The sequence below is a fragment of the Stenella coeruleoalba genome (genome assembly GCF_951394435.1).
Source record: "Stenella coeruleoalba genome assembly, chromosome: 10".
Classification (NCBI taxonomy): Eukaryota; Metazoa; Chordata; class Mammalia; order Artiodactyla; family Delphinidae; genus Stenella; species Stenella coeruleoalba.
In genome coordinates this window covers 20,451,436-20,523,524 of record NC_137156.1, presented here as the reverse complement: position 1 = coordinate 20,523,524, position 72,089 = coordinate 20,451,436, and the positions used below count along the sequence as shown (strand labels likewise).

Genomic DNA, 72,089 nt, shown 5'->3' with positions numbered 1-72,089 from the left:
TCCCAGTTAAAGCAGAGAGCTGCCTGAATAGTAGTAGGGAAAAAAAAAAAAAGGACTAAGCATATGTGTGGGAGTAGGGAAGTGTGGAAAAAATTACCTAAATCAAGTGTCTGTTATGTTTTAGATCTTTAAACAATGTGTCTTTACTCATCACAGAAGTCATATGCTGTGTTTTACTGCCAGACATACCCCTTCCTTTTTCTGATAATCAAATGCTCTGTTGTGAAACATTCAGGGTCTTTTAGGAAGGTCAAACTCTGCATCAGAGGCAGCTGGACCTAGACAAGCAATCAGCAAACTTTTTCTGGAAAGAACATGAAAAGACGTTCAGCACCACTAATTATTAGGGAAATACAAATCAAAACCACAATAAGATATCACCTCACACCTGTTAGAATGGCTACTATCAAAAAAACAAGAAATAATAAATATTGGAGAGGATGTGGGAAAAAGGGAAACTTTTGGTAGGATTTAAAATTGATGCAGCCACTATGGAAACCAATATGAAGATTACTCAAAAAATTAAGAATAGAGTTACCATATGACCCAGCAATTTCACTTCTGGGTATTTATCCAAAGAACATGAAAACACTAATTCAAAAAGATACCTGGGCTTCCCTGGTGGCGCAGTGGTTGAGGGTCTGCCTGCTGATGCAGGGGACGTTCGTGCCCCGGTCCGGGAGGGTCCCGCATGCCACGGAGCGGCTGGGCCCGTGGGCCATGGCTGCTGAGCCTGCGCGTCCGGAGCCTGTTTTCCGCAATGGGAGAGGCCGCGACGGTGAGAGGCCCGCGTACCGCAAAAAAAAAAAAAAGATACCTGCACCCCCATGTTCATTACTGCATTATTTACAGTAGCCAACATATGGAATCAATCTAAGAGCCCATCAATGAATGAATAGCTAAAAAAGATGTAGTATATATATACATAGTGGAATTCCACTCAGCCATGAAAAAGAATGAAATCCTGCCATTTGTGACAGCATGGACAGATCTTGAGGGCATTATGCAAAATGAAATAAGTCAGAGAAAGACAAATATCATATGATTTCACCCATATGTGGAATCTTAAAACAAGCAACTCATAGATACAGAAATCAGAGTAGTGGTTACCAGAGGGAAGCAGGGGAGGAATGGAGGAAATGGGCGAAGTGAGTCAACTGAATGGTGATGGATGGTAACTAGCCTTGTGGTGGTGATCATTTTGTAGTGTATATAGATATAGAATTATAATACTGTATACCTGTAACTTATGTAATAATATTATACACACACACACACCAGATAGAACATATTTTTGGCTTTGCAAGACATACTGTCTCTGTCATAACTACTCACCTCTACTGGTATAGCATGAAAACAGCCATAGACAATATAAATGAAGGAGCATGACCAGATGTGGCCTATGTGGGGCTGGATTTGGCCCCAGGGTTATACTTTGTCCGCTCCTGATCTAGACCTTACCAGTTGAAGTGCCCTGCCCTCTGGCCACAGTGATTGGCTCAGGGATAGTATGTAATCCAAGCTAGACCAATCAGAATACGCCCTGGAATTTTTCTATTGAAGCTACAGAAAAGTTGGCCTCGCAGTTAGTTGTGAAGATGTGGATCTGGAACTGCCAAGGGCCATCTCCTTTGCATGTTAGAAAGGTTCTGGATGAGAAATGGAGAAAAGAGAGAGAGAATTATTGGTGTTTCTTGAGCCCCTAATCCCAGTCAAGTATCCAGATCTTCCTTTATGATTTATAGTTCTATGAACACAACTTTTTGTGGAAGCTAGTTTGAGTCTGATTTTGCTCTTAAAACTAAAATATTCTGGCTAATATACTATAAGAAATCAACATTATTCCTGTTTTACAAATTAATTTGTATTCTGCTCTGTCACTTACTAACTGGGAGACCTTCAACAGTTTAATTACCCCCTCTAAGCCCAAATTTTCTGATTTGTAAAATAGGAATAATAATGTACATTCATCCCATGATTGAATGGGATAATTTATATGTAGCACATATGAATTTCTGTTCACAGATTCAGGTGATCAAGGAATATTACTTTATTTTCTATGACTTCATTTTACTCTGAGGCCCCTCTTTTTCTGGCTAGTTAAAACTTCTCTGGCATTCTTGGGTGTCCCTGCCCCTTACCATTATTGTATTACAACTCCAGTGAGTGTGTGTGTGTGTGTGTGTGTGTGTGTGTGTGTGTGTGTGTGTGTATTATGTGGAGGGTATTTGTCATTTGGTCTCATAGAAATAGGACTTAAGAAGTGGCCAAAGGAGGCAGCTTTTATATTTTTTTAAGACAAAGAAACAAATTTGAGGGGAATTGACAGGACAAAGAAACTAGGTTTGGGCTTTTAATAAGGAACATCAGCAGAGTTTGGTCTTGTGTGGTAAATTAAAGAAGTAACAAGGTTTGTTCATAGGGGCTTCTCACCCAAATTCTTCTGGAGATAAGGGTGTTTCTACCTCCAGATGCACGGAGGGCACCTTCCATATGAAAGATTTATTTCCTGCTTTCAGGGAGACAGAGAGGAGGATAAGAGTGTTCTTCTTGCATTGGCTCTTTCTTTAAGTAACTTTAATTCAAAATAATGAATATGCCATTGAGGCACATTTTGGGATCACCCACCCTGAGTCCCAGAAACTGCATGGTTACAAAATCAGGACTCACAGTCAGCATGAATGTGTGATGTACGGACCCACAAGGGAACGTTGAGTAACTGTAAGGGATTTGGAGAGCAGGGATGGGTCAAGGGAATGACAGGCCTTTTTTGTTTGTTTTTATTTTGTTTTTACGTACAGTTGATTTACAGTATTGTGTTAATTTCAGGTGTACAGCTTGATGACTTGGGTTTTCTGCAGATCATATTCCATTATAGGCTATTGTAAGATATTGGATATAATTCCCTGTGCTGTACAGTAAGGCATTGTTCCTTATCTATTTTATGTATAGTAGTTTGTATCTGCTAATCCCATACCCCTGACTTGTCCCCCCACCCCCTTTGATAACCATTAGTTTGTTTTCTATGTCTGTCTGTTTCAGTTTTGTATATAGATTCATTTGTATTATTTTTTAGATTCCACATATAAGTGATATCATATAGTATTTGTCTTTCTCTGACTTATTTCACTGAGCATTATATTCTCTAGGTCCATCAGTGTTGCTGCAGATGGCAATATTTCATTCTTTTTTATGGCTGAGTAATATTCTCTTGTATATATATACACCACATCTTTTTTTAATTGAAGTAGAGTTGATTTACAATGTTGTGTTAATTTCTTCTGTACAAAGTGACTCAAACATATATATATACACATATATATTCTTTTCCATATTCTTTTCCATTATGGTTTGTCACAGAATATTGAATATAGTTCTCTGTGCTGTACAACAGGACCTTGTGGTTTATCCACCCTATATATAATAGTTTGTCTCTGCTAATCCCAAACTCCCAATCCTTCCCTCCCCTACCCCCCAATCCCCTTAGCAACCACAAGTTTGTTCTCTATATCTGTCAGTCTGTTTTTGTTTCATAGATATGTTGATTTGTGTCGTATTTTAGATTCCTCATATAAGTGATATCATATGGTATTTGTCTTTCTCTTTCTGACTTACTTCCCTTAGTACGATAATCTCTAGGTCCATCCATGTTGGTGCAAATGGCATTATTTCATTCTTTTAAATGGATGAGTAATGTTCCATTGTATATGTGTATATATATATATACCTCATCTTCTTTATCCATTCATCTGTCGGTGGACATTTATATTGCGTCTGTGTCTTGGCTATTGTAAATAGTGCTGCTGTGAAGATGCGGTGCTTGTATCTTTTTTTTTTTTTTTTTTTGCGGTGCGCAGGCCTCTCACTGTTGTGGCCTCTCCCGTTGTGGAGCACGGGCTCCAGACGCGCAGGCTCAGCAGCCATGGCTCACGGGCCCAGCCACTCCGCGGCATGTGGGATCCTCCCGGACCTGGGCACGAACCCGTGTCCCCTGCATCGGCAGGCGGACTCTCAACCACTGCGCCACCAGGGAAGCCCTGTATCTTTTTGAATTATAGTTTTGTATAAACTATACGCCCAGGAGTGAGATTGCTGGATCATATGGCAGCTTTTTTTTTTCCGTTTCTTGAGGAATCTCCATACTGTTTTCCACAGTGGCTGCACCAATTTACATTTCCACCAACAGTGTAGGAAGGTTCCCTTTTCTCCACACTCTCTCCAGCATTTTTTATTTGTAGACTTTTTAATGATAGCCATTCTGACAGGTGTGAGGTGGTACCTCATTGTAGTTTTGATTTGCATTTCTCTAATAATTAGTGATATTGAGCATTTTTCATGTGCCTACTGGCCATCTATATGTCTTCTTTGGAGACATATCTATCAAGGTCTTCTGACCCTTTTTTGACTGGGTTCTTTGGTTTTTGATATTGAGACACATGAGCTATTTGTAAATTTTGGAGGTTAACCCCTGGTTGGTCGCATCATTTGCAAATATTTTCTCCCATTTGCAAATATTTTCTCCCATTCTGTGGGTTGTGTTTTCGTTACATTTATGGTTTTCCTTTTCTGTGCAAGAGCTTGTAAGTTTAATGCAAACTTTTGTTTATTCTTGCTTTTATTTCTATTGCCTTAGGAGACTGACCTAAGAAAACATTGGTACGATTTGTGTCAGAGAATGTTTTGCCTATGTTCTCTTCTAGGAGTTTTATGATATCTTGTCTTATATTTAGCTCTTTAAGCCATTTTGAGTTTATTTTTGTATATGGTGTTAGGGTGTGTTCTAACTTCATTGATTTACATGTGGCTGTCCAACTTTCCCAACACCACTTGCTGAAGAGACTGTCTTTTCCCCATTGTATATTCTTGCCCCCTTGGTTGAAGTTTAATTGTCCCTAGTTGTGTGAGTTTATTTCTGGGGTCTCTATTCTGTTCCATTTGATCCATATGTCTGTTTTTGTGCCAGTACCATGCTGTTTTGATTACTGTAGCCTTGCAATATCGTCTGAAGTTTGGGAGGGTTATGCCTCCTGGTTTGTTCCTTTTCCTCAGGATTGCTTTGGCAATTCTGGGTCTTTTATGGTTCCATATAAATGTTAGTATTGTTATTTCTGTGAAAAATGTCATGGGTAATTTAATAGGGCTCACATTAAATCTGTAGATTGCTCTGGGTAGTATGGCCATTTTAACAATATTAATTCTTCTAATTGAAGAGCATGGGATATCTTTCCATTTCTTTGAACCATCTTTAATTTACTTCATTAATGTTTTATAGCTCTCAGCATATAATCTTTATCTCCTTGGTGAGGTTTGTTCCTAAGTATTTTTTTTTTTGGTGCGATTTTAAAAGGGATTGTTTGTTTACATTCCCTTTCTGATATTTCATTGTTAGTGTAAAGAAATGCAACCATTTTCTGTATGTTGAAAATCTACCACATCTTAAGCCAGTTGTCTGTTGATGAACACCTGGGTAGCTTCCATGTTTGGCTCTTGTAAATAGTGCATGACAGATGGTTTTAAGGTTTATTACTTAAGATGGTGATGAAACAAACCTCCCCCTTTCCTCCCCACTGTTATTGTCTCACCTACCTAATGTTTGTGCAAAGCATCACAGTTTATAAAATGTTTTCATGTACATTAGTTCATTCAATCACCCAGTCTTTTCACCAATCGTGAGGTATTTTTATTACTGTTATTATTTCCATTTAACAGATGAGGAAGCTGAGGTTCAAACAGGTGGGACATGAGTAGCCATAGATATGCATGAGTACATATAGCACATAGCTTGTGAGAATTTAACCAGGTTTCCTGATGCCAAGTTCAGTTACTTTTCTTCTCATTTGTATAGGTTTATTGTTTTGTTTTGTTTTGTTTTACATGTCCTTTCTGACCTGGAGTATCCTAGCATTTTCTGTACATTGGAGACATTTGTTTGGTCCAAATGTCCTGGGCTTTCTCTCTCTTGTATATAACGTACAGACAGGCTCCCTGAAGCCATTTAGTTCATAAAAGCAACTTTCAGCTTTGAATCATCTTTGGGACAACAGTTGTTAGCAAGTAATTTTAAACAATAGTATCTGTAATTAAAATACAGAATGAAAACATTTGCTTACACTTCCATCATAGCAGATGTTTCCATGATGTTGGCTGCTCTGATAACTTGCAAGCTATTGTTTTCATTAATAATGGTATTTTATCATTCTACAAATAACCGTAAGCAAGGGAGGGAGAGAAAGAGAGAGACATCAAAACAGCCTGTTGGTTTTTATATTGTCAAGTACTTTTTTTCCCTTAAAATTTTTTTGGCAAGTGAGGGAACTAGAAAATTGTTTTCTATTTCTGTCTTAGCAGGAGTCAAAACTGGTAAGGATTTCTCCAGACACGCCCTAACTTATTCATGTTTTTTAGGACTATTAGATTAAATGAGAATATTTATCTCTTTTCCTTTAGAATATTGCAGCATTAGAAACATGTCATGAAATTGTCTCCCTTAAGAATGTACCCATCTGATTAATTTTGAATAATAGTTCAACTCATATATTTTCTTACCCTAATGTGAAATGCGTCAGGCCATGCAAAACAGTGACACGGAAACTAGACTAGAGGGAACTAGGGAAGGAGGAGAGAGTAGGAGTCTGGGGTCTGGTCTAGAATCACATGCCTACCAGCCTCCTTCCCAACCAATAACTTACTCTGAGCTCCTGGCCAAGACATGGTCTCTCTAGACTTAAGAACTGTGTTAATATAAATATGAATAGTTGTGTAAAATAACATAACTTACATATTCACAAGGATATTGGGGAGGAAAATAAGAAACCAATCCCTGCTTTTCATTCAGTGGGGAAGCTTAATATGTCTTCTTACTGAAGACAAATAGGGGAATTGATGGTGTTAATTCTATTAGATTTTTCAATGTACTTGATTTTTTTTTTTTTACTTTTCAAAATAGCAGACTAAATTCTCTAGTTCTCTTTAACACAAGCTATGGTAAAAATTCATCAGAACCCTTCAAATCTACTGTGGCTGGCAGTGGGCCAGGCTAAAGAGAAGAGGGACAGGAACACAGTATAAATGAATGGGGCCTGGTGATGTGAAAGGGGGCCCCTGGGGCAAATCCCTGGTGAAGAGTTTGAGCCAGATCCTCCTGACTCAGAGGTTATTGATAGGTAGGTCACAAAAATGGCTCCAGTTCTTCTCTCCTTAAATCCACGCCCTTGCCATGTAGTTTAGCAGTGCCCTCCTGCTCTTGGTCCTACTCTTTGACGCTGCTTTGCTTTGGTCGATGGGACATTAGCAAATACTGCTCAAGAAGAGGCTTGAGCAGTGCCTGCCCACTCGTATTTCTGCATTTGCCCTGAGGATAACATGGGCAGACTAGCCTCCTAGAGAATGAGACACACACAGCTGAGCTGAGTTATCCCAGGTGCCCAAGCTAAGGCCAGCCTCTATCAGCCAGTGGCCAGCCGATCCCCAGATATCTGAGCCAGCCTAGCCAACATCAGCAAAGTGATTAGCTGATCTTAGACTAGTGAGCAGTAAACACTTAAAGTTATGTTACTTAGATTATGTGGTTGTTTGTTTCAAGGGAAATGCTAAATGATACAGCCTCCACCCCCCAAGTTTTCTACCTGGACCCAAACCTAGTGGCCCTGGTGATATGGAAAACAAACTTGGAGCTCATCCAGAATACCGATTAGTAGTAGGGGAAAGTCAGCCAGTGACTTACAGTTGAGCCAGGATGGTTTTCAATGGGACTTCTTCCCATGTGACCAGTTGAGCTTTGACCACATTTGTTATTTTCAATTTCTCCTTCCATCTGGGGACTGAGAAATGTTCTTTCTTTCATGTTCCCTTTTCATTCGTAAGACTTTTCTAAAGAGCTGAAACAAAGAAACACATACAGGAAACTAGAGAGGCAATCATTCATGTTGCTTGTTGTTAGGAACTCCAAGATGTATCCGTGTTCCCCAGAATCTTTTCCAGTGGCCTGTGTTTCAGAAAGCCTATCCACTCTTTTGAGAGAAAGCATTGTTCTCAAAAAACAATAACAAAATGATTACAGTGCTGGTATGCTCACCAAAAGGCAATTCATTAAGTTATCAATTCTGCCACACGGTTGTCATCGAGTATGTGGTTATAATAGAAGGAACCTTAGAAATCTATCAGTCTCATCTTTGATTTTATGTAAAATAAGCATAATCCTAGGAAAGTTAGGTGACTTTGTTCAAAATAAAATAACCTAAGTTGAAACTCACATTCAGGATTTCAGACCCCAGGTCTGATGCCTCTCCCACCATGCTGCTGCGTTTCGGGCAGCAACTCCCAGCCCCTCAGAGAAGAACCCATACGTATCAGACGGCCTCTCTGGGTACTACCAAGTGTTACCAAATTAAAATTAAGCAGCCTTGTGGCCTACTTATACACAGTGGTTTATTCAAGGAAACACCGATCCGATAACCAAAGAAAAACTTAAAAAGAAACTTAAATCATTATTGAACTATTTCAATAAACATCAAAGGGGGATTCCATTAATAAAACCCAGTGAACTGTCTTCCTCCCTTTATACCCCTCACACATACCTGCCCCCCTTCTCTCCTCCCTCTTTTCAAACTCTCCCAAACTGTGCCCCAATTCCAGCCCACACAGCTGCTTCATTTCTTCCCTCCCTTCTCTTTTGGATCTGTTCCTCTCCCAACGACTCCAGCCCTTTCCAACAAAAACCAGTTGGAATTCTTGACTTCTGCGATTCTGTCTCTACCTAATACCCTTATTTTGTGTAACAGGGTCTTGGGAATCTAGTGGGCAAAATAAAATTCTCCTCAGTGGATGGGAGTGAGAGAGAAGCTATACACACACCAGGATATAAGACCAGGGAGCAGGACTTTGTGTCTGTGACCCTGCTATATACTGATCGCCCAGAAGAGTGATGGTATGTTGTATTAATTAAATGCATAAATATTTGCTAAATAAAGAAATGTCACACATGCAATGAAACCTCCAGGAGGTACAGAAGAACAAAGGCTGTCAAGTTGTATTGTCAGTCACGTGGACACCATTGCAGCAAAGTGGCTGGTGTCAAGGAGAGGATCTTATAATCTAGCAAAGTACATTGTGCCAAAGACGTTCATCCTGTTGATTCCAAGTAATGAAGTCACGTTAGGAGCGAAGGATCATATTTTCACCACCATGCGGTCTTTCTGGTAATAGGTGAGCACAGGATGGCAGACAAGCCACTGGTTGTTGCCCCTCCTTTTATGGTGTGTATGAAAAGAAATAGATGTTCCCTCTACTGTAATCTGGGGGGCAAAAAACAGAATTTATCATTTCATGCTCTAATGATCAAAGTTAATAAAGGAAGAATGTGAGGTACAAGCTCTAATTGTCTGGAAATGATTTCCCTATGAAAATGATTACCTCAGCTCTGTTGCAATATCATCATTTTCACCTAAAGAAAGCAAGTTGAGAAAATGTTTAAAAATAATTAGATTCCAGGCAAGTTAATTAGGCAAGCACTAATTCTATTTTAAGAGGAAGATAATGAATAGTTTTATGACAAGACAAAGTGGAGGGTGGGGGAAAATCACATCAGAAGAAATGCCATGAAATGCTTCAGCGTTTTTAAAGACCAACTTCCCCAAGACATGCTGCCCCCAACTTTCTCACATCGCCATTGTCAATCTCCACAGAGTTGGGAGCACTTCCTAGTAATGTGACATAATGGAATAGAGTCATGACAGATCCATCTCTTTTGTCTAAAGCATATCTCTAAATGACTGAAATGCTCCTTTTAAAAGGTTGAATCATTCAATCTCTGCTTTGGATATATTTCCTAATTCATTCCAGTCTGCCTTTAGTCATTTCCTGTTTGTAATCTCAATGATCTGAAAATGTCTTTGCACAGTTTTTAAAGTTGTATAATACTAATTGGAGAAAAAAGTAATTATCTTCATTCTCTACTGTCAGGAAAATATAAAGCATAAAGAATGAAAAAACTTTTTACCACAAAGGCATTTTCTGAGATGATTATGTAATAAGCTTACTTGGAAATGTTCCCTTGTCTTTGGCATCTAGCTTTGCTGATAAAAATCTGCATATGATAATTATCATTTACTAAATACTTTTCTCCTTTTCTCGGATAGCTTTTGAGGTTTTACATTTTAACCTTTATTTTCGACAGTTTTGCTAGAAAGTGTCTGGTGTGAGTTTATTTTTATTTACTAGATTTAATATTCAAGCTGTATTCTTATTCTGAGGACTCATGTCTTTCTTCATTTCTGGAAACTCTCAACCATTATCTCTTCAAGTTTTATTTATCCATCATTCCTTCTGTTCTTTTTGTTTGGAATTGCTGTAGATACACACTGTGGACTCTTAATATAGCTCCCATCTTTCTTTTTCATATTTATTATCTCACTACATCTCTGTGTGGCTTTCTGTGTGAATTATCTGCTCTATTTCTTTTCACTAATTACTTCCAACTGTGACCAGTCAAAAGTTATTTCTTGCATTGATATTGTCTCAGTGATTATACTTTGGGCAAAGGTGATCAAAAGGTGCAAACTTCCAGTTATATAATAAGTAAGTCCTGGAGATGTAATGCAGCAGGGTGGCTATAGTTAATAATACTGTATTGTATATTTGATGCCAGCCCCTGGTGTCAAGCAGTGAAACCAACTCCTGCCTTCCAATCCCTTTTAATGCCTGATGCTAACTCTCTTGACTCAGAATTGGGAGACCGGCAAGACCTCTGGCCCTGTGTTATCTTACAGGAAGATTATTTTGTTTGTGAGCATCATTTTTAGAAGTCTTTTTTTTTTTTTTTTTTTTGCTGTACGCGGGCCTCTCTCTGCTGTGGCCTCTCCCGCCGCGGAGCACAGGCTCCGGACGCGCAGGCTCAGAGGCCATGGCTCACGGGCCCAGCCGCTCCGCGGCACGTGGGATCCTCCCGGACAGGGGCACGAACCCGGGTTCCCTGCATCGGCAGTCGGACTCTCAACCGCTGCGCCACCAGGGAAGCCCTAGAAGTCTTTTTTATTGCTTGCTGGGACACTGCTATGCATTTGGAGTGGTGGCCTGGGGAGAGATGTGCTCAAAGCCTGAACATACAGCATAATTTTCACTGGAAGTCAACACGGTTATTTTACAGATGAGGAAATTGATGTGTAGAGAGATTAGGTGATCTTTCCCTAGGAACAGACAGAATTAGAACTAAATGGCAGACCACTGTGTAGTCTTATAATTGAGACTCTTTCCATTACACGGTAATATTTTAAGTTTCTAGCTGGTGCTGGTGTTGACAAAAAATAAATCAGTAGTCAATCTAAGAAAGAAATGGAAAATTTTATTCAAGCCAAACTGAGGCGTATAACCCGGGAGACAGGCTCTCAGAGAACTCTGAGAACGGTTCCAAAGAGGTAAAGGGAGAGGCCAGTACATACGTGATTTTGGCAAATGGGTACGCAGTCAGGCACTCATCTTGGTAGAAGATTTTGCTATTTGTGAGGAACAGATATCTTAGTTAATGGTTCAGTGCTTTTCTAAGTATGAGAAGATGCAAGAAGCTGGGATCACACAGTCTTCTCCTGAATATATCTCAGAGCCAGTTCTGTCAGTTCTCCCAGAACACAAAGTACCTCATCCTGATCTTTGCCCTGAATTCCTTTCAAGGTGTATTACAGGTCAGTGACTGCAGTGGCTGATGACTTGATTCTTATAGAACTGGATGGTGGGCAACATTCTATATTTTACAGTCTTTTTGGTCTTAATTTCAACCAAGGTTTGGGAGGCATTTCGTGACCACTTTGTCCCATGGTGCTAAGATTGCTCATTCCCAGGTGAGGACTTCCTTGATAGGCAAGTCCGTGTGCTGTTACTGGACCTAGGCCCTGTTAAAGTACCCAGAAGCCTCTGGACCACCTGTCTTACTAGTCTGTTATGGTCCAGGAAATGTTTCCCTTTTGTTGCTTCTTCCCATATCTAGAGTTATAATATTACAATCATTGATCTTATAGAGCTGAATATTTGATCAACTGTTTCAAGTCACCTAATTATTAATTTTATCTGAGTCTCAGTCATACATTTAGTAATGCAAGAAACAATCTTGTAAAATGAGCAGAATACAAGTAATGTAGCTAGTAACATGAATAAGGTCATAACTAAATATTTAAGCTAAGAACTTACATTCAGTATGGCCCAGTATCTCACCAGGTTATCTGACCAGTCTGTTCTGCCCCAATCACTGTCTTTAAGGGAAATGATATATTGGCTGCACCTGTAGGTGGTCTGCACCTATAAGGTGAGTGGTGAGTCATCATGACCCCTTATAAGTTAGAGAAACAAATATTATATTCTAAGGAGTTACACAACTGGCATCAGAAGGAGAAAAATTGATCTTGATGGTTGAGCAGGTATTTCTGCCACTGGGGAATCTGGTTAATGCAGAATGCAGATAGATGCATGAGCACCCTAGAGGGGAAGGAGGAGGCCCAAATGGGCAGAGAAAATTTTTGTTTGAATTCTGCTTGGCATGCCTTAAACTGTGAATTTCTATTTCATCGCTGGGCACTGTGCTAAGAGATGTATGTGTGTGTGTGGTGCTCAGGTCGGGCCAGCTTCTGGAAGCAATCTAAAACAAGGTTTTCTGATCTTAAAAGAAGCTTATCACTTCATTGGAAATGACAAAACCAGTCGTATAAAACAATTACAGAAGGATTAGAATCAAATTATGGAGTATTGGTTACACAATGACAGAAATTGGGGGGTAAAAGGACATCGGTGGAGAGTATTGGAGCAGGCTCTATGGGAAAGTTGACGCTTGAGCAGACCTTTGAAGAAAGGGTAGATTTTAAATGGTCAAGGGGAAGAGGAATGAGGTGGGAGGTGAGAAGGGACTAGAGACCAGACGGAGGTAAAGAAGAGGGAATGGGCAGCTGTAAGCAAGCACCGCAGTGAGAGGCGGGAGGGGGCAGCTGAGGAGAGCAGAGCCGACCCTCAGGGAAAGGAGCCCGCCTGGGAGGCACTGAGATGTCCTAGGGATGTGGAGATGCAGAGAACCAGTGAAGAGGGAAGGTTAGTAGACACGATAATTAGTTCCTCTAACGCTGGAGGGAAAGAAGAGAGAGGATCCATTAGGGAATAGGAACACATTTTTATCTGCCAGGTTTATTGTTTGTTTTCATAGTTAGAAACTTACATTGTCCTAGAAGTCTCGTAGACTCTAAGTATCTTTACCAGAATAAAGCAGAAATATGCCGACTATTGCTATTTCTAAAACTTACAGACTTTCAGAACTTATAAATTCATAAGCAGTCAAGAAGCAGAATTAGAGCCTCTGGGTCTGGTCGTAGGGCCTCTGAAGCTGTTCTTTTGGTTTTGTTTTTTCTTTTTCTTTTTAATGCCAAGTCTTGTCTGAGTTCAGTCAGAAGTCTGTTATTTGTGCAACTATTAAATTCATTCAAACTGCTGGATTTTATAGGATCTTTGGCTGAACTGATCAGATACTGCGGTGTGACGATAAAGTGAAGCTGGCACCCGCGCCAGTTTTACTGAAATTTTACAGAAATGAATGATTGGATTCTATCACTCAACCTTTTATTTTAGGCTACATTATGCAGCAAATATAATCACATTCTTTTGTGCTTTAATATCATGTAGACATATATTAAAGCAAAATAGAATAATATATATATGTATATACATGTAGAAGAAGATTATATGTATATAATCTTTTTTATCTATTATCCATTGATGGGCACTTAGATGGTCTTTGCATCTTGGCTATTGTGAATGATGCAAAGAAACATGAAAGTAAAGGTACCTCTTCAAGATCCTGATTTTATTTCCTTTGGCTGTATACGCAGAAGTAGAATTGGTGGATCCTATGGTAGTTCTGTTTTTATTTTTTTGAGGAACCTCCATACTGTTTTCCACAGTAGCTGAACCAATTTACATTCCCACCAAGAGTGCACAAGCGTTCCCTTTTCTCCACATCCTTGCAAACACTTATCTCTTGTCTTTTTGATAATGGCCATTCTAATAGGTGTGAGGTAATATCTCATTGTGGTTTTGATTTGTGTTTCTCTGATGATTAGTAATGTTGAGCACCTTTTGACATACCTGTTGTTCATTTGTATGTCTTCTTTGGCAAAATGTCTATTCAGATCCTCTTCCCATTTTTTAACTAGACTGTTTGTTTTTTGCTACTGAGTTGTAAGAGTTTCTTGTATATTTTGGATATTAACCCCTTATTAGACAGATGGTTTGCAAATATTTTCTCCCATTCTGTAGGTTGCCTCTTCATTCTAACTTTTTTCTGCTGTGCAGAAGATTTTTCATTCGATGTAGTTCCACTTACTGACTTGCTCCTGTTGCTTGTGCTTTTGGTGTCATATCAAAAAAAATCATTGCCAAGACCAATGTCAAGGAGCTCTTTCTGTGTTTTTGTCTAGGAGTTTTATTGTTTCAGGTGTTACATTTAAATCTTTAATCCATTTCACGTTAATTTTTGTTGAGTGGTATAAGATGAGGATCCAATTTCATTCTTGTGCATGTGGCTATCCAGTTTCCCCAACACCATTTATTGAAGACACTATTCTTTCTCTTGAGCATTCCCGGCTCCTTTGTCAAATATTAGTTGACCATATATGCGAGGGTTTATTTCTCAATTCTGTTCCATTGGTCTATGTGTCTGTTTTTTATGCCATACCATACCATTCTGATTACTGTAGCTTTGTAATATAGTTTGAAATCAGGAAGTGTGATGTCTCCAGCTTTGGTCTTCTTTCTTAGGCTTGCTTTGGTTATTTGAGGTCTTTTGTGGTTCCATACAAATTTTAAGATTGTTTTTTATACCTATATGAAAAATGCTATTGGAATTTTGTTATGGATTGCTTTGAATATTAGATGGCTCTGGGTAGTATTGACATTTTAACAATATTAATTCTTCCAAATGATAAACACAGGATATCTTTCCATTTATTTGCGCCTTCTTCGATTTCTTTCATCAAAGTCTTACAGTTTTCAGTGTATCTTTCACTTCCTTGGTTAAATTTATTCCTAAGTATTTTATTATGTTTGATGCTATTGTAAATGGGATTGTTTTCTTTGTTCCTTTTTCATGTATTTTGTTGTTAGAATATAAAAATGCTATATACTACAGCATTTTGCATGTTGATTTTGTATACTGCAACTTTACTGAATTCATTTATTAGTTCTAACAGGTTTTTGGTGGCGTCTTTAGGATTTTCTCTATATAAGATCACATCATCAGCAAATAGGGACAATTTTACTTCTTCCTTTCTGATTTGGAATGAATGAGCAAACATCTTCAGCAAGGAGCACGGCTCTCTGGGGTGCCATCACACCTTTCCCCAACCCATCAAATATTTACAGCATGGGCTTTGATAAGAGACTTCTGCCTTCTGTCAGTCCCTTATTCAGCACTCTGTTCCCCTTTGGTGCTCCAGCAGAGGGCTAAGACCAGTTATTTTCCTTGGCCATTGCTATAGACTGAATGTTTGTGTCCCTCCAAAATTTATATGGTGAAGCTTAATCCCCAACATGTTGACATTTGGAGATTTGGCCTTTGGGAGGTGATTAGGTCACAGGGCAGAGTCCTCCTCATAAATGAGATTACTGCCCTTATAAAAGAGACTACAGAGAGCTGCTTTGCTCCTTCTACCGTTGGAGGACACAGGAATAGACATCTGTCTATGAACCAAGAAGCAGGTTCTCACCTGACACTGAATCTACCAGGACCTTGAACTTGGACTTACCAGCCTCGAGAACTGTGAAAAATAAATGTTCGTTGTTTAAGCCACCCAGTCAATAGTATTTTTGTTATAGTAGCCAGAATGGACTGAGATAACCATCCATTAATGAACATACCAGCACCTATATTATAGGACATGAGGCTCAAACTTCTTGAGAATGTTTTTGAGTGAACTCATTCCTTAAGTGGAAGAAACCCACCTTCCTTCCACTTAAAGATCTCCACCAGCCCTTTCTTTGGATGCCGGGAAAGGTCTTTGCCAGCCTAAGGTTATGACTGGGAAAGAAACCTGAGAGCTTCTGATAGAATCTCAGCCATATGCCATGACCGAAAGCTTGCTGGTGCTCAAGGCAAGTAGCTGCCCTCCATGAATCTTAACAAATTACCCTTAAAAGACTAAAGCTTCCCTTCCCCACTCACTTCCACCTCCGTTATCTCCAGAAAGACACTGAGGACTCTTTGGCTAAGAATTTATGCAGTCATGGCTGGAGCAGTAACCTCAAAAGTTATCCTCGGGCTTCCCTGGTGGCGCAGTGGTTGAGAGCCCGCCTGCCGATGCAGGGGACACGGCTTCGTGCCCCGGTCCTGGAAGATCCCACATGCCGCGGAGCGGCTGGGCCCGTGAGCCATGGCCGCTGAGCCTGCGCGTCCGGAGCCTGTGCTCCGCAGCGGGAGAGGCCCCAACAGTGAGAGGCCCGCGTACCGCAAAAAAAAAAAAAGTTCTCCTCATATACGTAAAGGGAGAGTCAGGAATTAATATATGTCAGCTTTGGGTCCAGTTTTTATTTTTTCCTTCTTGTGAGCTTAGGTTGTCTCAACCCTGGAAACAAATGTTTGCTCTTTGAAGGTTGTGTGTGGGTACACAGTTAGCTCAACATTTGGACAGTGAGGAGAAGTCTGCCTTCTTGGCTTGCCCTGTACTCCTTCCTGGGCTCTCTTCAAGCTCCCATGAAGCATTAATCCACAGTGAATGACCCAGACTTAGATAAATGTTCTGCTGAGGGCTGCTGTGGACCCCACAGTGAGACCAAACCTGTGGGGAAGGGCCAAGGTTTCCTGAAAGATGACCATTATTTGTATATATGTCCCACATCTTCTTTATCCATTCATCTGTCAATGGACATTTAGGTTGTTTCCATGTTTTGGCTATTGTGAATAGTGCTGCTATGAGCGTAGGGATGCATGTATCTTTTTGAATTATAGTTTTTTCTGGGTATATTCCCGGGAGTGGGATTGCTGGGTCATAGGGTAATTCTATTTTCAGTTTTCTGAGGAACCTCCGTACTGTTCTCCATAGTGGCTGCACCAACTTGCATTCCCACCAACAGTGTAGGAGGGTTCCCTTTACTCCACACCCTCTCCAGCATTTGTCATTTGTAGACGTTTTAATGATGGCCATTCTGACAGGTATGAAGTGGTGACTCATTGTAGTTTCGATTTGCATCTCTCTAATATTAGATTAGTGATGTTGAGCATCTTTTTAGTGCCTACTGGCCATCTGTATGTCTTCTTTGGAGAAATGTTTATCAAGGTCTTCTACCCATTTTTCAATTGGGTTGTTTGCTTTTTTGTTGTTGAGTTGCATGAACTGTTTGTATATTTTGGAGATTAAGCCCTTGTCTGTTGCATCATTTGAAAATCGGCCATTGTTGCCTCCCTGACTCCCAACCTCTGATATGTATGAGCACAGACATGCTGCTTAGCTTCTATTTGCCTCAGTTTCTTCATCTCTAAGGTGGGTGTCGTGAGAGTACCTACCTCATAGGGTTTGGTGAGGACTAAATTAGTTACGGTATGGAAAGCATCTAGAAGTACATGGCACATAGAAAGCACTTGATCAAATAGTAATTATGGTTACTAATTATCTCTATGTTGGAAGTAAGGGGCACCTAAGAGGAAGGGAACCAGGTTAGGACCTGTGTGTGCCAGTGAGGGAGATCTCTGTGAGTGGTAGAGTTTCTTGGGTTATGGTCAGCTCGAAGTGAACTATGCTACACTGTAATTTTTCTGAATTACCTACAACACTTCGTTAAACCTGAAATTCCTACACAGTCTGGTATAAGGTAGGGGTGTTCTGGAAAATAAAGTGTCAGGACAGCAGAGGAATCAATCTGTCTGCCCCTGCCCCAGGGGGACTGAGTCAGAGTTCCAGGAGTGAAGGGAGGGGGTCTGGTCCATGGGGGAGCCAGCAGCCTGCAGAGGGGCCCACAGTAGTCACAGGCATAGGAGGAGGCTTCAGGGGTCCCAGATTTGCCAGAGGAAACTGTTGGAAGGGGAATGGTTGGAGGGGGTGACGGATGCTTGGGTTACCTGGGAAAGATTTTCTCCATATTTCTTCTGTATTCCTGCCTGCCTGCTTGGCCACGTGAGTTCGCAAAGCACCTAAGAGCAAAACCCAGCCCAGGATGAATGTTCTGGTCTCCTCCACGCAGTGAGATGAAAATGACAATTGGCAACTCCTACTTTGACTCCAACTCATCCGGGCACCTGAGAACTACAGGGTTGGTGATGTGGACTCCATCCAGGATCTTGTCCTTCTCTCTCCTTCTTCTCTTTCCCCCACCCCAGTTAGAGAAGTAGTTCATCCATCCAGCCATCAGGTAGAACCCTCCAAAGGTCACAGCACAAAAGCAGTTCGCAGTGCATCTTTGTTTCCAGCTGCAGCTTTATTTCCACTTCAAAATCTATTTGTAAAAGTCACGGGACTGCCACGAATGCCACATACCATTCAGCAGAAAGCCGAAAAGAAGAGCACAGGTGGATGGACTCAGCTGCCCCACCTCCCCAGTGACTGGGGGAGGACAAGCCAAGCAGATCCTGGAGGTCAGCTGAGTCTTTAGCGGAACAGGAAAGCCCAGGGTCAAGGGGAAAATAACACAGACCCTGCGTGGGGGGCTTCCAGTAAAGGCAGGAAAACACCAGGACATTAAAAAGAAGGCCCTCAGGTCCCTCCCCTTGCCCAAGAACACCACACCATTTGTTAGAAAGTGTGCCTACTGTGTCCCCAGTAGCAAAGCACAGATACAGTTTTACCAGCAGGAGCTCAGAAACACGCTAAGAGCCGAAGGCAAAGCGGTCTGGGGATTAGGGGTTGATTTTCAGCCCAAGACACAAAGCCAGCTCAGACTTCTGAATTTTTCCATCCTTATTCACATCGCAGTGACGCAAAAGAATCTCCCGGAACTTATCAAGGTCCACCCCGCTGATGCTGGGCTGAGGACAATAAAAATAACATGTCAGTAGGCAAGCCAATGGCAGTCCCACCCTTTCATGCCACCCCGCCTCCCCTCCGTGTTTGCTAAGCTTAGGGGACACCCTGCCTTCTGAGAGCCCCTCCCTGGAGACAGGCCACGAGGGGGTGATTCTGTCTCCTCATCCCACCAGATGTTGCCAAGGATGAGTTTTCTGCCGACAAGTTCATTTCTCAGCACGTCCCTTCAGGCAAGAGAATGTCTATTCCCACATCACTTCTCTGCAGTTCTAACAGAAAGCCGGCCTTTTTCTCAACCATAATAAAGATATTTTGCCTTAGAGCAGAGGATCGTCACCAAAATTCTGTCTCACGACGCTGCTGAGAGAAGGCACATTTATTATCTCCCCGTGGGAGGTTTCTGTGCCTCTAGTTTTTAAAAGGGTTACAATGCATGAAAATCTAACTAAAGAATTACGTTGTTGAGCTAGATAGGCCCCATCACATTTATTCCAAGGGACTGTTTCAGGGGCTAAGAAGGAATTGTGAATCAGGTCAGCTAGGAAAATATTCTAAACTCAAAGGCCTGCAAAAGTGAGCGATGCCGGAGCTAAGTGATCCTCCCTCGGTTATTTTATTTAATCCTCGCGGTAACTTTGCAAAGTAAATGGTTATGCCTCGTTTACAGATTAGGACGCGGAGGCTCAGAAAGAGCTGAGACATCTTGCGAAGCTAGAAAGTGGCAACAGCCTTTTTGATCCCAAGTCTTTTGTCTCCAGCTAAGTGTTCATTTCACCAGTTCTCTCTGCTCTCATGGCGAAATCGCTGACCTAAGGAAGCTGTATGAATGGTGACGAATCTAAATTTAAAAGTCAGCGTCTGGAGAGAAAGGAAAAAATCATATTTCCAAACCCCTTGATTGTGGACTAGTTATGAGTGAGCAGCAGAGGCTCACTCTGCAGGATTTGATTTCAGGAACCCTTGGAAGCAGCCCTTATCACCCAACCCCACCCCAAGGTTTCCTCACTTCCGAAGAAAGCTCTAGAAAACCTGCAGTAGGAAACAAAACCTTTCATTCTGCAACTAGACAGCCATATTAAGACAAGCTAATTTGCAGTGTCCCACAGGGTAAATGACTGACACGAAATCTACCCCTGATAGCAGGTGTTAACAGAGCGAAGGAGGGGAGAGAACAGCAGGAACGGGGAGCCATACGGCAGAGCAAGAAGAAAAAACGCCGAAGCGGGGCAGGATTCTGGGAGATATCAGGAGGTGAAAGAGCCTGGGGCCAGAAGCTAAACTTGGCGAACTTCACTCCTCTGCCGAGAATCCCTGAGTGATTGGACTAAGAGGCTAACGCGTAACACATTGTCAATAGGTTCTCTTGTCGGGGCTCTAGAGGATAGCTCCCTGGGTGTCAGTGCCAAGCAGGTATAGATGTGGCCTGAGGAGAAGGGGCCTAGAGGTCCTGAACACAGCAAGCCACACTCTGTGGCTCTGTATCACAGGCTCATTTGTTGTACGGTTACAAGTGGAGATACTTGGTTTTCAGTATCCTCAAACCACTTTTGCTAAATCCTTTCTGCAGCAAGTGACACCCTGCCCCAGGATCCTTCTAGTAAATTCCCACACTTAGAAAAGACTTGGGTGGTAGTCATGTACATACTAGCATATATCAATTTGCCAAGGCATTTATGCAATACCAAACTATTCTAAGCTCTTTTTTTAATTTTTTCTAATTTGTTTCCTTTAAGTGAGTAGAAATATCTTAGGTTGTGTGCAGGCATGTGTTGGGGAGGCAGTTGTGGGTATGAATGTGGGTGTGTGTGTAAAGGAAGTTTCTCTGGATCTTTTGAGTTGTGGGTTTTGGGTTTTGTGGGGGGTTTATTAATTAATTTATTTATTTTTGGCTGCATTGGGTCTTTTTTGCTGCACGCGGGCTTTTCTCTAGTTGCGGCGAGCGGGGGCTACTCCTCGTTGCGGTGGGTGTGCTTCTCATTGTGGTGGCTTCTCTTGTTGCGGAGCACGGGCTCTAGGCATGTGGGCTTCAGTAGTTGTGGCACGAGGGCTCAGTAGTTGTGGCTCGCAGGCTCTAGGGCGCAGGCTCAGTGTTTGTGATGCATGGGCTTAGTTGCTCCGCAGCATGTGAGATCTTTCCGGACCAGGACTCGAACCCATGACCCCTGCATTGGCAGGCTAATTCCCAACCACTGCACCACCAGGGAAGTCCTTGAGTTATGTTTTTAATGTTTGACAAATCACCAGGAGGCAGGAGGACTGAATGCCACTGCTAAAAAAAAAATGCTTGGATCACAGAAGACAAATCATTTGAAACCACTGAGGGCTTCCATTTTAATAGCAAGTTGCCAATATAAATGTATGCAGGTTCCTGATCTAAGGCCTCTATGAGCCCCCTCTTGCCAACCATCTTCTTGTCAACAACAGAGAAAATCAGATGGTGTACCTAGCAGGGAAAAGAATAAACTTTTGGAGGCCTGGGGGCAGGACCTCATCATCTCCAGGCAGACACCCTGGTCATCTCTGGCATCCCTTTTATTTGGCTTCCAACGTTTTTGTTCACGTTGCTACTTCTTGGTGGGTGCTTGGAATCTTCGATGTCTTGCCTTCCCACTTTCTAGTTTAGGTCGTAGATTCTTGTGTTGATTTTCTTGCTGTGCTAAGTGAGCTACAGGCTTTCAAAGACTCTTGTGTAGAAATGATGGTGTCTGCTCCCTTAGGGACTTGCTATCTGATCACACTGTTGGAGGACAGCCTTGGGTAGCATTTTCCAGAGGTTAAAGAAAAGGGTGGGTGTTCTGGTAACCAAATAATTTTGTTAACACAAATTCAACATATGCATCGTATATGACTGTACAAGAATTAAAAGGCTATAAAATAAGCTTACTTCAGGGTTATTATTGCAAACATCGGGGATCCTGACCAGGACTGTATGTTTAGAAACTGAACCAGCTCCCTGCTGACCCCATGGCATGCTCTGATAGTTGCTTTTAAAATAAATCCCAGATACTAGTTTAATTGTCCTGTGGCCCTTTCTTATAAGATGAAAATAAATAAGTCACAGGAGACGGCTCTACTTTATGAAGCTGAGAAATGTCAGATCCTCAGTGGTCTCAGTGTCAGGGTCTCAATGACCCAGTGGTCATACTTCACTACATCTTTCAAATTGTATGTGAATATATATTTAAGCAACCTGGAAGACTAGAAAGATCCAATAAAGATAGGCACCCTCAATCATCTGGCTTCAGGGGAGAACATTAGTAACTAATTACTGTGTACATACTTTTTAGCTCAACAGATCAGCCTCCTATAAACTGCTTTTGTATTCCTGACCACAGTCTGACCCAGTCCTTAGAAACCAGCTGTCTCAAATTGTCTGGTACCGACACGGAGAAGTGCTTTTTTGTTGCCCCAGTAGCCCCACAGAAATAGAGGGACAAGGACAAAAGTGGTGGGGATCCTCTGATTTCCCATAGAGGTGATATAAGTCCATCAAAGAGTGAGGCGGATTTCTGCCTCCAGCTCAGGTTTTTAGATGGTCACGAATTTTTCCCTTTAATTTTCTCCAGAAAAATGTCTTCTCTGCTCTGTTGCTGGTTTAGGTTTTACTTCCATCATCTCCCATTAACCTTTGGAAGCCATTGCCAAACCCAGAGACAGTTGAAAGATAATTGAAAGGATCTGAAGCCTCTGGGCTCTACACTCAGGCAATCAGGGGCCCTGGCTCCACAGCAAAGAGGAGGCCACACAGCTCTGGAAAACAGGTTCCCCATCCCATTTATTCTATCAAAAGCAAATTAAAACTTCAGTTAGGCAAGGCCTTCTGCTGTGCACCTTTAATGTCCCATAGATAATTGCTCACTTTCTATTATAGAAGTCATTCTGGCATTAAATAGGCAATGAGGGAAATGGGATTTTAATTTAGCAAGCAGTGTGAAAGGCAATATCACCCCAACACCCAGCAACTATTCTGACTGTGCCAATGTTGGTGAAATCTCCAACAGGAGCACCACGTGAAGGGGACAAAGCAGTGGCAAGGGGCCAGTTGGGATGGGACTAATGAGAGTTAGGCATCCTGATAAGAGACATCTCATCTCATCCATGCCTGCTTAACTGCAGTATGTAAACTTCCTGGAGATTTACGCAAAAATCGGTATCTGGGCATTTTTCCACGGCAAAACTCCATAGTTTGTTTTTTTTTTAAACATCTTTATTGGGGTATAATTGCTTTACAATGGTGTGTTAGTTTCTGCTTTATAACAAAGTGAATCAGTTATACATATACGTATGTTCCCATATCTCTTCCCTCTTGCGTCTCCCTCCCTCCCCAAAACTCCATAGTTTTAATCAGATTTTTCAAAAAGGTCTGAGACTCCAAAAACCGTTACTAATTGTTGCTACTCAAATTTATTGCCATCTGGGCCAATCAGGAAATGACGATTATGTCCTATACAAACCTCAAAAGAAATCCCTAAGGATATGAGACTATGAAATTCAGTGTCTATACAGTCTCATAGAAAAACACCCACACAGGAGTTGGAAGGTATCTGTTTAACTGGATCGTGCAGCCAGTCAGTACAATTCATCAGGATCTCAAAGGAGGTTGCTTTTTTAAACATTGTTTACCCTACGTGAAACAGCTCTGTGATGCAGATATGATCTAAATATCATCAGTCCCAATCACTGCCTTGCTAGGCAGAACAGCCGTCTTAGGCTAGGTGTTAGAGCAGCCCCTTGGTGTTAAAAAAAAAAAAAAGAGAGAGAGAGAGAGAATCCCAAGTATGGGATTTATTACATGAAATTAAAAGTTTTAGTTATTCTAATAACCAAGTCCACAGGAGAAGGACTTTCTGTAATGAAAAAATAAAGTAGTAAGATATATAGTGGCACTGTGCTCCTTTGGTAAAATAGATGACATTCAAATGATGGTAACAAGAAGCTTCTATGGGGGCTTCACTTAATTGAAACTACAAATGATCTTAAGAGAGAAGAGAGACTTTTGGGGCTTCAAAGTTTGAAAGCTCAAAGTTTGTTAAACAGACTACATCCCTAGATTTTCCCCAGCATTAATCTTTGGCCCTACTGATTCCCCAAAATAAACAGTGGAGTCAAAACGGCAACCCCAGTCCATGATGGGGCTGATCTACACAGCCTCGTGAAGTTACCTGGACAAGCTCCATCATGTCTTTGACAAACCCATCCACTTCCGGGCCTTCTAGGGCTCCAGTTTTACTCTGAAAAATAAAAGATCCAATCAACCAAATATCGTTTTCTTAAGTCAGAAAGCTTAAAGAATAAATTATACAAATAGACCAAATCTTTTGTGACTGCAAACAAGTTTGGAAATGGCATGTTCCAACTTATGGTCTCTGTGCAGGATGTGAACGCGCCACATAAATCAGAAGCACGCCCTGTAAATAACTCCCTCCATTTAACCAAATGGGAAGCAGTAGTTTTGAGTTCCTTGGCTCTTACAAATAGCATTACTATGACACGTACCGACTTTATTCGCTTCCCAAATACTAGGACTCAGTTCAGACTAGTGCTAATTGAACATCCGCTGATCCTTTGAAGGCTAGATTGACATTTTAAAATTTTGCTTTATGATTTAGCAGTGATTTACTGAGTATCAAAACACATTTTAAATTCAAGAGAGACTAGATTGAGTGAGCATATTAGAATTACTATATGGTTCATGCATAAAATCTTTTATTTTTTCTACCCATTTTATAAGAATGCCTATAAAATACAATACATATTAACATATTTCAGTTTCTTCTCTAAAGTTCCAGTTAATGATAAGTCATCCATTCTCCTCAAGTTTTTCTAATCCTGAACCTTTAACATATTATAAAAACTCATTCCCTTCGTGTATTTACCAGACACTGATACAGTACTTGCCATATGCCAGGAACTCCTCAAAAAGCTTACGAACATGAATTCATTTAATTCTCATATAACAAGCCCATGAGGTAGGTATTATCATTATCCCCATCACCCTAATTTTATAGATAAGGAAAATGAGGCACAGGGAGGTTAAGAAATTTGCCCAAGGTCACACAGCTCATGAGCCGTGATTCAAACCCAGGTAATTGGTCACAGAGTCCTATATACTTAAACAGTTTGCTAGACTGCCTCTTCCAGGTGATTTTCTTTTCTGCTCAGCATATGACACACAGATATCCAGTCTGATTAGTTTCAGGATCTCTTATGACCTTTCTCAACTTTCTTTTTGTTTTCCTTGCTCCGTGCATTATCCCACCTTGTCCTGAAGAAATTCAACCTCTTTGCCATACCTCCTTCTTTAGAATTATTATTTTCTCCCCTCTAAAGAAGGACCAAATAATAGTCTTATAAGAGAAATAGATTTTGTGCCAAAGATGTCTGACTTTCCCCCTATTTCTTTAGGTTGGTTGTGGTTTTTTTTATTTGACTGTTTGCTTTTGTGTTTGAGCATACTATGATAGATAGAGACCAAGAAGGAGAAACTTTCTTTTAGCTTGATTACAAGGAGCAAAAAAATAATAGGGCTTCCCTGGTGGTGCAGTGGTTGAGAGTCTGCCTGCCGATGCAGGAGACACGGGTTCGTGCCCCGGTCCTGGAAGATCCCACATGCCGCGGAGTGGCTGGGCCCGTGAGCCATGGCCGCTGAACCTGCGCGTCCGGAGCCTGTGCTCCGCAACGGGAGAGGCCACGACAGGGAGAGGCCCGCGTACCGCAAAAATAATAATAATAATAATGTTATTTTATTCTCTTCTCCACCATAAGTACTACTCCTATGTCTGTTTTTACTTAGTTCTCAGAAGTTTCATAGAGAAGCTGGGTACCTTGACATAGCAACACACATGTGCGATTGCTGTTCGTTATATAAGTTTAGGGTCTGTAAGTAGGATGACCCCACATAAGGGCTAAAAAAGCTTCCTACCTAAAGATGGCCAGCACAATATATTGAAAAGGCACACTTACGACATCATAGTGAGCAAAGATTTTCTCAAAGTCCCTCTTTCTTTCTTCAGTGGAACAAGCCTGTATATGGAGAAAGCATCATGTCAGTCAGCAGTGTGAAACTTGTACAATTCTTCCACGGTCTTAGACAACTTTTATAAACTTTGAGTCAACAGTTCCTCATCCCTTAATTCTGACACTGAGCCTTATCAGTCTCTAGATAAAGTAAAGGCAATACAATTAGATACCTTTCTTCCCTCCCTCTCAAATCTGCAGAGCAACATGAATGATACAAATCCACCTAGAGAAATGCCACCACTTACATCCATTTTAAATTGGAGAAGGAAGTTTTCCTGAAGAGCCAGAATCCTAAATGGGGGGAAAAAATTCAAAAAACGTTATCCACATGATGATCTATCACCTCTCATTTACAAGTAGATTTATAACTCTGGTGTGAGGAAAAGGGCAGGCAACTTCCAGGTTATTCTGCAGAATAGGGTAGGTGCTTAAAAAATAGGAATTTGTACAATATAAAAACAAATAAAGACGGGAAGGACTTTCACAAGGATTAGTAGTCACCATAGAGAGACATCTAAAAATTCCAGCAAGGTTGCAGGTACACGATCAATATGCAAAATTCAGTTGCATTTCGATATACTAGTAATGGCCAATCCAAAAAAGAAATTAGGAAAACCATTCCAGGGCTTCCCTGGTGGCGCAGTGGTTGAGAGTCCGCCTGCCGATTCAGGGGACGCGGGTTCGTGCCCCGGTCTGGGAAGAACCCACATGCCGCGGAGCGGCTGGGCCTGTGAGCCATGGCCGCTGAGCCTGCGCGTCCGGAGCCTGTGCTCCGCAACGAGAGAGGCCACAACAGTGAGGGGCCCGCGTACCGAAAAAAAAAAAAAAAAAAAGAATACCATTCCATTTACAACAGTATCAAAAAGAATAAAATACTTAGGAATAAATATGGCAAAAGAGACCTAAGACTTATAGACTGAAAACTATAAAACGATGTTGAAGAAAAACAAGAATTAAATAATAGTATTAAGGACATCCAGTGATCATGAGTTAGAAGACTTAATATTTTTAAGATGGCAGTGCTCCTCAAATTTACCTACAGATCCAACACAATTCCTATAAAAATCCCAGTTGCCTGTTTTTGCAGAAATTGGTAATCTGATAATTGATGATCTGCAATTACTGTGGAAATGCAAGGGATTCAGAATAGCCATAGCTATACTTTTTAAAAGGGTAAATTACATAGTATATAAATTATACTCAAAAAATTATGTATTTCTCTTTCCTGCATAACTACAATTATACTTCAGTGGAATAGAATCAGTTTCAAAAGACTGAAGCATTGGATTTGTGTCGACTTTATAATCATGGGTATATAGAGAGAAAGGCAGAAAAAAATATCATACAACAATTTGGAAAGTTTTACTCCTTTGGATGCCCAGGGTAGAGAGAATTAAGTTGAGCCAAATAGAGGGTAGAATACCCTGAGACCCTGCAAGGAATACTGTCCTCATCTCTTTGCTGGTACCAAGCCGTCTAAAGTATGTTGCCAGTCAGAGGACATATACTCTAGAGGTGATTGTCTAGGAGTAATCGGGCTACATTTCACTACTGGGGGCAGAGAAAGAAGATTCCCATGTGTAAATGTTTTAAGACCTTTTTGTCATTGAATTAGTTTCTTATTGCTGCTATAACAAATTACCACAAACTTAGTGGCTTAAAACAACACAAATTAATATCTTATAGTACTGGAACTCAGAAGTCTGAAATGGATTTCACTGGTGTTTCAGGGTGTTGACAGGGCTGTATTCCTTATGGAGGCTCTAGGGGGGAATCTGTTTTCCTGCCCTTTTCAGCTTCTAGAAGCTGCCTGCATTCTTTGGCTTGTGGCCCCTTCCTTTGCTTCAAAGCCAGCAATATAACATCTTCAAATTTCTCTGTGATTCTGATCTTCTGCCTCCTCCTTCCATGTTTAAGGGACCCTTGTCATCACACTGCACCTACCCAGGTACTCCAGAATGATCTCTTTATTTTAAGGTTTTTAATTAGCAACCTTAATTCTATCTGCAACCTTAGTTACCTTTGCCATATAACATAAAATATTCACTGGTCCTGGGAATTAGGACATGAACATCTTTGTTCTACTTACCCCAATTGTCATTTTCAAATTCCATAGCAAATTGGTTTTAAAATAATGTAGTAACTGTCTTATTGCTTTGCATCTCTGCTCAATGCCACTTAACCCTTTCTTCAGTCCAGAACTATTCACTGAATCCTCCCATGTACATAACACTCCACTGCGTGAGAAGCTATTCAGGAGATTAAGGCATAGTCCCTACCAGCTAGGCAGGACTATAGTAGAGGGTGTTTGTAAATCTGCAGGGGAGCTTTTTGTTTATCACAGGGATAGAATGGCCATGACTCGTGCTCTGCTTCACTGTCCAGTGTACAATTGCCATCCAGCCTGACCCTGAGGAACCTGGTATTATAGTTGCTCCCTCTAAGGGTTCTATCCATGTATTCTTTTTTTTTTAACATCTTTATTAGAGTATAATTGCTTTACAGTGGTGTGTCAGTTTCTGCTTTATAACAAAGTGAATCAGTTATACATATACATATGTCCCCATATCTCTTCCCTCTTGCGTCTCCCTCCCTCCCACCCTCCCTATCCCACCCCTCTAGGTGGTCACAAAGCACCGAGCTGATCTCCCTGTGCTATGTGACTGCTTCTCACACATTTGGTAGTGTATATAAGTCCATGCCACTCTCTCACTTCATCCCAGCTTACCCTTCCCCCTTCCCGTGTCCTCAAGTCCATTCTCTACGTCTGCGTTTTTATTCCTGTCCTGCCCCTAGGTTCTTCAGAACCTTTTTTTTTTTTTTTTTTAGATTCCATGTATATGTGTTAGCATACGGTATTTACTTTTCTCTTTCTGACTTACTTCATTCTGTATGACGCTCTCTAGGTCCATCCACCTCACTACAAATAACTCAGTTTCGTTCCTTTTTATGGCTGAGTAATATTCCATTGTATATATGTGCCACATCTTCTTTATCCATTCATCTGTCGATGGACACGTAGGTTGCTTCCATGTCCTGGCTATTGTAAATAGAGCTGCAGTGAACAGTTTGGTACATGACTCTTTTTGAATTGTGGTTTTCTCAGGGTATATGCCCAGTAGTGGGATTGCTGGGTCATATGGTAGTTCTATTTTTAGTTTTTTAAGGACTCCATACTGTTCTCCATAGTGGCTGTATCAATTTACATTCCCACCAATAGTGCAAGAGGGTTCCCTTCTCTCCACACCCTCTCCAGCATTTATTGTTTGTAGATGTTTTGATGATGGCCATTCTGACCGGTGTGAGGTGGTACCTCATTGTAGTTTTGATTTGCATTTCTCTAATGATTAATGATGTTGAGCATTCTTTCATTAGTTTGTTGGCAATCTATATCTTCTTTGGAGAAATGTCTATTCAGGTCTTCTACCCATTTTTGGATTGGGTTGTTTGTTTTTTTGGTATTGAGCTGCATGAGTTGCTTGTATATTTTGGAGATTAATCCTTTGTCATTGCTTCATTTGCAAATATTTCTCCCATTCTAAGGGTTGTCTTTTCATCTTGTTTATGGTTTCCTTTGCTGTGCAAAAGCTTTTAAGTTTCATTAGGACCCATTTGTTTATTTTTGATTTCATTTCCATTTCTCTAGGAGGCGGGTCAAAAAGGATCTTGCTGTGATTTATGTCATAGAGTGTTCTGCCTATGTTTTCCTCTAAGAGTTTAATGTTGTATGGCCTTACATTTAGGTCTTTAATCCATTTTGAGTTTATTTTTGTGTATGGTGTTAGGAAGTGTTCTAATTTCATTCTTTTATATGTAGCTGTCCAGTTTTCCCAGCACCACTTATTGAAGAGACTGTCTTCTGTCCCTTGTATCCTTGCCTCCTTTGTCATAGATTAGTTGACCATCGGTGCATGGGTTTATCTCTGGGCTTTCTATCCTGATCCATTGATCTATATTTCTGTTTTTGTGCCAGTACTATATTGTCTTGATTACTGTAGCTTTGTAGTATAGTCTGAAGTCAGGGAGTCTGATTCCTCCAGTTCCGTTTTTTTCCCTCAAGACCACTTTGGCTATTCAGAGTCTTTTGTGTCTCCATACAAATTTTAAGATTTTTTGTTTTATTCTGTAAAAAATGCCATTGGTAATTTGATAGGGATTGCATTGAATCTGTAGATTGCTTTGGGTAATATAGTCATTTTCACAATATTGATTCTTCCAATCCAAGAACATGGTATATTTCTCCATCTGTTTGTATCATCTTTAATTTCTTTCATTAGTCTCTTATAGTTTTCTGCATACAGGTCTTAGGTAGGTTTATTCCTAGGTATTTTACTCTTTTTGTTGCAGTGGTAAATGGGAATGTTTCCTTAATTTCTCTTTCAGATTTTTCATCATTAGTATATAGGAATGCAAGAGATTTCTGCGCATTAATTTTGTATCCTGCAACTTTACCAAATTCATTGATTAGGTCTAGTAGTTTTCTGGTGGCATCTTTAGGATTCTCTATGTATAGTATCCTGTCATCTGCAAACAGTGACAGCTTTACTTCTTATTTTCCAATTTGGATTCCTTTTGTTTCTTTTTCTTCTGTGATTGCTGTGGCTAAAACTTCCAAAACTATGTTGAATAACAGTGGTGAGAGTGGGCAACCTTGTCTTGTTCCTGATCTTAGTGGAAATGGTTTCATTTTTTCACCATTGAGGACGATGTTGGCTGTGGGTTTGTCATATATGGCCTTTATTATGTTGAGGAAAGTTCTCTGTATGCCTACTCTCTGGAGGGTTTTTATCATGGGTGTTGAATTTTGTTGAAAGCTTTCTCTGCATCTATTGAGATGATCATATGGTTTCTCTCCTTCAATTTGTTAACATGGTTTATCACATTGATTGATTTGCACATATTGAAGAATCCTTGCATTCCTGGAATAAACCCCACTTGATCCTGGTGTATGATCCTTTTAATGTGCTGTTGGATTCTGTTTGCTAGTATTTTGTTGAGGATTTTTGCAGGTATGTTCATCAGTGATATTGGTCTGTAGTTTTCTTTCTTTGTGACATCTTTGTCTGGTTTTGGTATCAGATTGATGGTGGCCTCGTAGAATGAGTTTGGGAGTGTTCCTCCCTTATCCATGTATTCTTGATCCAATGATTTCAACTCTCTATCTGCTCAGAATCTCTTTTTACCTTTTTGTGGACAATCAGAGGTTGTTTTGTGTTCAGCTAGACTTGACAGAAACATGCTGACATCATCATGTGTCACCACAATACCAGCCTCACAGAGCACTTTTGCAGATACTGGACCTCTTCTGCTGTCATCCTCCCCTCTTCCACTTCTAACCTGCAGACACTTGGCGCCCCACGGAGGATACACCAACACTCAGAGACCACAAGGTGCAGCTGTGAGTCTGATTCTGTTGTTATCTGTCCTGAACTAACGATTCAGTATTCTCAGAACCATTGAATGGGATTCAGGACTTTTTTTTGTTGTGGGGCACTTATGTAGGACCATGAATGTCTGGCCTTTGAGGGCAGGGCTGGCCCATTTATAAAATATTTTGAAAATGTTGTGCATTGTGCTTTTCTGGGGAGAAGTGCTTTTATGATCTTCACAAAGATATCTGTTACCCCTAAAGATTCACCTATTCTTTAAGACTTCAGGTGAGACTTGATCTCTGCCTTTCAAAAAGAAGTGTATGGTGTCAGCAAACCCCTAGGAACATGTTTCTGAATCTATGACACCATTTTCACACTACTCACCTTGCCAAGTCATTAAGATCCAACCGGCCATCATTATTTTTGTCAAAGATCTTCATCTGGAATGCAGAAGGGGAAAGGAGTGTAAGAAATACTTGCAATGGGAATTTATTTTAAAAGTCATTAAAGTGCTTTTCTGTTTTGCTCTTCTGGTTATATATTTGTCTAAATTGGCTGAGGTTGACTCATATCATAGAGTACTCTCTGTAGAGTATAGAAGAAATAGTTTTCCATGAGGGCAAAAGTAGCTGAGGAGGATATGATGTAGGAGAAAGGCTGCCTTGTGTAGGCCTCAGAGGATTGTAGGAAGGAAAAGAGAGAGAGAAGCAGAGATGGCAGAGTAAAGTAGATGTGTGACCTAGCTCTGCTGGAAGGGGATCTGGAGGGAGAGGAGAACTAGCTAAGGAAGGACAACTTTGAGCGGACAGAGTTGCTGGGGCTTAGCTTTCCTGGGACCCTCTGAGCACCCAAGGGTTTGGAGGCTGAGTCAAGGACCAGTGGACCTTCTATGGGGCTAGCTGCATATGAGGTGATGCTGGAACAGAGGATGGGGGTGGATCACTGAGTCAGCAAGCTGGAAGGAGGATATGGCAGAGAATGAGTGGTCTGCATCCAGCAAGAGTTAGAGGATGGCTTCAACCATGAATGTCAGCCAAGTAGCAGCAACTGTGTGTTCAACAGGCATCACCATGGAAACCAGAGCATTGTGCCTTGGGACCTCGACTCCTCCCCTTCACCATGAGGTCCTACAAGCTGCTTTTTTTCTCCTTACCCAGCTTGATGACATTTTTAGAGAAGGGTCTTGGTTGGATCCAGAGGACTGAGAAATCTAAGAGACTGAGCTTTTCCTTTGGCAGAGACTTAGCCTTATTCAAAGAGGCTGTTTGAATTTATTAGATCAGGCTAAATTTGTTTTTTTTTAACATCTTTATTGGAGTATAATTGCTTTACAGTGGTGTGTTAGTTTCTGCTTTATAACAAAGTAAATCAGCTATACATATATGTATATCCCCATATCTCCTCCCTCTTGCGTAGATCAGACAAAGTTTTAAACAAGATATAAGAGGTTCTTAGAAAGCTAGATTATCTTGAGTTTTAAGCAAATAGTAGCTCAGCTTGAAAGACATGGGCCCATCTTTATTGCTGTGCAAACTTACACAGCACGTGTAAGGGGGAAAAGCCCTTTGCTCAAAATTGGCTCAAGGAAGAACTGAACACTAATGTGTAAATTATGCTTCTGCCCATCAGAAAATTGGTTATGTGGTTCACGTAAGAATCAGAATCAGAAAAAAAAATCACTTGCTTAATTTTACTACCCCTGTGTGTGTACACATGGGGGTGATTAATACACATATTCCCATGTGTCTACTCTTCTAGTTGACTGGGACATCTTTGACTACAAGAAATACACATAACAAGGGAAGCTTGAGACATGCCTATTGCACCAGACCAGAAATCAGACCTCTTGTCACATTAGTAAAGTCATATGATCTCTTTGGGTGCAGCTTCTCCAGCTATAACTGTGCCCATGATTTTAACTCTCCTTATCAGAAGAACCCTATTTTCAAATGAAATTCTGCATGGTGCTTGAATGTGTAAAGCAAAGAAATGGAGCTGTACAAGTAGTGGGTGGAAGTGGGCTGGAGCTTTGTCCTCTAGGTTCCCTCTCAATCCTGAAGTGTTGCCTCTGAACCCAACAGTCCAATAACCACTGACCGAATTAAGGCCCAGAGTGCATCCAGCTCTGAAAATTAATGATTTCATGACTTTGTCAAAGCACTTGAAGGGGAGTAAGATTGATGCTGAGCACTTTTCCTGGTAAAGTCAGCAAACAGAGTCCTTCAGAGCAGGTTCCAGTGTGGCTAATGGGAGGACTGAGTTCTTGGGAAGACTGGGTTCTTAGGTATCCAGGGACCTCAGTGGCACCTGTCCTTGCACTTCACCCCTGAGTAATTGATGGTCAGCATCTCCTCAAAGGATGCTATTTGACTACTGAACGGTGGTGTTCAGAACACCCAAATTACATGCACCACAGCACTGTTTCATATGCAAGTTCACTGCAACCGCCACGAGGGTATCTTCCACCAGAAGCCATCAGTAGAGTAGTAACTGGTTGCTAATCCAGGTATATGAATTTACCAGGATTTTCTTCCTCCCAAAACTTGATTATGAAAAAGAAAAAGCCTCAGAAAATGACCGGTTTCTAAGAGGGAGGGAAGAGTAGGCTCCTAATAGTTCATGATCTCAGTAACTGAGAAAGTTGTTTGTAAACAGGTCCGTACTAACTCACGGAAGTTACTAACGACCTTTGATGAATTTTGAATGTTTGGCAATTTGGGGTGGGGGGGGGTGGGCATAATGGCTTCTTAATTTTGTAAACTCTAATAGTGACCATTTGTAGAGCAGCCAAAACTTTGTATGTTATTTCATTTAATCATCACCACATTCTCTGAAGGTAAGAAAGAGCTGCATGCCACACATGCAAGAAACTGGAATGTAGAAAGATTGATTTGTCCAAGAAAGTAGCAAGCTTTGAATCCAAGCATATCCGTCACCAGAGCTCTAGAGCTCTTCCCATAAACCAGGCTCTTAGCTTTATAGAGTCTGGGTAGCTTATAGTTAATGTAGTTTGCTTCATGGTTGGTTATGAAATAAAACATCTGGTGCTATAGATTATGCCAGAGATGTGGTGTTTACCTTTTCTAATTGCCCTTCTTTCCCTGGGAAAGCAAAAAAAGATTCTATTTATGTGAGTTTCCCTCTGACCTTAGTGGTCACGTGGTCATGGCACAGGTCCCTCCTGGAGGGCTGTGGTGACTCACGGTGCTGGCGGTGGGGACAAGATTCCATTCTGAAGGGCTGATTGTTGAAAAGTTGTGAAGGGCCCTTAACCACTGTTCTCCCTTCTGCCGCTGCCTTTTCCAAGATTGAACATCCACACATTTTTGAGTACTAAGTACATGAAAGGTTCTATAAGGTCTCCTGGAAATGGAACACAGTGACTTACTGACAAACTCCTTAAAATTCTGTAGACCTATGGCTCCCCTCAAGAGACCCCTCAGAGACTGTAGATCGACCCAGCATTCTCCTTAGATTGAATAATAGGTTTACCTTAATTTTTCGATTACTTAAAGATGGCATGGTGATTGTGAAATGCAAATTCATTTAAAACCATTACTGGGTTAATATCGGGTTGGCCAAAAGGTTCATTCAGGTTTTTCCATGACATCTTACAGAAAAACCTGAACGAACTTTGTGGCCAACCCAAATAGTAACTTCTTACCAGAAACAGTAGATCCAAAGTATGACTGTTGTCATGTGGTGGGAGAGGCAGTCCGTGAATTTTTTAAACAATTGATAATTTGAGATGCGGTGCAAGGTCAAAATTATGCAGATAGTTCAGCAGAGTGAAGAGTACAAAGTATAAGTCCTTCCTGTCCCTCTTGTAAAGGTAACTACCATTCACAGGACTGTGTATCCTTCCAGAAACTTCTTAAACATTTTAATATGTCCATCTTTATTTTTTTGGACAAATAGGACCCCATTCTATGTATTATTTTCCAACTTGCATTTTTTTCATTAAGCAGTATTCTTAGAAATCACTCCTTATCGGTTATCTTTTTTTTTTTTTTACTTAAAAAGAGTTCCTCATTCTTAAAAAGTCTGGAAATTGTTGCCATACACAATCTCAAAAAGGATTTAGTGGGCCCCCCCATATTACTGAATCAACAATTGTATGTTGAATAAGTACCATGTGTCTGACAACACGTGAGGCACTGTGAGAGATTCTCAGAAATCATTAAGGTGGTACAGGCTTTTAGGAGCCTACAGTGTAATTGGAGAGGCAAAAATGAATATCTGAAGTAAGATTCAACATTATCTCCATGACCACTGAGTCAAAGAAACAGAACAATGTGTTAGAATATTGACAAACACTGAGAGAGGAGATGGGACTTCAGATAAATCTTGAAGGAGGGGCAACTTGAAAGGTATGGTTCACATCCACTGGGGAGAGGAAGATCACCAATGGAACAGGACTGTGGGGGAAGGTCAGAATGTCAGTTTTGGACATGCTAAGTTTGAGAGGCTCATTGGGCATCCAAGTGGAGACACACATCCAAGTATATGCAGGCAGCTCAGAGAAGTGCTCTGAGTCAGAGATATAAATTGGCGGCAGTCACCTTTAGTTAGTATTTAAAACCATCAGACTGGTTGAGATCAACGGTAGAGTGAGGGTGGACGTGGAATAGAAGAGATTTCAAGACAGCCTGGTGGCGGAGGGGGGGTTAAATTGGGAGATTGGGACTGACATATACACACTACTATGTAAAAAATAGATAACTAATAAGAACCTACTATATAGCACAGGGAACTCTACTCAATACTCTATAATGGCCTATATGGGAAAAGAATCTCAAAAAAGAGTGGATATATGTATATGTACAACTGATGCACTTTGCTGTACACCTGAAACTAACACAGCATTGTAAATCAACTAGACTCCAATAAAAGTTAAATTAGAAAAGAAAAAAAGCACAGACATGTCTCAGATTGGCCTGGATCAGAGACCTAGGGGGAAGGAAGCAGGTGCTTTAATCCAGGCATGAAGGGATGAGAGCTGGGACCAGGGTAGAGGCTGGGGGTATTCTCTTTGCCTGCCACATTCTCAGATTTTATTTTATTGTTTTACAGTAGTTCAAGTTCCATGCTCTAATTAGGGACATGCGCTTAATATCTCCCACATGTATTAGCTTACATTTTCCAAAGCTCAGTATTACCAAATAATATTCTATTCAGACAGCTAATCTTTCCCCCTGCCAGGTGTTGGCAGCCTCTCTTAATTAGATGTCATAATTGGATTTTGTTAATAGTTTCCTTCCTTGTACAGAACGTTAATTACGAGTTTACATGAGACAAGGTCTGCAGCCCTCAGCTTTTCTCTTCTGATTGGATGTTCTGCCTTGACTTGTTGATTGTTATGTTTCAGACAGCTTTCAAGTGTGCCAATCCTTATTTGGGTCAATTTGAATTCATTAGTAGGTTACATCTCTTAAGTGAAGCATTTGATGCTAAACCTCAGAACCAAATCTTTAATGCAGTGCTGCTGTGACTGTGTCCATTGCTCATTAAAAAGCCATTAAAGCAGCCTTAAAGTGATTTCACACTTGGTGTATCACTTAGAGCTCGGATGCTAGAAGGTTTTTCTCAGAATGTTGAGTTTCTAAAAGTCACTATACCCAGAAGTCTCTAAGGAAATGTAAAGAGTCTTTAAAAAAACAAACAAACTGTAGTCCAGTTCCCATATCTGTTCATTGGAAAAGTATAAGTCGCCTTTACAATTTAAGAAAGAAAAATGAAATAGGTGGGCCAAAATCTCATTAAACTCATCTAGTCTTGAGGGCAAACTCAGATCCTTGGGTGGAAACTCTTTCACTAGATTCCTCAACACTTACCTATCACCCCAGCACATAAAGAACCAGTGAGGGGCTACCTGGAGTTTAATTGATCATGGGCCTTCATGGGACAATTTAGAGCAAAAATGAATACTTAACTGCAGCACACATGAGCAGAAGACCCCCAGGGTTTTAGCAATGAAACAGACACATATAACAGGAGAAACAGGACAGTCTTGGTCAACTGTCATTTCTCAACCTCTAGATACTCAAAAGTTGGCTAAGACCACTCGGATTCCCCTCAGCTACTTCACAGGACTCTAAGCTTCTGGATCCAAGCTCAAAGCCATCAGAGGTGTACATTGCCATTTCTTTTTTCATTTCATAGGTTTTCTTCAGCTCAGGGCATTCCATTGTAAGAGCTGCCAGCCTGAGGTTTCTTAAATGTAAACCGTAGAGCTGTGGAGAGAAGCGCTCTGGGCAACTAGGGCTGCGGGGCTGATGCATGATGTGCAGAACTTCTTTTCAGCCCAGTACTGACTTTCTAAGCAGTCTACACTTCTCCTCCCTGCCTTCTCCTGCCCCTTATAATGGGATGTTTGACTGATGTGACCCCTGGGGCTTTATGCAGCCACAATTCACTCTTCTTCTCTTTCTCCCTTCCCCAGTTTAATCAGTGTTCCTCTTTTCTCCAGAACAATTTTGTGGAACCCTTTCTTGTTTCTTTCATTAACTTGCTTCCATTTTGGTGTTTAAGAAGTTGTCAATTCTTAGGAGTATTTAGGGACTTCATGAGGAGAAAAATCCATTTTTCTGGGTAATAAATTCTGTTGTGGCTGTCAGAGCTCCTGTATTATCTTATCTTTAAAAATACTGAGAGAGGGGCTTCCCTGGTGGCGCAGTGGTTGAGAGTCTGCCTGCCGATGCAGGGGACGTGGGTTGGTGCCCCGGTCCGGGAAGATCCCACATGCCGCGGAGCGGCTGGGCCCGTGAGCCATGGCCGCTGAGCCTGCGCGTCCGGAGCCTGTGCTCCGCGGCGGGAGAGGCCACAACAGTGAGAGGCCCGCGTACCGCAAAAAAAAAAAAAAAAAAAATACTAAGAGAATCCTAATCTCTTAACATGGCTTTGTCCTCACCTTGCTCTTCACTTTATTCATAGGGATTTGTGTCTCTTCTTGATCTCATAGAGCTCAGCCCTCCCTCTTTTGAAAGTTTTCATTTTAATAATTTGACATTTAGACTTTCAGATGTGAATGTTATGGTTTGAATACAGTTTGAAGCTGGATTTGGGTCTGAATTTCCACTCCGTCCTTATCGTCTCTGACCTGTAATCCTCAGTTTTTTCATTTACAAAATAGGGGTTTAAAAATACTTATTTCATAAGGTTCATGTGAGAATCATAAGATGTTTGAAAAGTGCTTCACACAGGGCCCAGCACAGAAGGAACTCTCAATTATTAGGATTAAAATATTTAATACTAGAGCAAACACTGGCTACGTTTCAATGAAAATAAAGTACTGTGTGTACTCTGTTAAGAAGACATCTTTAAAAAAATTTAAGTTTAATTCTTTTCACCTACCTCTTTTTTTTTAATTGAAGTATAGTTGATTTACAATGTTTCAGGTATACAATAGTGATTCAGTTATACATATATGTGTGTGTGTGTATATATATTTTTCAGATTCTTTCCCATTATAGGTTATTACAAGATATTAAGTATAGTTCCCTGTGCTATACAGTAGGTCCTTGTTGTTTATCTATTATATCTATATATCTATATAGTAGTGTGTATCTATTAATCCCAAATTCCTAATTTATCCCTCTCCTGGCCTTTCCCCTTTGTCCACCTACCTTTTCTTGTCCTGCCTTTGCTGAAGCTCTAGAATTGCTGCTTCATTGCAGTCCATCTTATTTTTTAAAAAATCCAGAAAACTTTTCAAGAATCTTTTAATTGGATCTCAAGGTGAAATTGCTGTATTTAAGGACTGAAAGGAAAATTGAACTCAATTCCTACTTATGGGTCGATACTGTAGGGCAGTGATGCACACAGTGGGGATGAAAGGGAGGGACCAGAGGGGATGTTTGCTCCCTTTCCCGTTCTTACCAAATTTCCTCCCAGTTGGAAGACTCCATAAGGTCAGAGACCGTATCTTCCTTGGTAGGTTCTCCCTAAATATTTGTTGAAGGAATGAACTCACATCTTTGTATGAACTAGCTTACCAGAGCGCATTCTAACCTGACAGAGCAGCATTAAGAGAGTGGGGTTTTGGTGAGGGAGGGGATATTCTCGGTCACTTTGAGACCCTACCTCTCAGCCCAGAAAAACCATCTCAGACCCAGCTTAAGAAAAGGAGCAGAGTAACGCGACTTGCAGATCCACAGGGGCATATACTAGGCTCGCCCTGCTCTGACTGTCCCTTCTCGATTTGCTCTGCTCTGTCTCCAAGCCTCCAGCTCTAGCCCTCACTCCTGTCCCTCCCGCCTCCCGTCGTCAGCTCGGGGCTCCCATCTCCCTGTCTGTCTCTGTCCCCTGGGCTCAGCACGGCTCCTACCCACTGCCTGGTTGGGATCCTTCTGGGTGACTCTTTGTGATGAAGGACCCCATTGAGAGACATAAGGAGGGAGCTCAGCACTTCCAGGCTCCCTTTCTGGTTCTGCCCTGGAGGGTCTGGTTTTAAACAAGGAAAGAGAAAAAGGAGAATTTCGGAACATGAAGCACTGCTTGAGGAAAGCTGGGTCTGGGCAAAATGCTGCGATGTGCAGTATGCAGTATGCGAGGCACCTCAAGAGGGATCGAGAGTCGTGGTGGAGCTGGAGGGTCCCAAGGAACACGGACGAGGGAGGCAGGAGGGTCCCAAGGGCAAAGTTTAGTCATATTGTTAGGGTTTATTCCTAGCTGTTTATGAGGTAATAACTGAAAATTCAGTTCAGACGATTCGCATTAAGTAGCCCACTGTGTGCCAGGCTCCGTGGGAGGGCTGAGAACACAAAGATAAGATGCCACCTTGCCCTTGAGGAATCACAGCCTAGTGGAGTACAGGATCCATAGACAGTGGCAGTGTCATGCTTGACTCCCAGCTGCTTCATCAGGAAACCCTACTGATTCCGTCTTCAGACAGATCTAGTTCTCACCTCCTCTGCTACCCGACCCTGGTCCAAGCTGCCATCCTCTCTCACCTGGATGGAGCAATGGCCTCTTAACAGGTCTTCCTGATTCCCTCCTTGCCCATTTCGGGCTCTTCTCAACACAGCAGCTAGATCATGGCATCCTCTGCTTCAAATCCTCCAGTGGCTCTCCATCTCCCTCCAACTAAAACCCCAAGTTCTCACAGTGGCCCCAAAAGCCCAACCTGGTCTGGCCTACATCTCATCCTTGCTTACTCTGATCCAGCCACACTGGTCTCTTCCTGTTCCTGGAAATCCCCGGCACACCCCTGACCCAGGGACTCTGCTGGCTGCACCTTCGGTCCTTTCTCATGTTGCATCTTCTTGAAGGGCCTCCCCTGACCACCCTATTGAAAATTACACCTCCCCAAGCTCCCATCCTAGCTGCCCTGCTGGCACTGCCTGGTCTACTTTTCAATTTTTTCCATCACACTATTACCCTCTATCATGAAATGTAATTTATTACTTATTGTGTTTATTGTTAGTGTCAGTCTCTCCTTTGTCTGTTTCACTCACTGTTGAATCCTTGATGACTAGAAGAGTGCCTGAGGCATAGCAGATTTTAAGGAATATTTGTGGAATGAATTACATGGATGACTATGATGTTACGACAGTGAAATACACAAGATAATATAGGGACACAGACGAGAGGCACTTGGATCCACTATAGAAGAAGGTTATGGAAGATCTTCTAGGGCAAGATGACGTCTAACTAAATCTTGAAGGACGAGCAAGAACCAGGTGGAGAAAAGTAAGGAAAAAATAGCCAAGCTGTGTGAAAAAATCAGAAAGCAGTGGCTTAGTATTCTAGTTGGAAGTGGAGGGAAGCCCCTCGGAGTCAAAGGTATTCAAAGAAATACTGGAAACATGCTGGAGATTCTAAATGCAAGCATTTCATTGTGTAGGGCCTGTTTTATACATTAATAAAATCAAGATAACAACAGCCAGTGCTAACATCGTTAAATCAATGTTGAAAAAAATGCCCAACTGGAAGAATAATCTCCTTGTTATTCTCTCCCCCAGGCAGTTTTCAGTCTAATTTCCTTTTTCAGATTATTTATTCTATTAGAGGGTTTCACTGGAACTTTCACTCCTTAGTGCTAAGTATCTATTTACTCAGGATTTCAAACAGCGTTTTGCATGCTGTTACGACAAGTCAACATAGTAGAAAGCCAGATAATTTCCTTGATTGAGACCCTGGCCTGGGGTGTGACTCTGTCCTTGGCATCAGCTTTGCTCCTGTCCAGGCCATTTACAAGGTGTCATGGTCAAGAGCACATTCTTCCTTCCCAGGGCTAATGCCCTTGGCTGGAAGCAGCATTTGGAGGAGTCAGAGTACAGAGAGAGAGCCAGGAAGATGCAGGGTTGAAAGCCAGGAGAGCCCAACTTCCAGTGTAACTGGTGCCTTAGGCTAGGCAACTTAACCTTTCCCAGTTAATCTGATTTTTATAAAACGAGTCTAGGGATTCAACTTGGTGGTGACTTAGTCACTTACCCTTTCCAAGCCTCAATCATCAGATACACAAAGGAGCAGGAACAATGCCAGTGCTATAAAGGGGTTGTTAGAATGAATACAGTATTTGGAAACATCATTTAAAGGCCGAAATAGATGAACCTAGTGGTGCACATTTTAACAGGGATCCGTAAAACTCCTCTCAGTGATGCGCTTCCGTGGCTGTTCACCGGAAGGTTCGGTAAGATGCGTCTACTCAAGAACTCTTTCTATAATAAGTGTAGCAATTGCACAAGTAATCGTAAAGTACTTTTACAAGTAATTTGTAAAAAAAAGTAAAAAAAAAAAAAAGTAAATTGACCTCTACCAGCAATTTCCTTGCTTGTTAATTAAGAAACCTACAGAGTTTGATTGGAATGAAGCCCACATCTGGGGATGGGAAGGGGCTCGGGGGGAGATAAATGGTAGAGAAGCCAGATCCAGTTCAATACAGAGTGTTGATTAGCACTGGGAGAAAAGCATCAAGTTAGGAACTGAAACAGAATATGAGGATGAGTTCACCAAAGGCAGCTTCTCCTACTTCACCATTTTCCAGGGAGCTTTGACGCTGAAAGAGTCCTGGGGTCATGTGGCATGAGGGGCGAGTGAAATCATGACAACAAGGGCCATGACAACCGCTACAGGAAGAGCTAACATGTACCGAACATTTATTATTCCCCTGATGCTCTGCAAAGTGCTTCATATGCATCCACTCACTTGCCCTCGCAGTAACTAGATACTATTAATCTCCATTTTTCAGATGAAGTAAGTAAAGTTGAGAGCCTGGACTGTTTCTCAAGGCCATGGCTAAAGATGGCAGAGGTGGGACACACATCTCCCATCTATCTGATTCCCAATTGCTGTAAATCAACTTGCTAAATGGGTAGAATCATCCACTGTCCCAGACAACGTTTCTGAGCTCTGAGGAGGCAGCGGAGAAGCTGTCCTCATGGAGATCGCATTGCTCAGTTACTCACCATGGTGCCAGTATATTCTTCCAGCTTAGCCTCAGAAATGGCCTTTTTGTGGTGGCGGAAGAGGTCTCGGAGGAAGTTCTGTGACATCAAGAAAAGAGCTGCATTTTATCTAGTGAGCAAACAAAAATCTAAAAATCTCAAGAGGCTGTATTTTAAGAATTGTGATCCGTTTGTTTTAGGAAGTAACTGAAATGCATTTAGCAAGCAATAAATCCAACATACAGTTTCTAAACCTTCTAAACATGAATCAGTTTTTTTAAGTAACAAATTCATATCCATGTTTCTTGGAAACACAGAAATCAGTCTCATGATACATATATATCAAATTCCCAGCGATGAGCAAACCCGCCCTTCACCCAGACACAGCTCCTGGCAACACTTACACAAAGCTCAGCGGCTGATATAAAGCCACTGCTGTCAGCATCATATTGGCGCCAAATCTGAAATACACAAAAGCCATTACTCCATTTACCCTCAAATAATTTGGGGTCAACTTATGCTGCTGTCTACTATGGTTCAGCATCTGATAATAGTACTTAACTGGGTGCAACTAAGACTTTGCATGGAAAATTTTAGGCTTTCTTTGGTGACAGCTATTGTTTGGGCAGAACTCACTAGAAATGACTCAGTGCATTCGCTTAGAGCCACTTAGGAGGAGCACAGTACACTCACTGAAAGGGAGCTATGGAAAGTTCAAAATGGAAAGATATCAAGGGATGGCCTTCAGTGGGAGGCAATGTGGCAAACCAAGAAACCTTCTTTGTACTAAATTCCTAAAAATGCAGAGTACTCTAAAAAACAACTCTTTACATACATAGCTCAGCGGGCAAGAAAGTGAGGGGACATCTAAGAGGTCTGACATGATAGGAAAACACAAAACAGAAACCAAAGTCTATCCTAGGTACATCTACTGATCTCTGATAACTTAGCCTGTAGCTTTATCAGGAAACTGCACACAAGGTAGACAGGAGACAAATCCTGGGGCCACCCAAGGTGAGAAGTCAAACTGAGGCACCTCCATAAGACTAAAACCCCGAACAGCAATAACCTTCATGCAAAGGTCAACTTCCCCAAAATAAATTGCACGGCAGAAAGGGCCCCTAAGGAATCTTGCCTTTGGGGTCTTGGCTCCAGGTAAAGGGAATAAAACACCTCTGATAATTCCCAGTAGCAAGCCAACCCTTTCATTGGTTTAAGAACAGCATTCGTGGGATTTCCCTGGCAGTCCAGTGGTTAAGACTCTGTGCTTCCAATGCAGGTGGCTCGGGTTCGATATCTGCTCGGGGAACTAAGATCCCACATGCTGTGCAGTGTGGCCAAAAAACCCCACAAAAAACAGCATTCAGCCAGCTGAAGGTACAGTTACTTAAACTGGAAGACAGCACAGCTGAATATTTTTCAGGAAACATTGAACTGCTTTCTTTAGTAAATGGTGTGATTTTGACCACCTCTGATTTTTCCATATCCAAGCCTCACAAGTTAACAAGTTTCCTAACTCCTATACAGAATGAAAAAGTAGGATTAAGTGTTTTTTTTTAATTGACAAATGTTTCATTGATGTGGAATGGGTTTCCTGAGTCATCAACTGCAGGGACCTTAATTCTAGATCACAACTAGGGTCCTGCCTGAATATCCTGCAGGGATAGTAGGAGATGCTGATACTTAGTGAGAAGTGTTCAGAAACATTGCCCCTTTCAGTCCCTGTCACCAACGTTTCTGCCTGAATCTAACCAGGCTTAGAAAATCACCTGGTTAAATGTGATTTATATCCTAACTTTAATGGTATGACTATACCAGAAGAAGAATGAAAATTTCAAATAACAAAAACATTTTAACCTGCTTTTTAATGCTGTTCTCCAAACATTTTCCATCTAACTTATCTTACAGTTTTACTGCAACTGAGCTATTGGTGGGCCAAAGATCTTTATGTGACTACTATATATGCCTGTCTTTAAAGAATGAAAGCAAAAAGGTTTCCAGGCAAACAAAAACAGAGTTTATTACCAACAGACTCTTGGTAAAGGATATACTCCAGGAAGGAGGAACACAAAGGAGGAAAATCTAAGATGAAGAAGGAATGATGTACAAACACAATGGGAAACATGTGGGCAAATGGAAACATCTTGTTAGCATAAAATTTGTGGGGTTAAAGAAAACAAGATAGAACTAATATTCTGGACAATAATGGCAAGTGAGCTGATAGTGTCTTAAGGTCCTGTAGTTCAGGGGGAATATAAAGACATTAAGGTAGGATTTCTTAAAAAATATAGGAGAGTACATAGGTTATAACAAATTTAATTTTAAAAAAAGAATTCAAGAATCCAAAATATTTTTTTTAATTGGGTAGAGAAAGAGAAAGCACTTTTTGACAGAAGAAATTGACAAACTAGAAGGGAGGGAGGAAAATGGAGAAAGTTTTTTTTTTTAAAAAAAAAGATGGAAATGGCATATGGAACTTTTCTTTTTCCCATTTCTCAAGATTATTCAAGCCTACACAGGCATAACATTTTAATACTTTCTGCTCATTATAAAAGCAAGTCATATTTATTGTACGAAATTACTGAAATATAAAACACTACAATCTTCTGAAATTCCTACCCCAAGATAGTCACTTGTCATTTCTATGTGTTTCCTTTTCATTGTGTTTCTATTATATATGTGACAAAATGAAGGGGAAGTCATATGGCCTGCACACTTGGATAGTCTATTATTTTCATTTAAAATCTTCTGTGAGCATTCTTAAACACAACTAAAATTATTTTGAAAATGTCATTTAAAATCATCTGTAAATAATAGAATAATGATTCGACACAATTGGAAAATACAGAAGTACAGGGAACATAAATATTATCCAAAGTCTTACCCCTAAAAAACCCCAATATTTATCTAGTGTGTATTTACCCGTTGTCTTATTTACATGGGTGTTAGGGTAAATAATTCTTTAAGCAAAGTTAAGATCATAACGCATATGCAATTTTGTTTCTTAACACCATAATGCACTTCCTTCTTGTCATTAGATAGTCTTTGAAAACTTGACTTTCAGTGATGCATAAAGTTCCACAATGGGGTTTTTCTCTCATGAGTCTCCAGGGCCTAGAACAGTTGCTGGCATACTGCAGGGGCACATAAGTATTTGTGGAATGAATGAATTGTATGAATGTATCATAATTTACCTAATTTTTCTTTCATTCTTAAGCATTTATGTTATTTTCAGTTTTAACTATACTAAGTAACAGAAATATTTAATGTACATCATTGTGTAGAAAACTTGTCTGCATCTCTGATTATATCCTTAACATAGATGCTTGGAGAAGTAGAATTATTGAGTCCAAGGGTAAAGATTTTTTTTAATTAACTCTGGATTATGAAATTTTAAAGAATCCTGATTACATTTTTGCAAAATCGCTTTCCATAAAATTATCCCAGTGCGCGTGCCTACCAGGATAGCAAGAGCAAGTCTCAGTGCTTGCTTGCCAGTGCTGTGTCTTTTTGTTGATCCTCTTAAAGTCTTTACCACTTTGGAAGAGTTAGTTGTTTCTAATTTGCATTTCTTTGGTTACTGTTATATATCAATTGTCTGTGCATATTTCTTCTGTGAATTGTCTATGCAAGTGCTTGCTCCATTTCTCATAACTTCCAGTTGGTCAGAAGATAAATACAGTAGTGCACAAGGGTGCCAAGTTATTATCTCCCAAGTGGGGACCTGGTAAGTCTTTCAGGAATGGGGCCCTGGGTGCAGGAGCTGTCTTGAATCTGCCGCTCTGGCCTTGAAGACACCCTGCTCTGCCTCCCCTGGTCTTTTTTCACCCACAGACAGTAACACCTAGAGGCTGAAAGAGGAGATAAGACGAGCCATCGATTCTGCCTTTTGGTTTTATGCTGGCGCAGCGATTGCAAAGAGATGCCTGCTGGCTGGATCAGCCCTCTAATCAGTTGTATTTTGACCATACTGTGCCTTCAAAACTAGAATCAGTCGCCAACATTTAAAAATAAGTAGTTTCGGGCTTCCCTGGTGGCGCAGTGGTTGAGAGTCCGCCTGCCGATGCAGGGGACACGGGTTCGTGCCCCGGTCCGGGAAGATCCCACATGCCGCGGAGCGGCTGGGCCCGTGAGCTATGGCCGCTGAGCCTGCGCGTCCGGAGCCTGTGCTCCGCAACAGGAGAGGCCACAACAGTGAGAGGCCCACGTACCGCAAAAAAAAAAAAAAAAAAAAGTAGTTTCCCATAGAGTCTAGATGCCTAGGCTGCATTCTCAGAAGGCAGCAGTTGGCTGGAGCTCACAGGACTCTGGGCTCTTGATGGGCATGTGCTCTCCAGGTTCCACGGCCCCCTCCCTACCCTCCCATTACATGCCTCAGGTACCTGCCGGGCCCCTCGTCTAAGCCTTCCTCTAGCCCAGGCTAAGGAGTTTGTCAGCTCAGGGGCAGCCCGGGTCAGCACACTGAGAGAGCACATTGGGGCTTGGGGCCAAAGTCCAGGCTCCACACAAGGGCTTCTTTGCATGGTCTTGTCCTTTGTGGGCAGCTCTCCCTTGGGGACTGGGCAGGAGTGGTGGCAGCCACAGCAGGTGGCTGGAATCCTGGCCTCACCCTCCATAGAGACACAACCAAACGCTTACCTGCATAAACTCCACACTGCTGTCCAAGGGGGTTTCCCGGCGAAAGAGCAGAAGAAAGTTTTCATCCTCGGACAAGAACATGCAGGCAAGCTAAAGGAAAAGGGGGAAATAGCAGCTGGTGACACTGGCCGGTGCTGCGTGGGTAAAAGGCATCAAGGAACATATTAGAGGGCAGAAGGGCTTGGATCTCTCAGGATGGAGAGCCCAACACGTAGTTCCGCGCCCTTGATTGTCATTTTGGATTCATTGATTCTTTCAGGAAGTATTGCACCCTTCTAGGTGTGAAACACTATGAGTATCTGTCTTCCATGAGCTTACAATCCAAAATAATAATAATCATCTTTATTATTATTTAATAATAAATGTGTTAGTGCTTAAAATGTTCCAGACCTTATTCTGAGAGGCTCCAATTTTATATTAACAACTCTGTAATTATAGTAGAAAATAAAAATACCCAGTAATTTTTATATGTGCCATGAATTGTTCTAAATACTTATATATGCTAACTCATTTAATCCGAACAACCTATAGGGTGCATAACACATCATTAGTATTATTTATTAGTTAAGGAAACTGGGCTTCCCAGAGATAAGGAGCTTGCCATCATTATGTAGTTAGTAAGTGGTGGAGTCAGGACCTCAGCTAAGCCCACACTTTTAACCCCTGTGCTGTGCTGGTGAGATGCTGTGTATACAGATCACTTCGGTGCCGTACACACAATCAGGAATGATTGCTGTTTGGCTTGATTCTTGAGTTGGCTATGGTTTATATTCTTTTATATTATTAGCATCTATATGATACTTTCAAAGTTGGTTCACTCGTGGTAAATTTAACCATCCAGCCGTCTATATGAGCACCAGTTCTACTGACTGACTTCCCTTGCTCCCATGAACAAAGGTCACATGTCTTCCCCTACGTGATGGTAATACTTGTTTCAGCTCATAGGCACGTTTGGCTGGGTTCTTTGCCAAACCTATGGTATTTCAGTGTATACTGTCTCCTTTCTGAATTGTCCCCCATAAACAACGGCCATTTCTTCTATAACCATAGTTCTCCCGGCATCTTGTTCAGTGCTAGAGAAAGTCCAGAGCAAAAGCTTCTGCTAGGTTGTAGGAATGATTAGCCCACGCTCCCATTCATATTCTCTAGTTGGATGTAGGTCAGCTCAAGGGCACATCGTGTTAATATCAACTGTCATATATTGAATACCTACTACATGGCAGGCACTGGCAATGTCCTTTTCATCTATCATCTCATTAAATTCTCACACCAATCCTTCAGGTAAATGTAAGTATTGGCATTTTAATACGAATGGGAGGCAGCACAAAGCAGTGTGTTGTTGGCTTTAGTGTGGATCCTTCCTTCTCCGTATTCACCTATTATTTGATCTTGGACAATTTAATTGATACCTCTGTGCCTCAATTTCCTCATTTGTAAAATGGAGATAATAATATTTATATCCTGGTGCTTATGTGAAGACTAAAAGTCAGGTGAGGCACTATTTATAAACTGTTTAGCAAAGTCCCTGGTACCCATTAAAAAGTTAGTCCGTGGTAACTGCTCTGTGGATGAAGACGATGAACTTGAGGCTCAGAGAGATGAAATCACTTGGCCAAGGTTTCATACTTCACCTGTTGACTTTGTGTTTTTCCTACCCACCACACAAGGTGAGCTGCGAGCTGCTCTTCAGGACTAAGTGTGTTTTCGCATGGGGTGACACAGGCTGAGAAACCAAATTAAAATGTAATTCACCAGCCCTAAGTCTCTAGAACGCACTCCGTCTTCAGTTTGACCAGAGTGGCACAGAGGAGCCCTGGACACAGATCATCCCCAAGCTTCACTTTGGCTCTTAGATGCGACTCCTTTCCCGTTTTGTTTTGTGCTAAAATAGCTCAAATGTGTGCAGGTGAGCTGATTTTATGTCACAAGTACCTGTAATTGGAGTAAGAGAAATGGCCAGTGGTATAGCAGGAGACAGTAGGAGAGACCTTGCTACTCTTTACACTCACAGACTCATGAGGTTTTCAGGGGACCAAAGCAGTCCTATACCATCAGCTTCTCTACAGACAACCTCAGTTATGCTCATTGGCAGGACTCCATGACAGAATGGTTGGCACGGATGCCAAAGTTTTTGCCAAGTTCCCAATTGCTTCAGGAAGGTCTACCAGTAATTGGTAAGATAATGGCATAGTTTTTCATTATTTACCATGTTTCATTCATTTATTATTAAGTTAACAAATATTTATTGAGTGCCACTATACGCTGTGCTCCGTTCTATGGGCTAGAGAATGTAACTGTGAACATGTAATTATGAATACTTTGCTTATTCTACCTTGATGCGTACAATTACTTTTCCATTAATCAATACACTGATACATTTACATCAATTATAATGCAATTATTGGTTATATAAATAATTTTTGCCTTTTAGTGAAAACTTTGGAAGTAGCTACACTCATAAATCTGGAGTTTAGCTTAGTAGTTTTCTGAAAAGGCAGCCTCCTGGTGTGAACATGTCTATTTTTTATAAGAAGACATAATCTTGCCTTGTTATCATAACTTTTTGAAGAAAAATTACTATTTTCACCAACAATAATGACTAAGTATGACAGCACTAAGAGACTAGCTCTTCAGGTTTCAGGTCATATGTCCAGCAGGCAGTTTTGTCTATGAAATAAATATCTTACTTTCATAGCAGCTCTTTTTTTTTTTTTTTTTTTTTTTTTTTGCGGTACGCGGGCCCCTCACTGCTGTGGCCTCTCCCGTTGCAGAGCACAGGCTCTGGACGCGCAGGCTCAGCGGCCACGGCTCACGGGCCCAGCCGCTCCGCGGCATTTGGGATCCTCCCGGACCGGGGCACGAACCCGCGTCCCCTGCATCAGCAGGCGGATGCTCAACCACTGCGCCACCAGGGAAGCCCCTAGCAGCTCATTTATATGTATGGATTTATAACTCTATAGAATAAACCTGTATAGATTCATACCTATAAGTGGGTTACAACTTAATCCAGTGCCACTTACTGGCCATACGATGCTAGGAAAGTAACTTAGCTTCCTCATCAGTAAAATAGAGCTAATGTTCCATGTCCATCTTCTATAGCTACTGTGGGGATAAAGTAACATAATATGTGTGGAAATCCTTTCTAAACTGGAAACGTTTTTGTAACTGGAAGGAAAAATTATCAGGTTAAAGATAGACTGTGCCTGGCGCCGCATGTCTAACACAGTTCCTCGCTTTAGTAGGTACTTAGTAAGTGTGGCTTGAGTTGAAGTAGAGGCGGCTGCTTTCTGTTTTGTTTTTAATGACGTTCACGGACTGATCTTTCCAATCTCCATTGGGAACTGATACTGAACTTTAAACTCATTTATTGTCAGTACGTTTTCCCTTATGTCAAGGTTGAATTTGAACAGGACACTGTGGAAGGAGACAAATATTAGATCAAGTAACTGAAAAGCCTCCAGCCTCCAGCATATCAATTCCCCAATTATAAAATAAGTACAAACATTGATTGACCTAAATAAAATGATGGAAGCATCATCTACTCTTTGTTATTAAGCTGATGAAAAAGGAAAAGTGAGTACTTCAGAAATGTTATGTAACCCAGCTGCCTTGCAGAGGGTTCTAATTTTCCAATCAAATGTAAAACTTTCATTATCCTTCAGAGAAAATTATAGTCCAAGAAGGTACAGTCAAGAAAGTTACAGTCATAAAAGGTACCTCTTTCATCTGTATGCGACCGTCTTTAGAGACATTGTGGGCAGACGTAAATTGTTGTTTCATCTTCTGCACATTTTCTTCCATGACTGCATCCTATAGTGGGCCAGACAGAACCACATTAAAGCCACTGAGATTCCAGAAATGTAGTTAGGAGATCAAATATTCAGAGTATATAGCCTGATAATTATGTTAGTCTAACCTGGAAAGTAAGTTACTTAGCCACTGAAAGTGATCCCACCAAGTTGCACACCAGAGAGAGTGAGAGAGAGAGAGAGAGAGATGGAGATTTCTTAAACAAATAACCACTAATCAGAATCCTAACTAGGTAAGACTTGTAGCTAGTGAGCTCCTAAAGTATGAATGAAGAGAAGCTTAGAGACTAGACTATTGATAGAATGAATTTGAACATCATTCTATATTTGGTTGTGACAAAAGATTGTATTGTAATGAACATATAAACTTTCTTCCCAAGAACTCAGAGGTTTTTTTTTATTCTTTTCTAATTGAAAAGTCCAGCTCTTCTGGGTCCCCAGTTTGCTAGAGTTTATTCTTTTAATCTTGGTCTCGCCAAGGAAAAGAATAATTAGGGGAAAATAATTAAAGAGGAAACCAAAGAAATAATCATTGAACTACTGAAGACGTCACATATCCCTTCCTTGTACAACCTTTTCCACACATTAAATTGTTCTTCATCAGTGGGCGGCAGGGTTATTACAAAGAAAGGTGACAGGTATAATCAACAATGGAGAATGAATTTTGATGTAGGGACTGAGAGGCACAGATACTCCCAAACAGTGCCGTATTCCTAGACTTCAGACTAGATCAGTTATACTAAAATTTATTCTCCCTAATACTACTACACTCTCCCTGCCAACCAGGTCTCCTCATTTGACACTCCACTATGTACCGAGAAATTAGCCTCTGTAGTCTTGGCGCCGTAGATTGTGTGGCTTGTATGAGTGTGTATGTGCGTCATACAGGAAAATCGCAATGGAAATCACGCAGGAAAGTGGGTCTTCACTTTGAATTTCAGCTTGGCCTTTGACCTTTAGTTTGAAGGCACAGAAACCTGACTTCCATCCTCTCAGACCTCTAACTCCAAAGTCCATGATTATCCCTTGGACCTAAAGCAAAAGAGTCTAGGGCTCCCTCTGTTGTAATTTCCCATCAGCACCAACCCTGCTCGCCTTGTCTGAGACTCTAGGCCCCAGCAGAGTATTAATCATCTCTGAAGCATTGAAACAGGCCTAGGATGTGCTACAATCTGTACGTGAAGAATGCATACACAGCCCCAGAAAGCAATGCTATGCAACACACTGGCTAGAGCTGGACCTGGTTCAGAGGCCAGTTCTGAGTATTTGAAAAGACAAAAGGCGGAGATAAGAGGGGGGTGAGTAACAGAAGCAGCAAGAGCAGCCGATGGTTCCATTAGGTCAGTCCCCTCAGAGGCTGTGAGGAACGTAATTACAAGCAGGCCGGCTGCTCTCCAAGACTGACTAGCAGGCAGCTTGCTGTTAGAAATCTTCAAATTCCTTCCCCCAAGGTCTCTGTGACTCGCTAATCAGGGGAGGAAAGTAAAGCTATTCAGGCCTCTGATGAACTGCTTGTCACACTTAAACGCCAGAGTGAGGGGCTGCCTGGTCATGGAGGCCCCCCTGCTGCTGCTTCTGTACTCAGTGGGGCATCACTGATTAAAAGTAGGTGTCACAAGTGGTGATTATCCCTCCGCGGAGAGGGACATGTCCTCTTGTTAAGGACATACTTAGGGCCTATTCATTTCTCAGCAGGAAAAAAAGTCCAGAATTAGGAACAGTTTCCTTAATCATGCTTGTCCCAGTATCATGGAACGCCCAGTGAAGGTGTCTGTAACTATGTTCCCTGGGGTAATGCCTCAGCATTTTGAAAGGAAACAATGGCAGATGACAGCATTTCTGATTAACAGTTTAAACAGCTTATCCCCTGGCTCCAAAACCTGTCTCCTTTGCCAAGTGCTGAGGAGAGGTACCTGGGGCTACAGCCACAAGTCAGCAGGACTGGCCTAATTATATTACAGTCCCCTGTCTGACAGGTAATCACTGTTCCTGGAGGGAACAGAGTGAAAGAAGATGCAGTGTGAGTCAGGGTGCTTTTAAAATGCAAGACCCCAGACAGACCCCCAGATGTACTGAAATACCTAAGAGGTGGGACCTGGGGCTTTGCATGTTAACAAACACAGTTAATTCTTAGGCACACCAAAATTTTATTTTCACTGGCCTAAGGACTCTGCATCTTTCCAACCCCTTCACCTCTGGACTCAGGAATGCCTGCACTGAACACAGTTGCACAGCAGACTGGTGAGTCATTTGTTGTTTCCTTTCCTCCGAGGACCATGCCTGTCCATGTGTGAGAAGGTGAGGCCATGGGCCAGATCTGAGGGAGGGGTGATGATAAGATCAGGCAAGCTACGGGAGATGGCATCCACCTTCTCCCTCACTGATGGGAACGATGCCTTTGAAGTCAGCCCAAGCCCCAGAAGAAGGCAGCTCGCAGTGTCTTCAGTCTAGAGCAGACCCCAGTGTTTGAGTAGCCCTACCCCTCATCCCATGACTGAAAATTAGACACTTTCAGTTTCAATAGTGACGGCAACTTTTCTCCTCCTTTAAATCACTAAAGCAAGGAGTTTTCTGAAAAGGTGTGAAGTTCCAAGTCTCTGGGGTTTAGTTTCTGACCAACCAGTTTATTGCAAGACTTTGAATGGTTTTGCCTCCGTCTTTTTGTTTTCCTCAAATACTCCTGTCATGTTTGACAAAATGGCGTCAGACCCATGGGTTCTGGAACGACACGAGCCTTTGCATTTACAATAGTAAGTGGCAGCAAAGCAGAGAAACAGACAGAGAGATAAGGGAAGGAAAGAGAAAATGAGAGGAGAGAAACTGATAAAAGAAATGAAGGGCAAAGAGAGATAGGAAAGAGAGAAGAAAAGAGAGGAGTGACAATGAGAGAGCTTGAGAAACAGACTGAAGATAGAAAGCAGGAGAAACAGAGACAGGAGAGGGACAAAGACAGATGGAGAGACATGAGAAACAGAGCTGAGAGAGAGAGAGAGAAAGAGAAGTCACAGAGAAAGTCAAGGGATGATGGGAAAAAAAAGATGATGGGAGAGGAGAGCCATGAAACACAGAATGAGAAACAGAAATGGGCAGAGACAGAAAGAGATCAGAAGAGAGATAGAAAACGAGAGGCAGACGGGCTGCGGGCGAGAGAGGGTGACTACGAGCTCTGTGTGTGGCTGTTAGAGGCAGATGGCAGCCTCTCTGATTCTGATCTGACTGCCCTTCCCCAAGCTGCTTGTTCTCCGCACTGGGCTCCTACGTGAAAGTGTGATGCACTCCAGTATTCTTCCATGTAAACAACTATGGCTGAGGATAAGCTGTCGCCACAATTCGTTTTAAACACTATTATCTCCAGAGCTACTCCTCTTCCCATGTATCCCCTGATGGAGTCTTTACCAGGTTATCCCAGCCCCAGGCTGGTGCGTCTCTGTGTGCATTTTTCCTCTGCTTTGGTACAGGGCTCATCAAAAGGTAATCTGCATCTCTCAAGGCCAGATTTACCGTCAGGGAGGGATATGGACACTGGATGGATTGGTTTACATTTATACTTGGGCTCTGGGAATGTTTATTATTTTCTGGTTTGCCATTTCCTAAGAAATTTGTAACCTTTCTAACAAAATGAAAAATGCTTTTGAATGGTTTGTTTGTGGTTTGCTATCCAAGTAATATTAAAGGCACTAAACACCCAGAGCCTCAAAAGCTCTTAACATCTTTTCCACCTTTCTGAGCAAAGTGAGCTACCTTATCTCTAGGTTTAAATCCATTAGCAGAGACATAACCAAGGAGACGTTCAAAACAGGGTTGTTTGAATCTACAGTTAAAATCTCTGAGTGGATGACAGATGTCACACTAAAAGTCAGTGACCAGCATGTCAAATGCTACATCTGAACCTCATAAAACCTACCTAAATCCCTCTGTGCTGCTAGGAGAGGGAGAAAAATTACATGCAAGGAAGAAAAGAGATCAGATGCGATTAATAGGTACAAATCAACATAAGACTTGGATGCTTTTTAGAATTCACTAAGAGAACATAAATTAATGCTTAGTGGCACAAGTACTTACATCAGTACAAAATTTCGGCAACATGTGGTAAAAGAAAGCATCCAGCTCCTTCTCTTCTATGTAACCTTTTTCTAAATGCAAGAAGGTATCCATAAATAATAGTCACTTACACAGAATAACATGTGACATTTAGTATTTAACACTTAACATCTAAATTTGTTTTTAATCTCAAATTTATAAAATCCCCATGGACACTATCTATTGTAACTCTAATGAAGTGCCGGTATCTACCTCTAGATGACATGGATGTGAATAGCAAATACATATTTGAGAGTCAATGCTTTGTGCTATGGTTTGTACAAATAGTGGGGAAAGGAAAGCTATTTATACATGAATTTTAATCCACAAATAAACATGAGTTTTAGAATAAACTCTAACCCAAGGATTTTGCAGTCTTGGAAAAATTTAAGAGATGTAAGTATTGAATCTTAGTTTGCAAGGTTAAAACGCACACTTTAGATATTTCCTTTATGTTTCTTTTTTAATGAAGACAAAGCAAATGTAAGTAGTTCTTTTCAAGTAGTTTTTTGGGGAGTGAGGGTAGTGTCTTTTTGAAAGCTGATAAAATTCACCCTCTCTTTGAGAGACTGGGGGTTACACAACAAAGTCATTGAGTAAAAATGAGCATTTGAGTAAAAATGTCATAGAGGGCTGACTTCAGATACCCGAGTGTCAGCCCACAAGCCTCTAATATATAAAATATTTGTCATTATATATACGGTATATCACTACACACACACACACACACACACACACACACACACACACACACACACACACACACACACACACACGTTGGAGGGTGGGGGCCGGGGTGTAATTTCAGGTCCCTCCTCCCACCCTGAACGTTCACAAGGTACCAAGAAGTGCAGCTCCAGTATACCAGACGTCTGTTAGGTATACTGCGTTAGGTATATTGCATTAACAGCGCTGGAAGACAACTTTCTGCAGGGAAAGACGTATGGGGAAGAGGAAGCTCTAGGTCCTTTCAGCAAGGCTGTACAGGTGGCTTTACTCACCCTCTGAGTCAAAGCGCTGCCAGACCTGCCAGAAGCCAGCGGCGTCCGAGCGCCCCTGAGTCGGTTCGCGGGTGCTGTCCATGGTATTGACAACGAAGCGCAGGCACCGGCCGGCAAGAAACACCTAGAGAACTTTGATAAGGACTCCTTTACGGTATCTTCTGACACTCTTGCCAGCTTCTTTCGCCCTCTGATTTCCTTTGAGCACCAGTCTGAGGGGCGGGCACGGGGGCAGCTGGCGAGGCAGCTGCTGGCGCCTTAGCGTCGCTGTGCCGTCCCCAAGGCCCCACCGCGGACTCTCGGGGAAACCAGCTGCTGGGAATCCGCCCTGCTCACGCGCGTCGTCCCTGACCCGCCCCGCGTGCGCTGTCTGTGCTGGGCACAGCCAGCGGGGAGCTCTTGTCTGCCTCAGCGCTGTGGGGAAGTGGGGGAGAAAGGATCTGTCTCCGGGCGGTCATGGTTCACTCTCCTTGCCCTTTAACCTGTTTGTCAAACTCAGAGAAAGTATCCCCCTTATGTTTCACTCACCTTCCAAACGTGTATCTCAAGGGGTTTTCTAGAGACAGCTCCCCCATTTAGAGGGTTGGAAGGGTGTCAGTGTTAGGATCCTTTGGCCTGATGATTTAGAAATGTCGTGTGTGGGGAGGGTGGGGGTGAGGAGGAGAGGGGTGATAGCGCTGGGGTGAGAAAGAGGTTACCAGTAAGCAAGGAGTCAGCAGGGCGATTACTGAGCTCTGATTGTAGAGGGCATGCACGTTGCAGAGCTATAATGCACTATAAGGACTTGCATCTAAATAGAGATTCTGCAGACCACAGATTCTGTGGTCTAAATCAGGCTATTAAGATGCTGAAGGAAGTTCATACTGTGCCACGCTCTTCCAGGAAAGGATTGTCTAGGGGGAGACATGGTGGCCGACTGCAGAGTTCTTAGTAGAAGTTTAGATGGTTGTGTTTGGCTCCTGAGAACCACACTAAGACCAGAGGAAAAACCATTTGGAAGAACACAGAGCTCTCGTGATCAGAATTGTTCACAGCTTGACTGGATGTTTTGTGAAACAGTAAGCTGAGTGATACTGATGACTTCTGACCATGTGCTTAGAACCTTTTGTTGAGGAATCTGTAGAAGGAGCTTGGGCAATAGGAGAGTTGGACCAAATATCGATCTTTATGGCACTCTAACTCTGCTATTAATATTTAATATTATTTTTTAAAAGCACATGTACATAAGCCACCTAAATTAGAGTATTTAAAAGAACATGACACTAATGGTCAGACAGTCCTGGGTTAGGATCCCAGCTCCATCACTTACTAGCTTCGTGACCTCCATCATTAGTTCTCATCTCTAAGTCTCGGTTTTCTCAACTGTAGAATGAGGATTATAATAGCTTTGGAGAGTTGCTGTGAGGACCAAAGCCACTCTCAACAGTGCACAATAAATTGTAATTGTTGTGGTCTTGTAGAGGATAAGAGGTGACTATATTGTAAAAAAAAAAAAAAAAAAGTTTAGAGAAAAAAAGCAAAGTCTGAGAAACTGTCACAGCCAAGAGACGTCCAAGAAGACATGATTAAATGAAACATTGAAACATTGTATCCTGGTGGTATCCTAGAGCAGAAAAAGGACATTAGGCAAAAACTAAGAAAATTTGAATAAAAAAGGACTTTAGGTAATAATAATAATAAATTATGTAGACGCAAACAGGTCTGGGTTTAGGGCCAGCTTTGCCTCTTACTAGCTGTGACATTAGTCAAGTTACTCAAAAGAAGCCTCACTTTCTTTACCTGTAGAGGAAGATAATAGTAGTATTTGCCTTGTATTACTATCATAAAGTTTAAATGAAAAAAATTCTTATAAACCTCTAAGCACAGAAAACACAGTAAACATTCAGTGTAGGTTAGCTACTAAAATGATGAATCTTCCCTACATACACATTTGGAAGATGGTGATATAAACTTCAGGATTTTTGAGGAATGTGGCTTAGGTTGAAGGAAGAAAAACAATATCTTCACTCTTGGGGAAAATGTTGGGTACAAAAATTGGAGAACAAAGTAGGAGGAGAAGATAAGGCACTCAGTATCCATATATCCACATATCACATGTGGTCCTGGGAAACTATTGGATATAACGTCAAACATCAGTCAGGAAGACTGATAAATATGAACTCACAAGGTTGGTGACTGTTTTCTGATAAACAGTGGGAAAAAAGAAAACACAAGGCAAACGTAGGCAGTAATAATCAACGTCTAATGTAGTGGATGGTTAAATGATGTTAAGTCACTATGATAGTCTTTGCTGCATACACAGGAATCTTGATTTTCAAGCCTGATGACACACAAAAAAATGCTCAGAACATAAGGTTAAGATTAAAAAGCAAGTTACAAAAATGCACGTATTGCATGACCCAAATCTTTAAAATAAAATACATGTTTCTACACATAGGAAGACAATGGAAGAATATACACTAATAATGTAAATGATTATCTCTGGAATGGGGAAGAGGGAGAATAATGGGTGACTTAATTTTGTTATCTGTAAATCTTCTATTTTAAAACTTTCTACAAAAACATATAATGCAAACATAGTTTTTAAAAGTTGTAAAGGTGAAATCTAAAGAACAAGGAAAGAAGTACAGCTACAAGGACTGCTGTTCTTCTTGGAACTCCAGAGCAAATGGAACTTGGACCAATTTCCAGGAGCCTGGCATGTGGAGCTCTCTGGGGAGTTGTAATTTCCCTTCAATGACTCCCTTCCTTTTGTTTTTTTTAATTTTATTTATTCTTTTACACAGCAGTTTCTTATTAGTCATCCATTTTATACACATCAGTGTATACATGTCAATCCCAATCTCCCAGTTCATCCCACCACCATCCCCCCGCCGGAACTTTCCCCCCTTGGTGTCCATACGTTTGTTCTCTACATCTGTGTCTCAATTTCTGCCCTGCAAACCGGTTCATCTGTACCATTTTTCTAGGTTCCACATATATGCGTTAATATACGATATTTGTTTTTCTCTTTATGACTTACTTCACTCTGTATGACAGTCTCTAGATCCACCAACGTCTCAACAAATGACCCACTTTCGTTCCTTTTTATAGCTGAGTAATATTCCAGTGTAAATATGTACCACATCTTCTTTATCCATTTGTCTGTTGATGGGCATTTAGGTTGCTTCCATGACCTGGCTATTGTAAATAGTGCTGCAATGAACATTGGGGTGCATGTGTCTTTTTGAATTACAGTCTTCTCTCAGTATATGCTGGGTCATATGGTAATTCTATTTTTAGTTTTTTAAGGAACCTCCATACTGTTCCCCATAGTGGCTGTATCAATTTACATTCCCACCAACGGTGCAAGAAGGTTCCCTTTTCTCTACACCCTCTCCAGCATTTGTTGTTTGCAGATTTTCTAATGATGCCCATTCTAACTGGTGTGAGGTGATACCTCATTGTAGTTTTGATTTGCATTTCTCTAATAATTAGTGATGTTGAGAAGCTTTTCATGTGCTTCTTGGCCATCTGTGTGCCTTCTTTGAAGAAATGTCAATTTAGGTCTTCTGCCCATTTTTGGATTGGGTCGTTTGTTTTTTTGATATTGAGCTGCATGAGCTGTTTGTATATTTTGGAGATTAATCCTTTGTCCGTTGGTTCATTTGCAAATATTTTCTCACATTCTCAGAGTTGTCTTTTCATCTTGTTTATGGTTTCCTTTGCTGTGCAAAAGCTTTGAATTTTCATTAGGTCCCATTTGGGTTTTGTTTGTTTGTTTGTTTTAAACATCTTTATTGGAGTATAATTGCTTTACAATGGTGTGTTAGTTTCTGCTTTATAACAAAGTGAATCAGTTATACATATGTCCCTCAGAATGTGAGAAAATATTTGCAAATGAAGCAACTGACAAAGGATTAATCCTCAAAGTTTACAAGCAGCTCAGGCAGCTCAATATCAAAAAAACAAACAACCCAATCCAAAAATGGGCAGAAGACCTAAATAGACATTTCTCCAAAGAAGATATACAGATTGCCAACAAACACAGGAAAGAATGCTCAACATCGTTAATCATTAGAGAAATGCAAATGAAAACTACAATGAGATATCATCTCACACCGGTAAGAATGGCCATCATCAAAAAATCTACAAACAGTAAATGCTGGAGAGGGTGTGGAGAAAAGGGAACCCTCTTGCACTGTTGATGGGAATGTAAATTGATACAGCCACTGTGGAGAACAGTATGGAGGTTCCTTAAAAAACTAAAAATAGAACTAACATATGATGCAGCAATCCCACTACTGGGCATATACCCTGAAAAAATGGTAATTCAAATAGAGTCATGTACCAAAATGTTCATTGCAGCTCTATTTAGAATAGCCAGGACATGGAAGCAATCCATTTGTTTATTTTTGTTTTTATTTCCATTACTCTAGGAAGTGGATCAAAAAAGATCTTGTTGTGATTTATGTCAAAGAGTGTTCTTCCTATGTTTTCCTCTAAGAGTTTTATAGTGTCTGGTCTTACATTTAAGTCACTAATCCATTTGGAGTTTATTTTTGTGTATGGTGTTAGGGAGTGTTCTAATTTCATTCTTTTACATGTAGCTGTCCAGTTTTCCCAGCACCACTTATTGAATAGGCTGTCTTTTCTCCACTGTATATTCTTGCCTCCTTTATCAAAGATAAGGTGACCCTATGTGCATGGGTTTATCTCTGGGCTTTCTATCTTGTTCCATTGATCTATGTTTCTGTTTTTGTGCCAGTACCATATTGTTTTGATTACTGTAGCTTTGTAGTATAGTCTGAAGTCAGGGAGCCTGATTCCTCCAGCTCCGCTTTTTCCCTCAAGATTGCCTTGGCTATTCAGGGTCTTTTGTGTCTCCATACAAATTTTAAAATTTTTTGTTTTAGTTCTGTAAAAACTGCCATTGGTAATTTGATAGGGATTGCATTGAATCTGTAGTTTGCTTTGGATAGTATAATCATTTTCACAGTACTGATTCTTCCAATCCAAGAACTTGGTATATCTATCCATCTGTTGGTATCATCTTTAATTTGTTTCATCAGTGTCTTATAGTTTTCTGCATATAGGCCTTTTGTCTCCCTAGGTAGCTTTATTCCTAGGTATTTTATTCTTTTTGTTGTAGTGGTAAATGGGAGTGTTTCCTTAATTTCTCCTTCAGATTTTTCATCATTAGTATATAGAAATGTAAGAGATTTCTGTGTATTAAGTTTGTATCCTGCAACATTACCAAATTCATTGATTTGCTTTAGCAGTTTTCTGGTGGCTTCTTTAGGATTCTCTCTGTATAGTATCACATCATCTGCAAAGTGACACTTTTACTTCTTGTTTTGCAATTTGTATTCCTTTTATTTCTTTTTCTTCTCTGATTGTCATGGCTAGGACTTCCAAAACTATGTTGAGTAATAGTGGTGAGAGTGGACATTCTTTTCTTGTTCCTGATTTTAGAGGAAATGTCTTCAGTTTTTCACCATTGAGAATGATGTTTCCTATGGGTTTGTCATACATGGCCTTTATTATGTTGAGGTAGGTTCCCTGTATGCCCACTTTCTGGAGAGTTTTTGTCATAAATGGGTGTTGAATTTTGTCAAAAACTTTTTCTGCATCTATTGAGATGATCATATGGTTTTTCTTCTTCAATTTGTTAATATGGTGTATCACATTGATTGATTTGCATATATTAAAGAATCCTTGCATCCCTGGGATAAATTAAAAGGTGTATTATCCTTTTAATGTGTTGTTGGATTCTGTTTGCCAGTATTTTGTTGAGGATTTTTGCGTCTATATTCATCAGTGATATCGGTCTGTAATTTTCTTTTTTTGTAGTATCTTTGTCTGGTTTTGGTATCAGCGTGATGGTGGCCTCATAGAATGAGTTTGGGAGTGTTTCTTCTTCCACAATTTTTTGGAAGAGTTTGAGAAGGATGGGTGCTAGCTCGTCTCTAAATGTTTGATAGAATTCACCTGTGAAGCCACCTGGCCCTGGACTTTTGTTTGTTGGAAGATTTTTAATCACAGTTTCAATTTCATTATTTGTGATTGATCTGTTCATATTTTCTATTTCTTCCTGGTTCAGTCTTAGAAGGTTATACCTTTCTAAGAATTTGTGCATTTCTTCCAGGTTGTCCATTTTATTGTCATAGAGTTGCTTGTAGTAGTCTCTTAGGATGCTTTGTATTTCTGAAGTGTCTGTTGTAACTTCTCCTTTTTCATTTCTAATTTTATTGATTTGAGTCCTCTACCTCTTTTCCTTGATGAGTTTGGCTAATGGTTTATCAATTTTGTTTATCTTCTCAAAGAACCAGCTTTTAGTTTTATTGATCTTTGCTATTTTCTTTGTTTCTATTTCGTTTATTTCTGCTCTGATCTTTATGATTTCTTTCCTTCTGCTAACTTTGGGTTTTGTTTGTTCTTCTACTCTAGTTCCTTTAGGTGTAAGGTGAGATTCAAATGTTTATTTGAGGTTTTTCTTGTTTCTTGAGGTAAGCTTGTATAGCTATAAACTTCCCTCTTAGAACTGCATTTTTGCATCCCATAAGTTTTGGATCATCGTGTTTTCATTGTCATTTGTCTCTAGGTAATTTTTTATTTCCTCTTTGACCTCTTCAGTGATTTCTTGATTATTTAATTACGTATTGTTTAGCCTCCATCTGTTTGTGTTTTTTACGTTTTTCTCCCTGTAATTGATTTCTAATCCCATAGCATGTGGTCAGAAAAGATGCTTGATACGATTTCAATTTTCTTAAATTTACTGAGGCTTTATTTGTGACCCAAGTTGTGATCTATCCTGCAGAATGTTCCATGCGCACTTGAGAAGAAAGTGTAATCTGCTGTTTTGGGATGGAATGTCCTATAAATATCACTTAAATCTATCTGGTCTATTGTGTCATTTAAAGCTACTGTTTCCTTATTAATTTTCAGTTTGGATGATCTGTCCATTGGTGTAAGTGAGGTGTTAAAGTCCCCCACTATTATTGTGTACTGTTGATTTCCTCTTTGTAGTTGTTAGTATCTACCTTATGTATTGAGGTCCTCCTATGTTGGGTGCATATATATTTATAATTGTTATATCTTCTTCTTGGATTGATCCCTTGATCATTATGTAGTGTCCTTCCTTGTCTCTTGTAACATTCTTTATTTTAAAGTCTATTTTATCTGACATGAGTATTGCTACTCCAACTTTCTTTTGATTTCCATTTGCATGGAATATCTTTTTCCATCCCCTCACTTTCAGTCTGTATGTGTCCCTAGGTCCTAAGTGGGTCTCTTGTAGACAGCATATATATGGGTCTTGTTTTTGTATCCATTCAGCAAGCCTGTGTCTTTTGGTTGTAGCATTTAATCCATTCACGTTTAAGGTAATTATCAATATTTATGTCCCTATTACTATTTTCTTAATTGTTTTGGGTTTGTTTTTGTAGGTCCTTTTCTTCTCTTGTGTTTCCCACTTAGAGAAGTTACTTTAGCATTTGTTGTAAATTGGTTTGGTGGTGCTGAATGCTCTTAGTTTTTGCTTGTCTGTAAAGCTTTTGATTTCTCCATCAAATCTGAATGAGATCCTTGCTGGGTAGAGTAATCTTGCTTGTAGTTTCTTCCCTTTCATCACTTTAAGTATATCATGCCACTCCCTTCTGGCTTGTAGAGTTTCTGCTGAGAAGTCAGCTGTTAACATTATGGGAGTTCCCTTTTATGTTACTTGACATTTTTCCCTGGCTGCTTTCAATAATTTTTCTTTGTCTTTAATTTTTGCCAGTTTGATTACTATATGTCTCGGTGTGTTTCTCCTTGGGTTTATCCTGTATGGGACTCTCTGCACTTCCTGGACTTGGGTAGCTATTTCCTTTCCCATGTTAGGGACATTTTCGACTATAATCTCTTCAAATATTTTCTCTGGTCCTTTCTCTCTCTTTCTCCTTCTGGGAGCCCTATAATGTGAATGTTGTTGCAATTAATGTTGTCCCTCTTAGGCTTTCTTTATTTCTTTTTATTCTTTTTTCTTTATTCTCTTCCACAGGAGTGAATTCCACCATTCTGTCTTCCAGGTTACTTATCCGTTCTTCTGCCTCAGTTATTCTGTTATTGATTCCTTCTAGTGTAGTTTTCATTTCAGTTATTGTATTGTTCATCTCTGTTTGTTTGTTCTTTAATTCTTCTAGGTCTTTGTTAAACATTTCTTGCATCTTCTTGATCTTTGCCTCCATTCGTTTTCCGAGGTCCTGGATCATCTTCCCTCTCATTATTCTGAATTATTTTTCTGGAAGGTTGCCTATCTCCACTTCATTTACTTGTTTTTCTGGGGTTTTATCTTGTTCCTTCATCTGGTACATAGCCCTCTGCCTTTTCATCTTGTCTGTCTTTCTGTGAATGTGGTTTTTGTTCCACAGGCTGCAGGATTGTAGCTCTTCTTGCTTCTGCTGTGTGCCCTCTGGTGGATGAGGCTATCTAAGAGGCTTGTGCAAGTTTCCTGATGGGAGGGACTGGTGGTGGGTAGAACTGGCTGTTGCTCTGGTGGGCAGAGCTCAGTAAAACTTTAATCCGCTTGAATGTTGATGGGTGAGGCTGGGTTCCCTCCCTGTTGGTTGTTTGGCCTGAGGCGACCCAACACTGGAGCCTATCTGGGCTCTTTGGTGGGGCTAATGGCAGACTCTGGGAGGGCTCTCGTCAAGGAGTACTTCCCAGAACTTCTGCTGCCAGTGTCCTTGTCCTCACAGTGAGCCACAGCCGCCCCCCATCTCTGCAGAAGACCTTCCAACACCAGCAGGTAGGTCTGGTTCTGTCTCCCCTGGGGTCACTGCTCCTTCCCCTGCGTTCCAATGCGCACACTACTTTGTGTGTGCCCTCCAAGAGTGGAGTCTCTGTTTCCCCCAGTCTTTTCAGAGTCCTGCAATCAAATCCCACTAGCCTTCAAAGTCTGATTCTCTAGGAATTCCTTCTCCCCTTGCCCAACCCCCAGGTTCAGAAAGCTGATGTGGGGCTCAGAACCTTCACTCCAGTGGGTAGACTTCTGTGGTATAAGTGTTCTCCAGTTTGTGAGTCACCCACCCAGCAGTTATGGGCTTTGATTTTATTGTGATTGTGCCCCTCCTACCATCTCATTGTGGCTTCTCCTTTGTCTTGGGATGTGGGTTATCTTTTTTGGTGAGTTCCAGTGTCTTCCTGTCGATGACTGTTCAGCAGTTAGTTGTGATTCTCATGTTCTCACAAGAGGGAGTGAGAGCACATCCTTCTACTCCGCCATCTTATTTCCAGGAATTGTACAATGACTTACTTTCATTTTCTTTGTATCCAAATATCTGTCATGGCACTAGGTAGATAATGTTCAGATACTTTGCATTCTCTCATACAGAGATTTCCTTCTGGGAAAATTATCCAAACTCTTGACAGAGAAGAGAGCCATTAGGAAGGTATTTAAAGATACTGGATCAGCAGGAGTCATCTTTAAGACTGTCTCACTTGAAAGGTTTTCCTGCCTGGGAATGGAGTGATGGGAGCAGGGGTGAAAGAACCGAAGGTGATTTACTTGAGTCCCTGACTATCCAACCAGAGAACTCAGTAAAGCAAATACAAAGAAGCTAGAATTAACTTGAGATAAATTATGCAATTTATAGATTAATTTAGCCCCTTCCACAGAGATTCTGATTTAAATGGTCTGCAGGAGGACTCTGCATTGATACTTTTTAAAAGCTCCCCTAGAGATTATATCAGAACCAACAAGTAGTCTTTTTTCTCTAAGTTTCCTGCTGCTTATATTTTGGTCATTTTATTCTTTGGGTAGGGCTGCTCTGAAGAACAATCTGGAAAAGGAAAAGACTTCTAAGGAATTAATATTATTTTTTATTAATAGCCCAACTCTTTCAAAAAAAGATTAGAATTTACATTGTATGTCGCTCTGGTAAATTTTAACAACTGATGGCTGAAACTAAGGGCTTCAATGAGTTGTTTTTCTTTTTTAATCCCTGCTGATTTCATTTTCTCCTGCAGTCATTTCCTGCTTTCCTCATTAGCATAGCTAATTGACGGTTAGTTGTACAAGAGACATCAGTGGTGTCTAATTTGAAGCATTGCTATTTAACCCTGATGCATGCATTAAACTTTGAGTTAGAGTATCTGCGTCTTTTTACAAACTCAGAATGATATTTCTAGCTGGAAATATAAACAATGCTTTTCTTAATATCATCACCCAGTAGTTATTAAACATTCAAACATGGGAGACACCTCACAGACTATGTAGTAGACCTTAGGATTCAAAGAGATTTCCTTGGTTTGATGCTACACCAACTCCAGAGGGCAAAGAAAGTCGACTAGAAGAAATCAGACAATGTTTATCATAAGAAAATGCTGGAAGTAGAGTTAATGCTTTTTTAAGAATCTACCTTTTATTGTTTCTTTGGTAATCACATGAATAATACAGATCATTAAATAATAAAGATCAGAAAATTCAAAAGAAATATGTTCTCCCATAATTTCACCACCCAGAGATATCCAAGAATAATAAGATATTAGTGTATATCCTTCCAGTCTTTTTTTATATGCACAAAAATTGGATTATACTGCTCTGTAACTTGCTTGTTTCACGTACTATTATGAACACCTCTCCATGTCATTGAATTTTCTTCAGTGACATCATTGTAAGGGTGGGATTGCCATAATGTATTTAACTAGTGTCCTCTTTTTGGACTTTTAAATTATCTCTAGGTTTTCAATATCATAGTGCTGTGAGAGCTAAATATTTGCACACTCTCATAATTATTTCTCTAAAATTCTAAATGCAGAAGTTCTGGACTGAACAATACATAGCATTTTAAGTCTTCAAAACACATTGTTAAAAAGACCTCCTCCATCTTAATTTTACCAATTTATTCTGCCATTAGCAGTGGAAAAGTGTATTCCCCCCCACATTAACAATAAAAGCAGAAATCTTTAAATGGGATTAATTTTTAAGTAGTAGTTAATAGTTATTTTATCGTGAATGTTTCAGGTAGTTTAGGATTTATTAAGAGGTGGGCTATGTGTTAAAGTCTGTCATACTCAAATGGCTGATCAGAATCTCTATGCTGTCTCCCTGCGCCTCAACACATAGTTTCTGTCACAGTGTCTTGCAAACGCTGGCTAATATTTCTATATTGCACCAATAATACCACTTAGTTTTATTATATTTCACTAAATTATGGAAGGAGACTTTGATAGCCTATAAAAAAGAGCAAAGCCAAAGCTACTGACAAGTTGCCATGGGGATAGGGCAGGATGGGGGCGTCGGCTGCTTCTTCTAGCTGCTAGGGAATCCAGTTGAACCTGGATCCACACAGGCTATCCATATCGACCAGGCCCAGAGGACAATGCCTGGCTGGAGGACCGAGCAGAGCGCAGAAGACCAGCCAACCTGTGCCTTTGGATTGGAGAATTTAATCCATTTACATGTAAGCTGTGTGGCTGACAAGGTCTTGGTGCTCTAGCCGGGTGTAAGGCCTGAGCCTCTGAGGTGGGAGAGCCAAGTTCAGGACACTGGACCACCAGAGACCTCCTTGTCCCATGTAATATCAATCGGCGAGTGCTCTCCCAGAGATCTCCATCTCAACATTAAGACCCAGCTCCACTCAACGACCAGCAAGCTCCAGTGCTGGACATTCCATACCAAACAATTAGCAAGACAGGAACATAACCCCACCCGTTAGCAGAGAGGCTACCTAAAATCATACTAAGTTCACAGATAGCCCAAAACACACCACTGGACGTGGTCCTGCCCACCAGAAAAACAAGATCCAGCCTCACCCACCAGAACACAAGCACCAGTCCCTTCCACCAAGAAGTCTACACAACCCACTGACCCTACCTTACCCACTGGGGGCAGACACCAAAAACAATGGGAACTACGAACCTGCAGCCTGTGAAAAGGAGACCCCAAACACAGTAAGTTAAGCAAAATGAGAAGACAGAGAAATACGCAGCAGATGAAGGAGCGAAGTAAAAACCCACCAGACAAACAAGTGAAGAGGAAATAGGCAGTCTGCCTGAAAAAGAATTGAGAGTAATGATAAGATGATCCAAAATCTTGGAAATAGAATGGAGAAAATACAAGAAACATTTAACAAGGACCTAGAAGAACTAAAGAGCAAGCAAACAATGATGAACAACACAATAAATGCAATTAAAAATTCTCTAGAAAAAAAAAATTCTCTAGAAGGAATCAATAGCAGAATAACTGAGGCAGAAGAACGGATAAGTGACCTGGAAGATAAAATAGTGGAAATAACTATCACAGAGCAGAATAAAAAAAAAACAATGAAAAGAATTGAGGACAGTCTCAGAGACCTCTGGGACAACATTAAACACATCAACATTCGAATTATAGGGGTCCCAGAAGGAGAAGAGAAAAAGCAAGGGACTGAGAAAATATTTGAGGAGATTATAGCTGAAAATTTCCCTAATATGTGAAAGGAAATAGTAAATCAAGTCCAGGAAACACAGAGAGTCCCATACAAGATAAATCCAAGGAGAAACATGCCAAGACACATATTAAACTGTGAAAAATAAAATACAAAGTAAAAAATATTAAAAGCAGCAAGGGAAAAACAACAAATAACATACAAGGGAATCCCCATAAGGTTAACAGCTGATCTTTCAGCAGAAAGTCTGCAACCCAGAAGGGAGTGTCAGGACATATTTAAAGTGATGAAAGGGGAAAACCTACAAGCAAGATTACTCTACCCAGCAAGGATCTTATTTAGGTTTGATGGAGAAATTAAAGCCTTTACAGACAAGCAAAAGCTAAGAGAATTCAGCACCACCAAAGCAGTTTTACAACAAATGCTAAAGGAACTTCTCTAGGCAGGAAACACAAGAGAAGGAAAAAACCTGCAATAACAAACCAAAAACAATTAAGAAAATGGTAATAGGAACATACATATCAATAATTACCTTAAATGGAAATGGATTAAATGCTCCAAACAAAAGACATAGACTGGCTGAATAGATACAAGAATAAGACCCATATATAGGCTATCTACACAGGACCCACTTCAGACCTAGGGACACATACAGACTAAAAGTGAGGGGATGGAAAAAGATATTCCATGCAAATGGAAATCAAAAGAAAGCTGGAGTAGCAATTCTCATATCAGACAAAATAGACTTTAAAATAAAGACTATTACAAGAGACAAAGAAGGGCAATACATAATAATCAAGGGATCAATCCAAGAAGAAGATTTAACAATTGTGAATATCTATGCACTCAACTTAGGAGCACCTCAATACATAAGGCAGATGCTAACAACCATAAAAGGGGAAATTGACAGTAACACAGTCATAGTAGGGGACTTTAACACCCCACTTTCGCCACTGGACAGATCATACAAACTGAAAATAAATAAGGAAACAAAAGCTATAAATGACACATTAAACAAGATGGACTTAATTGATATTTATAGGACATTCCATCCAAAAACAACAGAATACAGTTTCTTCTCAAGTTCTCATGGACCATTCTCCAGGATGGATCATATCTTGGGTCATAAATCAAGCCTTGGTAAATTGAAGAAAATTGAAATCATATGAAGTATCTTTTCCAATCACAATGCTATGAAACTAGATATCAATTACACGAAAAAAAACTGTAAAAAATACAAACACATGGAGGCTAAACAATACACTACTAAATAACCAAGAGATCATTGAAGGAATCAAAGAGGAAATCAAAAACTACCTAGAAACAAATGACAATGAAAGCACGATGACCCAAAACCTGTGGGATGCAGCAAAAGCAGTTCTAAGATGGAAGTTTATAGCAGTACAATCCTACCTCAAGAAACAAGAAACATCTCAAATAAACAACCTAACCTTACACCCAAAGCAATTAGAGAAAGAAGAACAAAAATATCCAAAGTTAGCAGAAGGAAAGAAATCATAAAGATCAGATGAGAAATAAATGAAAAAGAAATGAAGGAAACAATAACAGATCAATAAAACTAAAAGCTGGTTCTTTGAGAAGATAAACAAAATTGATAAACCATTAGCCAGACTCATCAAGAAAAAAAGGGAGAGGACTCAAATCAATAGAATTGGAAATGAAAAAGGAGAAGTTACAACAGACACTGCAGAAATACAAAGCATCAAAAGAGACTACTACAAGCAACTCTATGCCAATAAAATGGACAACCTGGAAGAAATGGACAAATTTTTAGAAAGGTATAACTTTCCAAGACTGAACCAGGAAGAAATAGAAAATATAAACAAATGAATCACAAGCACTGAAATTGAGACTGTGATTAAAAATCTTCCAGCAAACAAAAGCCCAGGACCAGATGGCTTCACAGGCGAATTCTATCAAACATTTAGAGAAGAGCTGACACCTATCCTTCTCAAACTCTTCCAAAATATAGCAGAGGGAGGAACACTCCCAAACTCATTCTACAAGGCCACCATCGCCCTGATACCAAAACCAGACAAAGATGTCACAAAAATAGAAAACTACAGGCCAATATCACTGATGAACATAGATGCAAAAATCCTCAACAAAAGACTAGCAAACAGAATCCAGCAGCACATTAAAAGGATCATACACCATGATCAAGTGGGGTTTATCCCAGGAATGCAAGGATTCTTCAGTAGACGTAAATCAATCAATGTGGTACACCATATTAACAAACTGAAGGATAAAAACCATATGACAAGCTCAATAGATGCAGAAAAAGCTTTCAACAAAATTCGACACCCATTTATGATAAAAACCCTCTAGAATGTAGGCAGAGAGGGAACTTAACGTAATAAAGGCCATGTATGACAAACCCACAGCCAACATTGTTCTCAATGGTGAAGAACTGAAACCATTTCCACTAAGATCAGGAAGAAGACAAGGTTGCCCACACTCACCACTATTATTCAACATAGTTTTGGAAGTTCTAGCCACAGCAATCAGAGAAGAAAAAGAAATAAAAGGAATACAAATCAGAAAAGAAGTAAAACTGTCACTGTTTTCAGGTGGCATGATACTATATGTAGAGAATCCTAAAGATGCTACCAGAAAACTACTAGAGATAATAAATGAATTTGGTAAAGTAGCAGGATACAAAATTAATGCACAGAAATCTCTTGCATTCCTATACACTAATGATGAAAACTCTGAAACAAAATAAGGAAACTCCCATTTACCACTGCAACAAAATGAATAAAATACCTAGGAATAAACCTACCTAAGTAGACAGAAGACCTGTATGCAGAAAGCTATAAGACACTGATGAAGGAAATTAAAGAAGATACAGACAGATGGAGAGAGCTACCATGTTCTTGGGTTAGAAGAATCAACATTGTGAAAATGACTATATTACCCAAAGCAATCTACAGATTCAATGTAATCCCTATCAAACTACCAATGGCATTTTTCACAGAACTAGAACAAAAAATTTCACAATTTGTATGGAAACACAAAAGACCCCGAATAGCCAAAGCAATCTTGAGAAAGAAAAACAGAGCTGGAGGAATCAGGCTCCCTGACTTCAGACTATACTACAAAGCTACAGTAATCAAGACACTATGGTACTGGCACAGAAACAGAAATATAGATCAATGGAACAGGATAGAAAGCCCAGAGATAAACCCACGCACATATGGTCACCTTATCTTTGATAAAGGAGGCAAGAATATACAGTGGAGAAAAGACAGCCTCTTCAATAAGTGGTGCTGGGAAAACTGGACAGCTACATGTAAAAGAATGAAATTAGAACACTCCCTAACACTGTACACAAAAATAAACTCAACATGGATTAAAGACCTAAATGTAAGGCCAGACTCTATCTAACTCTTAGA

At 40.7% G+C, this 72,089-nt stretch overlaps 1 protein-coding gene across 1 annotated transcript; it reads right to left on the bottom strand.

The window, feature by feature from the left end:
• Positions 1 to 18,850: 18,850 nt before the first annotated feature.
• On the bottom strand, positions 18,851 to 56,366 carry SCGN (secretagogin, EF-hand calcium binding protein; the record flags this gene model as incomplete). The annotated part of the gene is made up of 11 exons (XM_079933986.1): positions 18,851 to 18,979; positions 24,140 to 24,208; positions 25,941 to 26,000; positions 26,243 to 26,288; positions 31,754 to 31,809; positions 42,778 to 42,855; positions 43,161 to 43,217; positions 47,395 to 47,484; positions 51,112 to 51,204; positions 55,266 to 55,336; positions 56,285 to 56,366. 11 exons carry the CDS (start codon positions 56,364 to 56,366, stop codon positions 18,851 to 18,853), a joined length of 831 nt encoding a protein of 276 aa, XP_079790112.1.
• Between the last annotated feature and the right edge of the window lie 15,723 nt (positions 56,367 to 72,089).